The sequence below is a fragment of the Salmo salar genome, chromosome 21 (genome assembly GCF_965601325.2).
Source record: "Salmo salar chromosome 21, fSalSal1, whole genome shotgun sequence".
Classification (NCBI taxonomy): Eukaryota; Metazoa; Chordata; class Actinopteri; order Salmoniformes; family Salmonidae; genus Salmo; species Salmo salar.
The window spans coordinates 44864489-44936577 of NC_138311.1; positions in this window are offsets into that span (position 1 = coordinate 44864489).

Sequence of the window (72089 nt, forward strand, 5' to 3'; positions counted from 1 at the left end):
TGAGGCGATTATTACCAACACTAATATTTATACTTAATAGATTGGTCTGCTACAGTGACTTATGGGTAAATAATAGAGGCAGGCTCTTTGGTGTTATTGACTGTCAGAGCAGCCCACCTGAAGACAATACGGGGCCTGAGTTCCAAATGGCACCCTATTCTCTACATAGCGCACAACATTTGACCAGGGCTCACTGGAGTCTGGTCAAAAGTAGTGCACTATATAGGAAATGGGGTTCCATTTGGGAAGCAGCCCATGAGACAATACAGCCTCCTGACCCATGGAGATAGGGAGGTTTTGTATTTGTTTATAATTAAGACATGTTCAATAGAACGGCTGGCTGCTAGGAGAGGAATCACAGTGATGTGAAGGGCTTCAACATACATGAGGCCCTTGGAGACGCTGCTTATAAGATTACCATTCAATAGTGTTGTAATTACAGTAGCCATCCCGGTGTGGCTAAATCGCTACTTATTTCTTCCCCTTGACGGTGGTTTAAGTTGTCACACTGTGATTCTCCGAGACCACATTAGTCCTTTCAGTTGATAAATATCTCAACTTAACAATGTGTACTAGAGAGGGTGTGCATATGAACATATGCGTATGGTAAAATCATAATAAATGTTTTGTCTTGTTGATCAAAATGGTGTTGACACACAAAGACGGTGTCAGTTGAATCATGTAGCTAGTATGAATAAACAGAGCCTCAGCACCACAAGGCCCAGTCATAAATCATGCACTGTTATTGTTGATTTGCTGTGTTTTCCTCTTTAATGGGGTTCCCTCCCAATGAAGCTGTAATATGTCCTATAAATCTTTCAACAGATGTCGTTACATCCCTCCCTTTAGTCTCCATTTTTTATGTCTTTTGTTGTGTCAGGGAGTTTAACAGCTCTCTTTCCTTCCTTCCTTCCTTCCTTCCTTCCTTCCTTCCTTCCTTCCTTCCTTCCTTCCTTCCTTCCTTCCTTCCTTCCTTCCTTCCTTCCTTCCTTCCTTCCTTCCTTCCTTCCTTCCTTCCTTCCTTCCTATCTTCCTTCCTTTTCCTTCCTTCCTTCCTTCCTTCCTTCCTTCCTTCCTTCCTTCCTTCCTTCCTTCCTTCCTTCCTTCCTTCCTTCCTTCCTTCCTTCCTTCCATCCTTCCTTCCTTCCTTCCTCCCTTCCCACTCTCTATTCTCCTCTTCTATCTCTCTCTTACTTCTATATAGTGTTTCTCCTTTTATATTTTCTCTTCATCTGTATCCTGCTCTGTTTGTCTGTCTGTCTCCTCTTGCTGTCTCTATTCATCTCCTCTCCCTGTCTCTGTGTGTCTCCTCTCCCTGTCTCTGTGTGTCTCCTCTCCTTGTCTCTGTGTGTCTCCTCTCCCTGTCTCTGTGTGTCTCCTCTCCCTGTCTCTGTGTGTCTCCTCTCCCTGTCTCTGTGTGTCTCCTCTCCGTCTCTGTGTGTCTCCTCTCCCGTCTCTGTGTGTCTCCTCTCCGTCTCTGTGTGTCTCCTCTCCTTGTCTCTGTGTGTCTCCTCTCCCTGTCTCTGTGTGTCTCCTCTCCGTCTCTGTGTGTCTCCTCTCCTTGTCTCTGTGTGTCTCCTCTCCCTGTCTCTGTGTGTCTCCTCTCCGTCTCTGTGTGTCTCCTCTCCTTGTCTCTGTGTGTCTCCTCTCCCTGTCTCTGTGTGTCTCCTCTCCTGTCTCTGTGTGTCTCCTCTCCGTCTCTGTGTGTCTCCTCTCCCTGTCTCTGTGTGTCTCCTCTCCCTGTCTCTGTGTGTCTCCTCTCCCTGTCTCTGTGTGTCTCCTCTCCTTGTCTCTGTGTGTCTCCTCTCCTGTCTCTGTGTGTCTCCTCTCCTTGTCTCTGTGTGTCTCCTCTCCTTGTCTCTGTGTGTCTCCTCTCCGTCTCTGTGTGTCTCCTCTCCTTGTCTCTGTGTGTCTCCTCTCCTTGTCTCTGTGTGTCTCCTCTCCTTGTCTCTGTGTGTCTCCTCTCCGTCTCTGTGTGTCTCCTCTCCGTCTCTGTGTGTCTCCTCTCCTTGTCTCTGTGTGTCTCCTCTCCGTCTCTGTGTGTCTCCTCTCCTTGTCTCTGTGTGTCTCCTCTCCTTGTCTCTGTGTGTCTCCTCTCCTTGTCTCTGTTTGTCTCCTCTCCTTGTCTCTATTCATCTCCTCTCCGTCTCTGTTTGTCTCCTCTCTCCGTCTCTGTGTGTCTCCTCTCCGTCTCTGTGTGTCTCCTCTCCTTGTCTCTGTGTGTCTCCTCTCCCTGTCTCTGTGTGTCTCCTCTCCTTGTCTCTGTGTGTCTCCTCTCCCTGTCTCTGTGTGTCTCCTCTCCTTGTCTCTGTGTGTCTCCTCTCCTTGTCTCTGTGTGTCTCCTCTCCTTGTCTCTGTGTGTCTCCTCTCCTTGTCTCTGTGTGTCTCCTCTCCTTGTCTCTGTGTGTCTCCTCTCCTTGTCTCTGTGTGTCTCCTCTCCTTGTCTCTGTGTGTCTCCTCTCCCTGTCTCTGTGTGTCTCCTCTCCTTGTCTCTGTGTGTCTCCTCTCCTTGTCTCTGTGTGTCTCCTCTCCTTGTCTCTGTGTGTCTCCTCTCCTTGTCTCTGTGTGTCTCCTCTCCGTCTCTGTGTGTCTCCTCTCCGTCTCTGTGTGTCTCCTCTCCGTCTCTGTGTGTCTCCTCTCCTTGTCTCTGTGTGTCTCCTCTCCCGGTCTCTGTGTGTCTCCTCTCCTTGTCTCTGTGTGTCTCCTCTCCTTGTCTCTGTGTGTCTCCTCTCCTTGTCTCTGTGTGTCTCCTCTCCCTGTCTCTGTTTGTCTCCTCCTGTCTCTATTCATCTCCTCTCCCTGTCTCTGTTTGTCTCCTCTCCTTGTCTCTATTCATCTCCTCTCCCTGTCTCTGTTTGTCTCCTCTCCTTGTCTCTATTCATCTCCTCTCCTTGTCTCTGTGTGTCTCCTCTCCTTGTCTCTGTGTGTCTCCTCTCCTTGTCTCTGTGTGTCTCCTCTCCTTGTCTCTGTGTGTCTCCTCTCCTTGTCTCTGTGTGTCTCCTCTCCTTGTCTCTGTGTGTCTCCTCTCCGTCTCTGTGTGTCTCCTCTCCTTGTCTCTGTGTGTCTCCTCTCCCTGTCTCTGTGTGTCTCCTCTCCTTGTCTCTGTGTGTCTCCTCTCCTTGTCTCTGTTTGTCTCCTCTCCTTGTCTCTATTCATCTCCTCTCCCTGTCTCTGTTTGTCTCCTCTCCTTGTATCTATTCATCTCCTCTCCTTGTCTCTGTGTGTCTCCTCTCCTTGTCTCTGTGTGTCTCCTCTCCTTGTCTCTGTGTGTCTCCTCTCCTTGTCTCTGTGTGTCTCCTCTCCTTGTCTCTGTGTGTCTCCTCTCCTTGTCTCTGTGTGTCTCCTCTCCTTGTCTCTGTGTGCCTCCTCTCCCTGTCTCTGTGTGTCTCCTCTCCTTGTCTCTGTGTGTCTCCTCTCCTTGTCTCTGTGTGTCTCCTCTCCGTCTCTGTTTGTCTCCTCTCTCCGTCTCTGTGTGTCTCCTCTCCGTCTCTGTGTGTCTCCTCTCCCTGTCTCTGTGTGTCTCCTCTCCGTCTCTGTGTGTCTCCTCTCCGTCTCTGTGTGTCTCCTCTCCTTGTCTCTGTGTGTCTCCTCTCCTTGTCTCTGTGTGTCTCCTCTCCTTGTCTCTGTGTGTCTCCTCTCCTTGTCTCTGTGTGTCTCCTCTCCCTGTCTCTGTATGTCTCCTCTCCTTGTCTCTGTGTGTCTCCTCTCCCGGTCTCTGTGTGTCTCCTCTCCTTGTCTCTGTGTGTCTCCTCTCCTTGTCTCTGTGTGTCTCCTCTCCCTGTCTCTGTGTGTCTCCTCTCCTTGTCTCTGTATGTCTCCTCTCCCTGTCTCTGTGTGTCTCCTCTCCCTGTCTCTGTGTGTCTCCTCTCCCTGTCTCTGTGTGTCTCCTCTCCTTGTCTCTGTGTCTCCTCTCCTTGTCTCTGTGTGTCTCCTCTCCTTGTCTCTGTGTGTCTCCTCTCCGTCTCTGTGTGTCTCCTCTCCTTGTCTCTGTGTGTCTCCTCTCCCTGTCTCTGTGTGTCTCCTCTCCTTGTCTCTGTGTGTCTCCTCTCCTTGTCTCTGTGTGTCTCCTCTCCGTCTCTGTGTGTCTCCTCTCCGTCTCTGTGTGTCTCCTCTCCTTGTCTCTGTGTGTCTCCTCTCCCTGTCTCTGTGTGTCTCCTCTCCCTGTCTCTGTGTGTCTCCTCTCCTTGTCTCTGTTTGTCTCCTCTCCTTGTCTCTGTGTGTCTCCTCTCCTTGTCTCTGTGTGTCTCCTCTCCGTCTCTGTGTGTCTCCTCTCCGTCTCTGTGTGTCTCCTCTCCTTGTCTCTGTGTGTCTCCTCTCCCTGTCTCTGTGTGTCTCCTCTCCCTGTCTCTGTGTGTCTCCTCTCCTTGTCTCTGTGTGTCTCCTCTCCCTGTCTCTGTGTGTCTCCTCTCCTTGTCTCTGTGTGTCTCCTCTCCGTCTCTGTGTGTCTCCTCTCCGTCTCTGTGTGTCTCCTCTCCTTGTCTCTGTGTGTCTCCTCTCCTGGTCTCTGTTTGTCTCCTTTCGATCTCTGTGTCTCCTCTCCGTCTCTGTGTGTCTCCTCTCCGTCTCTGTGTGTCTCCTCTCCGTCTCTGTGTGTCTCCTCTCCGTCTCTGTGTGTCTCCTCTCCTTGTCTCTGTGTGTCTCCTCTCCTTGTCTCTGTTTGTCTCCTTTCGATCTCTGTGTCTCCTCTCCGTCTCTGTGTGTCTCCTCTCCGTCTCTGTGTGTCTCCTCTCCTTGTCTCTGTGTGTCTCCTCTCCTTGTCTCTGTGTGTCTCCTCTCCTTGTCTCTGTGTGTCTCCTCTCCTTGTCTCTGTGTGTCTCCTCTCCTTGTCTCTGTTTGTCTCCTCTCCTTGTCTCTGTGTGTCTCCTCTCCTTGTCTCTGTGTGTCTCCTCTCCTTGTCTCTGTGTGTCTCCTCTCCTTGTCTCTGTGTGTCTCCTCTCCTTGTCTCTGTGTGTCTCCTCTCCTTGTCTCTGTGTGTCTCCTCTCCCTGTCTCTGTGTGTCTCCTCTCCCTGTCTCTGTGTGTCTCCTCTCCGTCTCTGTGTGTCTCCTCTCCTTGTCTCTGTGTGTCTCCTCTCCTTGTCTCTGTGTGTCTCCTCTCCCTGTCTCTGTGTGTCTCCTCTCCTTGTCTCTGTGTGTCTCCTCTCCTTGTCTCTGTGTGTCTCCTCTCCTTGTCTCTGTGTGTCTCCTCTCCCTGTCTCTGTGTGTCTCCTCTCCTTGTCTCTGTGTGTCTCCTCTCCTTGTCTCTGTGTGTCTCCTCTCCTTGTCTCTGTGTGTCTCCTCTCCTTGTCTCTGTGTGTCTCCTCTCCTTGTCTCTGTGTGTCTCCTCTCCTTGTCTCTGTGTGTCTCCTCTCCTTGTCTCTGTGTGTCTCCTCTCCTTGTCTCTGTGTGTCTCCTCTCCTTGTCTCTGTGTGTCTCCTCTCCTTGTCTCTGTGTGTCTCCTCTCCTTGTCTCTGTGTGTCTCCTCTCCTTGTCTCTGTGTGTCTCCTCTCCTTGTCTCTGTGTGTCTCCTCTCCGTCTCTGTGTGTCTCCTCTCCTTGTCTCTGTGTGTCTCCTCTCCCTGTCTCTGTGTGTCTCCTCTCCTTGTCTCTGTGTGTCTCCTCTCCCTGTCTCTGTGTGTCTCCTCTCCTTGTCTCTGTGTGTCTCCTCTCCTTGTCTCTGTGTGTCTCCTCTCCGTCTCTGTGTGTCTCCTCTCCGTCTCTGTGTGTCTCCTCTCCTTGTCTCTGTGTGTCTCCTCTCCCTGTCTCTGTGTGTCTCCTCTCCTTGTCTCTGTGTGTCTCCTCTCCCTGTCTCTGTGTGTCACCTCTCCGTCTCTGTGTGTCTCCTCTCCGTCTCTGTGTGTCTCCTCTCCTTGTCTCTGTGTGTCTCCTCTCCCTGTCTCTGTGTGTCTCCTCTCCCTGTCTCTGTGTGTCTCCTCTCCTTGTCTCTGTGTGTCTCCTCTCCCTGTCTCTGTGTGTCTCCTCTCCTTGTCTCTGTGTGTCTCCTCTCCGTCTCTGTGTGTCTCCTCTCCGTCTCTGTGTGTCTCCTCTCCTTGTCTCTGTGTGTCTCCTCTCCTGGTCTCTGTTTGTCTCCTTTCGATCTCTGTGTCTCCTCTCCGTCTCTGTGTGTCTCCTCTCCGTCTCTGTGTGTCTCCTCTCCGTCTCTGTGTGTCTCCTCTCCGTCTCTGTGTGTCTCCTCTCCTTGTCTCTGTGTGTCTCCTCTCCTTGTCTCTGTTTGTCTCCTTTCGATCTCTGTGTCTCCTCTCCGTCTCTGTGTGTCTCCTCTCCGTCTCTGTGTGTCTCCTCTCCTTGTCTCTGTGTGTCTCCTCTCCTTGTCTCTGTGTGTCTCCTCTCCTTGTCTCTGTGTGTCTCCTCTCCTTGTCTCTGTGTGTCTCCTCTCCTTGTCTCTGTTTGTCTCCTCTCCTTGTCTCTGTGTGTCTCCTCTCCTTGTCTCTGTGTGTCTCCTCTCCTTGTCTCTGTGTGTCTCCTCTCCTTGTCTCTGTGTGTCTCCTCTCCTTGTCTCTGTGTGTCTCCTCTCCTTGTCTCTGTGTGTCTCCTCTCCCTGTCTCTGTGTGTCTCCTCTCCCTGTCTCTGTGTGTCTCCTCTCCGTCTCTGTGTGTCTCCTCTCCTTGTCTCTGTGTGTCTCCTCTCCTTGTCTCTGTGTGTCTCCTCTCCCTGTCTCTGTGTGTCTCCTCTCCTTGTCTCTGTGTGTCTCCTCTCCTTGTCTCTGTGTGTCTCCTCTCCTTGTCTCTGTGTGTCTCCTCTCCCTGTCTCTGTGTGTCTCCTCTCCTTGTCTCTGTGTGTCTCCTCTCCTTGTCTCTGTGTGTCTCCTCTCCTTGTCTCTGTGTGTCTCCTCTCCTTGTCTCTGTGTGTCTCCTCTCCTTGTCTCTGTGTGTCTCCTCTCCTTGTCTCTGTGTGTCTCCTCTCCTTGTCTCTGTGTGTCTCCTCTCCTTGTCTCTGTGTGTCTCCTCTCCTTGTCTCTGTGTGTCTCCTCTCCTTGTCTCTGTGTGTCTCCTCTCCTTGTCTCTGTGTGTCTCCTCTCCTTGTCTCTGTGTGTCTCCTCTCCCTGTCTCTGTTTGTCTCCTTTCGATCTTTGTGTCTCCTCTCTCTGTCTCTGTCTCCATCTGTCATTTCTCTTCTATAACTTGCTCTCAAATTCTAGATATCTCATGTATTTGATGTGTTTGCTTTTCCTATCTTTCTGCTGTTTATCTACTTTTAGTTGCCATGGCAAAACCCTAGAGTCTTCCAAATCACTCTGACCATACATTTTTTTTTCTTTAGCATCCCTACCTATCTTTTTTGCAGTCCTCTTTCTCTTTTTAATTCTTTCCACATACATTTTCTTTTTCTCTATCTATTTTCTCCTTCCTCCCCCCACACCGCTCTCACACCATGTCTCATTTTCTCCCTCCGTCTCTCTCTCCCCCCTCCATTTTGCTCAGGGGAGAATCCAGCACCTCAGAGACACAGTGATTTAACTCAGTGGATTCCTCTCTCTCTCTCTCTCTCTCTCTCTCTCTCTCTCTCTCTCTCTCTCTCTCTCACCAGGCTGTCACCAGTCTCAGCATCATTGTCTCCTCCTGTATCACCAATTACCTTCACCATTGAGGTGACCTCATTTCGTTGCCTCCATTGTGTCTGTGTCCAGTACTTTGCCACCGATGGAGCCTCTTTGCTTCTCGCTTCGCCCCTAACATAGCTTAACCCTGAGCCAGCCTCCCTGCCCGCCAGACCTGGGTTCAAATACTATTACACATATTTCAAGTACTTAACGTTTGCTTTAGTCTATCTGGAGTGCGAGGTAGACGAGGTTTGCATGTTTACCAGTATGCTATTGGTTCCATTGTGCCGGCAAGCTCAATCTAACCAAGATAAAATATTATCAATCATTTCAAATGGTATTTGAACCCAGGTCTGCTGCCGCCTGCCCTCCCTGCCTTCCTCTCGGGTCCGCTCTGTGTTTTATGGTCTCTTATTTTATGAACACTCTCTCTGATTACTTCAGCCCTGCTAATGTAATAACACAAGGTTTTCTCCTCCTTCCGTCACCTCTCCTCTTCTCAAAGCTCCTTAAAGACTACTATGTAGCCCTCTGAATATATCAGAGGATAAAAAGATATACCGCAACAACTGATCTATTTGTTCCCCCTGTGGCGGTCCAGGTTGCATACCTACAGTACATATCTGTGGCGGTCCAGGTTGCATACCTACAGTACATATCTGTGGCGGTCCAGGTTGCATACCTACAGTACATATCTGTGGCGGTCCAGGTTGCATACCTACAGTACATATCTGTGGCGGTCCAGGTTGCATACCTACAGTACATATCTGTGGCGGTCCAGGTTGCATACCTACAGTACATATCTGTGGCGGTCCAGGTTGCATACCTACAGTACATATCTGTGGCGGTCCAGGTTGCATACCTACAGTACATATCTGTCGCGGTCTTTTTGGCGAGGTAGGGAGGGAGAGGCCGATGATACTGCTATTCCAAAAACTTTAGGGTAGTTTAAGGATCTATTTTATATTCTTAGCCACCATGCTGACTCCTTGGGGAAGACAAACTAATTTAGGCTTAAAAGGTGATTAGATTAAAAATGACCTCATATCCCAGACTAATTTGAGCCTGAAAATGGTTGGACGTACAGTCTGTGGGCGATAACCTGTAGAGGGACTGTATGTGGTTCTGTCTTAGCCTGTAGTGATAGTATGTTTCTATATCATGAGGTTTATTTTGGTTGTGTGTCTAGGAGTCAGGGTCGGGCTTATAGCTCTAAGGCTTGCCAGGCCAATTGGCATGCTGCTAAAGCCCTCTGCCTTAGACCATTCCCTCCCTAATCCGCCTCCTATATCCCAAATCTCAGCACCGAGGACCACCGCTGCACTACCTCCATGTTTAACTCCCTGCTCTACCTCTCTCTCTCTCTCCTTCTCCCTCTCTCGCCTTCTCCCTCTCTCTCTCTCTCTCTCAATTCAATTTCAATTTAAAGGCTTTAAAGGGCTCTCTCTCTCTACCTCTCTCTCTCTCCTTCTCCCTTTCTCGCCTTCTCCCTCTCTCTCTCTCAATTCAATTTCAATTTAAAGGCTTTAAAAGGCTCTCTCTCTCTCTCTCTCTCTCTCTCTCTCTCTCTCTCCTTCTCCATCTCTCAATTCAAAGGGCTTTATCGGCATGGGAAACATATGTTTACATTGCCAAAGCAAGTAAAATAGATAATGAACAAAAGTGAAAAAACCATATAAAAAACCATATAAAAAATGAACAGTAAACATTACACTTGCAAAAGTTCCAAAGGAATAGAGACATTTCAAATGTCATATTATGGCTATATATCGCATTGTAAGGATGTGCAAATAGGGAAAATAAATAAACATAGGGAAAATAAATAAACATAAATATGGGTTGTATTTACAATGGTGTTTGTTCTTCACTGGTCTCTCTCTCTCGCCTTCCTCTATCTTTCCTCTCTCCTTCTCAATTTCAATTTAAGGGGCTTTATTGGCATGGGAAACATATGTTAACATTGCCAAAGCAAGGGAAGTAAATAATATCTCTCTCTCCCTCTCTCTGCCGCATGCTGTTCTCTCTGTCCACCCCTCTCTCTCCCCTCCTCTCTCCCCCTCCCTCTCTCTCTCTCCCCTCCTCTCTCCCCCCTCTCTCTATCTCTCCCCCTCGCTTTCTCTCTCTCTATCTCCTCTCGCCGCCCTCTCTCTCTCTCTCTCTCTCTTTCTCTCTCTCTGTCTCCTCTCGACTGCCCTCACTCTCTTTCTCTCTACTCTCACTTACTAACAAACATCTTGTGTCCATCGCACTCTGCACCATTCTTCCTATCTGACTTAATTAACTTGTATGTATAGCCTATGTCAACTGATATGTACTGTATGTATAGCCTATGTCAACTGAAATGTACTGTATGTATAGCCTATGTCAACTGATATGTACTGTATGTATAGCCTATGTCAACTGATATGTACTGTATGTATAGCCTATGTCAACTGATATGTACTGTATGTATAGCCTATGTCAACTGATATGTACTGTATGTATAGCCTATGTCAACTGATATGTACTGTATGTATGCAAGCTTGAAATTGACAGATGACTACATGTAGGCCTATAATATGGGTATCTCTGTCTTCTAAGTGTTTTTTCAGTACAGGAACTTTTTTATTATTTTAAATGTTTGTAGTTCTGTTCTTGTCTATTATTGTTCCGTATTAAGTCAGGTTTCATGGTTTGTGTGGACCCCAGGAAGAGTAGCTGCTGCTTTGGTAACAGCTAATGGGGATTCTAATAACATACCCAATAACCCTGTCCCACCCTTTCCCCCTAACCAAGACCAAGATTCACTTCAAGTTTGCAAGATGTGCTTTCGGTGGTGGACCATTCTTGATACACACAGGAAACTGTTGAGTGTGAAAAACCCAGAAGCGTTGCAGTTCTTGACATACTCAAATTGGTGCGCCTGTCACCTACTACCATACCCCATTCAAAGGCCCTTAAATATTTTGTCTTGCCCATTCACCCTCTGAATGGCACACACACACAATTCATGTCTCAATTGTCTTACGGCTTAAAAATCCTTCTTTAACCCGTCTCCTCCCCTTTATCTACACTGATTGATTGAAGTGGATTTAACAAGTGACATCAATAAGGGATCATAGCTTTCAGCTGGATTCACCTGGTCAGTCTATGTCATGGAAAAAGCAGGTGTTCTTAATGTTTTGTACACTCAGTGTATGTGATCATATACAAACGTGAGCTAGGTTTGAAAGGATATGTTTCAGTCAAATATTATATGTGTTTACCTGCGGTCAATTTGTTGTCTACAAATGATTTGTAAATATGTTCCGGCACAATGACCATCCGCTCAAGAAAAAAATCGTCCCTTGGCTGAATCTAGGTGATGATCCCTGATGTAGGGAATAGAGGATCATTTGGGACATAGGCCTATCCATCCTACCTATGAATAGAAGATGGGTCCTGGGCTGTTGATGAGCATGTGCAGTGAATCCGTTATCTTATTTGGTCAGCATGCCAAGCAGACAGCATTATACCCTTCCTCCACCTACACCCCTCCATCCTTCCATCCACCTTCAAGCTCTTCCCCCAGGAGAGAAGCAGGGGATATTGTGGACGGATGGGGGGATGGAGGTGGGATTGAAGGGGGAGGAGTGAAGGTTTAGACAAATCATCTCAGCACATCACGAAGGAGTGTGATAAAAAAAGAGAAATTAGAACCATTCTCCTCTCTGTCCCCTGTCACCGTGCCCCTCTGTCCCCTGTCACCGTGCCCCTCTGTCCCCTGTCACCGTGCCCCTCTGTCCCCTGTCACCGTGCCTCTCTGTCCCCTGTCACCGTGCCTCTCTGTCCCCTGTCACCGTGCCCCTCTGTCACCGTGCCTCTCTGTCCCCTGTCACCGTGCCTCTCTGTCCCCTGTCACCGTGCCCCTCTGTCCCCTGTCACCGTGCCTCTCTGTCTCCTGTCACCGTGCCTCTCTGTCACCGTGCCTCTCTGTCCCCTGTCACCGTGCCCCTCTGTCCCCTGTCACCGTGCCTCTCTGTCCCCTGTCACCGTGCCTCTCTGTCCCCTGTCACCGTGCCTCTCTGTCCCATGTCACCGTGCCTCTCTGTCACCTGTCACCGTGCCTCTCTGTCACCGTGCCTCTCTGTCCCCTGTCACCGTGCCTCTCTGTCCCATGTCACCGTGCCTCTCTGTCCCCTGTCACCGTGCCTCTCTGTCCCCTGTCACCGTGCCCCTCTGTCCCCTGTCACCGTGCCTCTCTGTCCCCTGTCACCGTGCCCCTCTGTCACCGTGCCTCTCTGTCCCCTGGGTACAGACTGTGTGTATTAGAAAAGCTCCTCTACAGTGTTGGGGCATAACATAACGGGTGGGGTGGGCTAGGGAATCAGTGTATCGGCTATGCTCCCCTCCACGCTCCTCTCCACCCCTGCTCTGTATAAAATGATCAGGGTGCTTCCCATTCTCACAGGCCGAAGGGAACAAAGACACAGTATGCCACTAGACTTGGGGATTGTGAGGCCAGCCGACCTGTTAGGCTCCCATCACAGTCCCCTGGGCAGAGTGAGAGATTTTAGCTATGTTTTGAAGCATTGACAAAAAAAGGAAAAGTAGGGAGTTAGCTGTGTTTTGACGAAAAAAATGACAAACCATATATAAAGAAAAGAGTGTGTATGATTTTGAAATCCAGAGGAACAGTCAGTAAGGTTAGGGGATCGTCTGTGTGTAGTGGCTGATGGGGATGGTGTTGTGTGTGCTGTGTGATGTGTGGTGGGCCTGGGGTGCTGTAGTTAGACAGCGAGGTGAGGGAAAGGGAAAGGGAAAGAGGAATACCTAGTCAATTGTACAACTGAATGCATTCAACTGAAATGTGTCTTCCGCATTTCTCTGAATCAGAGAGGTGCAGGGGGCTGCCTTAATCTGAGGTGTGTGTGAGTGTGTGATCATTACCTGTCTTCCCAGGGTGGCGTTGTCTCCCCCCAATGCAGAGCAGAGGTAGAAGGTAGAGTGACGTGAGGCCCGAGCGGGTGGCTGGGCCGGTGGTGTAGTCCCTCTCTCTCTCTTTCTCTCTCGGCCCTCCAGGCCACTCAGAATAAATTGATTTTCTTTTCCCATTTGCCATGGGAGCCCAGGGAGGTAGCAGAGGGAACCTGATTTCACCCTTACTACAGATGGAAATGCTGGATGAGGGGGAATGAAGACATTATATGCTTCCAAAATGGCACCCTATTCCCAATATCGTGCACTACTTTCAACCAGAATCATTGTCAACAGTAGTGCACTATATAGGGAGTAGGGTGCCATTTGAAACACGTCCTGTATATGGCTCTTGTCCCAGTCAACAAAACAAACAAAAAACACTAAATGGATCCTTTTCCAATAAAAAAAGGGCCTGGACACAGATGATACTAAAGATGAATCAATAAGTTAAATGAAAACTTCCCTCCTAAATCTGATTGCTGCACTGAACTAAAACCTAATTATAACCTTCACTATAACGCTTAACTTAAGAGCTGCTTAATTCTGACACCCTTTAACCCACCATGACCTCTGAACCCAAAACCCATCAGCTCTACTTCCTGTCTCTAGACTAGTCTACAAGAGAGTGTTTGAGAATGAAAACAAGTGCTGCATTTAGCGATGTCGATCGCTTTAATTGTGTCCCTTTTGGGAAATGTGTCTTGCATCTAGAACAAGCAGCAATAACATGCAGTGCTTTATCAATAGGTCTGGTATAGAATGGACTGCAGGTGGTGAGCGAGGACATCACCAGAACAATTTGATTTATTTATATCCCATCTTCATCTTCAGCACTGAGCAAGGCCACTCAGTATTCATGTCCTGACAGAAACAGAAACATGGATGGAAGAACCATTTATGCACCCTTTATAGTACATACTAGCCTCGTCCTTCCTTCAATTCACCTCATCCTCCTTGAACCAGCCCATCTCCAGCTCTAAGCAAGGCCACTGACAACAGACAAAACAACCACATAGACTTCCCTTTGTATGCATCCTGTATAATACACAATAGACTAGTATCTACCCCCCCCCCCCCCCGTACCTTCCTTCAATTCACCTCATCCTCTCTGACCTAGAAAGACCACATCTGTGAGAAGAGGAAGCAATGAGAAGAAGCCAGTTGAACTCTAAACACAGGCAGTATTGGCCTTCATCAGCTTCCAGGGCTAATTGAATATCCCTCCTCTTCATTCAGCTTAATGTTGTGTTTTTAATTGGGTTAGGGGTGGGGTCAGGAAGAGGAGGTTTCTGGGAAGCTATAAAGGAGAGGAGAGAGAAGGAGAGAAGGGGGAGGGAAAGGGGGATATAGGGAGAGATATGGGGGAAGGGGAGAGACAGAGAGGGAGGGGAGGAGGGGAGGAGAGAGGGGGAGGAGAGAAAGAGGGGTTAGAGAAAAGGGGGTAAGGGAGCGAGTGGATGGATAGTAAGGAGAGAGAGAAGAGGAGAGAGAAGAGGGAGAGGAGAGAGGGGGGATAGAAAGAGAGAGCGAGATAGGGAGGGGGAGGTGGAGGTGGAGAGAGAGTTAGAGAGATGGGGAGAGGAAAGAGAGAGATGGGGGAGAGGAGAGAGAGAGCACAATGACTGTTGACATTGGACAGAGATGGTGTGGGTTGTTATGGAGATAACCGTGTTAGGGTTACATCTGGCCTGTGAGGAGGGAGAGAAGGGAGGTAGTGAAACTGTGTTGAAAAGTGGGGAGGAGGGAGAGAAGGAAGAGGAGGGAGAGGAGGGAGGTAGTGAGACGGTGGAAAAGGGGAGAGGAGGGAGAGGAGGAGGAGAAGAGGAGGGAGAGGAGGGAGACTGGGTGGAGGGGGGAGGAGGAAGAAGAGGAGGGAGAGGAGGGAAAGAAGAGAGAGGAGGGAGACTGGGTGGAGGGGGGAGGAGGGAGAGGAGGAAGAGGAGGGAGAAGAGGGAGAGGAGGGAGGTATAGAGACTGGGTGGAAGAGGGGAGAGGAGGGAGAGGAGGAAGAGGAAGGAGAGTCAACAGTCACCAGAGCTGCCCGCCAGTCAACAGTCACCAGAGCTGCCCGCCAGTCAACTGCCCGCCAGTCCGGGCAGTCTGGCCACTCCAGACTGCCCGGAGCTGCCGGAGTGGCCAGACTGCCCCGAGCTGCCAGACTGCCCCGAGCTGCCAGAGTGCCCCGAGCTGCCAGACTGCCCCGAGCTGCCAGACTGCCCCGAGCTGCCAGACTGCCCCGAGCTGCCAGACTGCCCCGAGCTGCCAGACTGCCCCGAGCTGCCAGACTGGCAAGACTGCCCCGAGCTGCCAGAGTGGCCCGACTGCCCCGAGCTGCCAGAGTGGCCCGACTGCCCCGAGCTGCCAGACTGCCCCGAGCTGCCAGAGTGCCCCGAGCTGCCAGAGTGCCCCGAGCTGCCAGAGTGGCCCGACTGCCCCGAGCTGCCAGAGTGGCCCGACTGCCCCAAGCTGCCAGACTACCCCGAGCTGCCAGACTGCCCCAAGCTGCCAGACTGGCCCGACTGCCCCGAGCTGCCAGAGTGGCCCGACTGCCCCGAGCTGCCAGAGTGGCCCGACTGCCCCGAGCTGCCAGACTGCCCCAAGCTGCCAGACTGCCCCGAGCTGCCAGACTGCCCCAAGCTGCCAGACTGGTCAGACTGCCCCGAGCTGCCAGACTGGCCCGACTGCCCCCCGGGGCTGCCAGAGTGGCCCGACGGCCTGGAACGGCCAGAACCGGAGCCACCTCCAGATATAGGTGGGTTGGGGAGGGGGGGTGTAGCACAGTGCCGTCGTTGATGGCAGCCACCCTCCCTTCCCTCCCTTTAGTAGGGGGGAATTTTTTGTTTTGTTGTTGTTTGGGGTTGTTTTTCTTGGTTTTCTTAAGGTGCTTCCGGGGTTAGCACCTTTAAGGGGGGGGGGTACTGTCACGTCCTGGCCAGTATAAGGGTTAATTGGTATTGTAGTTTGGTCAGGACGTGGCAGAGGGTATTTGTTTTATGTGGTTCAGGGTGGTGTTTTTGTAGTAAGGGCATTTGATTTAGTATTCCGGGGTTTTTGGGCACTGTTTGAGATTCACGTATTTCTATGTTGATCTAGTTAGTTGTCTGTCTATGTTTGGTTAATTGGGGTGGACTTCCAATTGAAGGCAGCTGTGTGGTGTTGCCTTTGATTGTAAGTCCTATATTAGTTGGGTGTGTTTGTCTGTTTAATTGTGGCAGATTGTTCCGTGTTTAGTGTGTGTAAACCTAACAGGACTGTCAGTGTATCGTGCGTTCGTTTTTGTTATTTTGTATGTTCGTTTTGGAATTTATTAAAAGTTCAAAATGAACCATCTCAACTCTGCTGCATATTGGTCCTCATTTTCCGATGATGATTTCGCCATATCGTCCTCCGACGAAGAAATCCCTGACAAATATGAGTAATGTAAGATATGCAAACATTATTAAAGTGGCATTATTTACAGTTGAAGTCGGACATTTACATACACTTAGGTTGGAGTCATTAAAACTCGTTTTTCAACTACTCCACAAATTTCTTGTTAACAAACTAGAGTTTTGGCAAGTCGGTTAGGACAACTACTTTGTGCATAACACAAGTAATTTTTCCAATAATTGTTTATAAACAGATTATTTCACTTATAATTCACAGTATCACAATTCCAGTGGGTCAGAAGTTTACATACTCTAAGTTGACTGTGCCTTTAAACAGCTTGGAAAATTCCAGAAAATTATGTCATGGCTTTAGAAGCTTCTGATAGGCTAATTGACATAATTTGAATCAATTGGAGGTGTACCTGTGGATGTATTTCAAGGCCTACCTACAAACTCAGTGCCTCTGCTTGACATCAAGGGAAAATCAGAAGAAATCAGCCAAGACCTCAGAATATTTTTTTTTAGATGTCCACAAGTCTGGTTCATACTTAGGAGCAATTACCAAACACCTGAAGGTACCACGTTCATCTATTCAAACAATTGTACGCAAGTATTATCACCATGGGACCACGTAGCCGTCATACGACTCAGGATGGAGACTCGTTCTGTCTCCTAGAGATTAACGTACTTTGGTGCAAAAGTGCAAATCAATCCCAAAACAACAGCAAGGACCTTATGAAGATAATGGAGGAAACAGGTACAAAAGAATCTATATCCACAGTAAAACGAGTCCTATATCGGCATAACCTGAAAGGCTGCTCAGCAAGGAAGAAGCCACTGCTCCAAAACTGCCATAAAAAAGCCAGACTACGGTTTGCAATTGCACATGGGGACAAAGATCGTACTTTTTGGAGAAATGTCCTCTGGTCTGATGAAACAAAAATATAACTGTTTGGCCATGATGATCTTCGTTATGTCTGGAGGAAAAAGGGTGAGGCTTGCAAGCCGAAGAACTGTCACGTCCTGGCCAGTATAAAGGTTAATTAGTATTGTAGTTTGGTCAGGACGTGGCAGAGGGTATTTGTTTTATGTGGTTCAGGGTGGTGTGTTTTGTAAAAAGGGTGTTTGATTTAGTAATTCCGGGTTTTGGTTTATGTTTAGGTATTTCTATGTGGAGTCTAGTGAGTGTATGTCTATGTTTGATTAATTGGGGTTGGGACTCTCAGTTGAAGGCAGGTGTTGTCTATCTGCCTTTGATTGAGAGTCCCATATAGTAGGGTGTGTTTGTGTTTGCTTTTGTGGGTGATTGTTCTGTGTTGAGCCTATGCTTTGCCAGACTGTTGGTTGTTCGTTTATTCTCGTGAGTTCGTTTTGTTTTGTTGTTTTGATGTTCATTTAGTCTGTAAATAAATACACACAATGAGCATACACATACCTGCTGCGTTTTGGTCTACCTTTTCCGACGATGATTTCGTTATATCGTCAGAAGACGAAGAAATCCCTGACAAGAACACCATCCCAACTGTGAAGCACGGGGGTGGCAGCATCATGTTGTGAGGGTCCTTTGCTGCAGGAGGGACTGGTGCACTTCACAAAATAGATGGCATCATGAGGGAGGGAAATTATGTGGATAAATTGAAGCAACATCTCAAGACATTAGTCAGGAAGTTAAAGCTTGGTCGCAAATGGGTCTTCCAAATGGACAATGACCCCAAGCATGCTTCCAAAGTTGTGGCAAAATGTTTTAAGGACAACAATGTCATGGTATTGGAGTGGCCAACACAGGGCCCTGACCTCAATCCTATAGAAAATTTGTGAGCAGAACTGAAAAAGCGTGTGCGAGCAAGGAGGCCTTCAAACCTGACTCCGTTACACCAGCTCTGTCAGGAGGAATGGGCCAAAATTCACCCAAATTATTGTGGGAAGCTTGTGGAAGGCTGCCTGAAACATTTGACCCAAGTTAAACAATTTAAAGGCAATGCTACCAAATACTAATTGAGTGTATGTAAACTTCTGACCCACTGGGAATGTGATGAAAGAAATAAAAGCTGAAATAAATCATTCTCTCTACTATTATTCTGACATTTCACATTCTTAAAACAAAGTGGTGATCCTAACTGACCTAAGAGAGGGAATTGTTACTTGGACTAAATGTCAGGAATTGTGAAAAACTGAGTTTAAATATATTTGGCTAAGGTGTATGTAAACTTCTGACTTCAACTGTAAGTAGCATTGTTTAAAGTGACTTGTGATCCATTTATTAAAGTGTCCAGTGATTGGTTCTCAATTTAGGCAGCAGCCTCTCTGAGTTAATGATTGTTGTTTAGCAGTCTGATGGGCTTGAAATAGAAGCTGTTTTTCAATTTCTCGGTCCCAGCTTTGATGCACCTGTACTGAATGATAGCGGGATTAACAGGCAGTGGTTCAGGTGGTTATTGTCCTTGATGATATTTTTGGCCTTCCTGTGACATCGGGTGCTGTAGGTGTCATGGAGGGCAGGTAGTTTGCCCCCAGTAATGCGTTGTGCAGACCGAACAAACCTCTGGAGAACCTTGCGGTTGAGGGAGGTGCAGTTGCCATACCAGGCTGTGATACAGCCCGACAGGATGCTCTCGATTGTGCATCTGTAAAAGTTTGTCAGGGTGTTGGGTGACAAGCCACATTTTTTCAGTCTCCTGAGGTTGTGTGGGTGGACCATTTCACTTTTTCTGTGATGTTTATGCCCAGGAACTTAAAACGTTCCACATTCTCCACTGCTGTCCCTTCAATGCGGATAGGGGGGTGCTCCCTCTGCTGTTTCCTGAAGTCCACGAACATCTCCTTTTATTTGTTGACATTGAGTGTGAGGTTGTTTTCCTGACACCACACTCCGAGTGCCCTCACCTCCTCCATGTACGCTGTCTCGACACTGTTGGTGATCAAGCCCACTACTGTTGTGTCGTCTGCAAACTTGATGATTGAGTTGGAGGCATGCATGGCCACGCAGTCATGGGTGAACAGGGAGTACAAGAGAGGGCTGAGCACACACCCTTGTGTTGAGGGTCAACGAAGTGGAGATGTTGTTTCCTACCTTCACCACCTGGGGGCGGCCCGTTAGAATGTCCAGGACCCAGTTGCACAGGGCGGGGTTCAGACCCAGGGCCTCCAGCGTGATGATGAGCTTGGAGAGTACTATGGTGTTGAATGCTGAGCTATAGTCAATGAACAGCATTCTTACATAGGTATTATTTTTGTTCAGATGGGAAAGGGCAGTGTGCAGTGTGATGGCGATTGCGTAATCTGTGGACCTGTTGGGGCGGTATGCAAACTGAAGTGGGTCTAGGGTGGCCGGTAAGGTGACAGTGATATTATCCTTGACTAGCCTCTCAAAGCACTTCATGACGACAGAAGTAAGTGCTACGGGGCGGTAGTCATTTAGTTCAGTTATCTTTGGCTTCTTGGGTACAGGAACAATGGTAGCCATCTTGATGCATGTGGGGACAACAGACTGGGATAGGAAGTGATTGAATATGTCCGTAAACACACCAGCCAGCTGGTCTGCGCATGCTCTGAGGACGCGACTAGGGATGCCGTTCGGGCCAGCAGCCTTATGAGGGTTAACAAGTTTAAATGTTTTACTCACGTCCGCCACTGAGAAGGAGAGGGGGGGACACAGTCTTTGTTAGCGAGCCGCAACAGTGGCACTGTATTATCCTCAAAGCAGGCAAAGAAGGTGTTAGTTTGTCTGGAAGAGAGATGTTGGTGTCCGTGACGTGGCTGTTTTTGTTTTTGTAGTCCGTGATTGTCTGTAGACCCTGCCACATACGATTCTTGTCTGAGCCGTTGAATTGTGACTCCACTTTGTCCCTATACCGGCATTTCGCTTGTTTGATTGCCTTGCGTAGGGAATAACTACACTGTTTATATTGAGACATATTTCCTTTGCTTTTAGTTTTGTGCGAAAGCCGCCATTCCATCCACGGTTTCTGGTTAGGGTTGGTTTTAATAGTCTCAGAGGGTACAACATCTCCAATGCACTTCATAACTTCTATGGGCTACGTGGGACGCTAGCGTCCCACCTGCGGGACACAGCCAGTGAAATATCAGGGCGGCAAATTCAAAACAACAAAATGTCATAATTCAACTTTCTCAAACATACAACTATTTTACACCATTTTAAAGATACACTTCTCCTTGATGTAACCACATGGTCCAATTTCAAAAAGGCTTTACAGTGAAAGCAAAACATTAGATTATGTTAGGAGAGTACATAGACAAAAATAATCACGCAGCCATTTTCCAAGCAAGGACATGTGTCAATAAAACCCAAAACACAGCTAAATGAAGCACTAACCTTTGACGATCTTCATCAAATGACACTCCTAGGACATTATGTTACACAATACATGTATGTTTTGTTCGATAAAGTTCATATTTATATCCAAAAACAGCATTTTACATTGGCGCGTGATGTTCAGAAAATGTATTCCCACCAAAACGTCCGGTGAATGTGCACATCAATTTACAAAAATACTCATCATAAACGTTGACAAAATATATAACAATTATTTAAAGATTTATAGATAGACTGCTCCTGGATGCAACCGCTGTGTCAGATTTTAAAATAGCTTTACGGAGAAAGCACATTTTTCAATATTCTGAGTACATAGCTCGCCATCACAGCAAGCTATACAGACACCCGCCAAGTTCGGGGTCACCTAAACTCAGAATTAGTATTATAAATATTCTCTTACCTTTGCTGATCTTCGTCAGAATGCACTCCCAGGACTGCTACTTCCACAACATATTTTGTTTTTGTTCGAAATAATCCATATTTATGTCCAAATACCTCCGTTTTGTTTGTGCGTTCAGAGCACTATGCAAAGGCATAACGTGCGAGCGCGGTACCAGAGACGAAAAGTCAAAATGTTCCATTACCGTACTTAGAAGCATGTCAAACGCTGTTTAAAATCAATCTTTATGGTATTTTTTAGGTAAAATTGCGATAATATTCCAACCGGACAATAGCATATTCATTCAAGAAGAAAAAGAAGGAACGGCGCGCTTGCGGGATAGTCCATATCCAATCCCTTTGTCTCCAGGCAGTCCACTCAGTGACTGAGCTCCTATTATCTGCCCAGTGACAGGAGAATGCTGAAAGAACTTTCTGAAGGCTGTTGACAGCCAATGGAAGCCTTAGGAAGTGCAACCTGACCCCACAGAAACTGTAGTTTCGATAGAGAATCAAAAGAAGAACTACAATTCTCAGACTTTCCACTTCCTGGTTGGATTTTTCTCAGGTTTTTGCCTGCCATATGACACCATTCAAACAGTTTTAGAAACTTCAGAGTGTTTTCTATCCAAATCTACTAATAATATGCATATTCTAGTTTCTGGGCCAGAGTAGTAACCAGTTTAATTTGGGTACGTTTTTCATCCGGCCGTGAAAATACTGCCCCCTACACCTCAACAGGTTAATAAACGCACTCACCGAATCAACTTATAGGTCAATATTGTTCTCTGAGGCTGACCGGAAGATATTCCAGTCCGCGTGATCAAAACAATCTTAAAGCGTGGTTTCCGATTGGTCAGACCAGTGTTGAATGGTTCTCGTCACTGGTACATCCTGTTTGAGTTTTTGCCTATAAGACGGAACGAGCAAGATGGTGTTGTGGTCGGATTTGCCAAAGGGAGGACAGGGGAGGGCTTGAAGTGAAACGTTAGACCATGCAGACACTTAAGTCAGCTGTCAATGTGATGCAAAAATTGATTTTGGAGATTGACAGATAGAGGATGTAAGGCAGTGGCCCTGCTTCACAATGATGCGTTGACCTTGTTTCACAGTGTTGCGTTGGCCTTGCCTCACAGTGTTGCGTTGGCCTTGCTTTACAGTGTTGCGTTGGCCTTGCTTTACAGTGTTGCGTTGGCCTTGCTTTACAGTGTTGCGTTGGCCTTGCTTTACAGTGTTGCGTTGGCCCTGCTTCACAGTGTTGCGTTGGCCTTGCCTCACAGTGTTGCGTTGGCCTTGCCTCACAGTGTTGCGTTGGCCTTGCCTCACAGTGTTGCGATCGCCTTGCCTCACAGTGTTGCGTTGGCCTTGCTTTACAGTGTTGCGTTGGCCTTGCCTCACAGTGTTGCGTTGGCCCTGCTTCACAGTGTTGCGTTGGCCTTGCTTTACAGTGTTGCGTTGGCCCTGCTTCACAGTGTTGCGTTGGCCCCACTTCACAATCGCATGGCAGAGGTCTGGTTCTGTCTAAGCCCCAATCTCCTCCTCTCCTTTACTACTCTCCTCCTCTCCTTTCTTTCCTTTCCTCATCTTCTCTCTTCTCCTCTCCTCTCCTCCAATAACAATGTGCGTCCACCACTTTCGCCTGTGGAAAGCTTTGATTGATATTCGCTGCAACAATATGAATCAGGCATACTAAGGAGACTACTTCCTTATGCGTCAGTTGGTATTCAAGCCAAAACTATGAAGAAAAAAAAGATGAAATGTGTGGTATGTCATCTGGTTATGTCGTCTGGTTATGTCGTCTGGTTATGTCGTCTGGTTATATCATCTGGTTATGTCGTCTGGTTAGGTCATCTGGTTATGTCGTCTGGTTTGGTCGTCTGGTTAGGTCGTCTGGTTATGTCATCTGGTTATGTCGCCTGGTTATGTCGTCTGGTTATGTTGTCTGGTTAGGTCATCTGGTTATGTCGTCTGGTTTGGTCGTCTGGTTAGGTCGTCTGGTTATGTCATCTGGTTATGTCGTCTGGTTATGTCATCTGGTTATGTCGTCTGGTTAGGTCATCTGGTTATGTCGTCTGGTTTGGTCGTCTGGTTATGTCGTCTGGTTAGGTCATCTGGTTATGTCGTCTGGTTTGGTCGTCTGGTTAGGTCGTCTGGTTAGGTCGTCTGGTTATGTCGTCTGGTTATGTCAACTGGTTATGTTGTGAGAGTTGAAAAGCCCCCGCCTCATCTAATAGGAGATAAACAAATATAAACAGGAAATTAATCGATGGCGTCTGAGACCAGTGATGGTGTCGTCTCTCTCTGATAATGAGCCACTCCGTTCAGATGCCCAGCCCTCCTCACCACACAGCCCAGCCCTCCTCACCACACAGCCCAGCCCTCCTCACCACACAGCCCAGCCCACCTCACCACACAGCCCAGCCCTCCTCACCACACAGCCCAGCCCACCTTACCACACAGCCCAGCCCTCCTCACCACATCACACAGCCCACAGCTCAGCCCACCTCACCTCATCTCACCACAGCCCACCTCACCTCATCTCATCACAGCCCACCTCACCATCACCACACAGCCCAGCCCACCTCACAGCCCAGCCCACCTCACAGCCCACCATCACCTTACAGCCCAGCCCACCTCACAGCCCACCATCACCTCACAGCCCAGCCCATTGGCTACCTGATCACAGCCCACCTGATCACTGCGTACCTGATCACAGCCCACCTCACCATCACCACACAGCCCAGCCCACCTCACAGCCCACCATCATCTCACAGCCCACCTGATCACAGCCCCTATCACCAGAAGCTTGACAATGAGCCCAGTGGCCACTGATCAAGTTACTGTTCATTCAGATGTTACTATTCAGGGAAAGGGGGATACCTAGTCGAATGAATAACTGAATGCCTTCAACTGAAATGTGTCTTCCACATTTAACCCTCTGAGTCAGAGGGGGGGGGGGGGCTGCCTTAATCCACATCCACATCTTCAGTGCCCAGGGAACAGTGGGTTAACTGCCTTGCTCAGGGGCAGAACGTCAGATTTTTACCTTGTCAGCTAGGGGATTCGATTCAGCAACCTTTCGGTTACTGGCCCAATGCTCTAACCACTAGGCTACTACTCATTCAGATGATACTATTCATTTATTCAGAATGTGCTTCACTTTGTCTAGTCCACCACACAGCACCGTTCGCCAGGCCAGCAGCACAACAAATGAGGCTCAGGCCAGCAGCATAACAACTGAGGCTCCCTCCATTCACTTCTTGAAAACTTTCTAAAACCCTGTGATGGCGATGGATGATGGCTAAGGTCCACTACCATTGCCGGGCCAATATATCAAGCAAGGGCCGGTTAACAGCAGTTCTGTGTTATGTTCTGATCAGTGGGTTAAATGTACAGGTCTATGCTCCAGGCCCGGCCCAGTGCTTGCTGTACCAAACAGCACAGGATGGCCCTTTAGGGAAGACAGAAGACGTGGGATCGATAAACAAGGCATGATCCATTGGTGCTGGATGGTAGAGCCATGTGGGCATTTATTGAGGCTGGCTGGCTCTGGGTTTGTCAGTGCTGTGCCAGTGCGGTTCTGGTTGTGAGTGTACTGTGTGAATATGAAGCTGTTCAGTTTTGGGGGGATGCAGGAGAGACGGAGGAAGGGAGGGAGGGAAATTCATATTTTAGGGTGACAGTAGACAAGGGGTAGTGGGGTAGGGGTAAGGAGGGTGGAGGGGCGAGGGGCGAGGGGGAAGGGTGAGGGTAGAGGGGTTAGGGGTGAGGGTAGAGGGGTTAGGGGTGAGGGGTGAAGGGTGAGGGTGGAGGGTGGAGGGGTGAGGGTGGAGGGTTGAGGGTGAAGGGTGAGGGGTGAGAGTGGAGGGGTGAAAGTGAAGGGTGATGATTGAGGGTGGAGGGGTTGGGGGTGAGGGGTGAGGGATGAGGGGTGAAGGTGGAGTGTGGAGGGGTGAGGGTGGAGGGGTGAGGGTGGAGGGGTGAGGGTGAAGGGTGAGGGGTGAGAGTGGAGGGGTGAGAGTGAAGGGTGAGAGTAAAGGGTATGGGTGAAGGTTGAGGGTGGAGGGTGGAGGGGTTGGGGTGAGGGGTGAGGGTGGAAGGTGGAGGGGTGAGGGTGAGAGTGGAGGGGTGAGAGTGGAGGGTGAGGGTGAGAGTGAAGGGTACGGGTGAAGGATGAGGGGTGAGGGTAAGGGGTGAGGGGTGAGGTGAAGGGTGAGGGTGTAGGGGTTAGGGGTGAGGGATGAGGGTGGAGGGTGGAGGGGTGAGGGTGAAGGGTGAAGGGTGAGGGTGAGGGGTGAGGTATTAGGGGTGAGGGTGGAGGGGTGAGGGTGAAGGTGAAGGTGAAGGGTGAGGGGTGAGGGGTGAAATGGGGCTTTTGAATACTGGGGTCCTTGGCCTTCAGACAGCACATATCTGAGGCTTAAACATCATCTAAACCAATTTTAACCAATATTGCTCCATTATATGTTATACCAACAATGTTAACCATGTTCCAGCATGTTGCTATAGAATGTTGTCCCACCAATGACCACAATCTACCCAACGATATGTCTCCATAGGCAGCTATCTCCACAACTGGTCATAATGGACCCCTGGTCCTGTCTATTAACCTTGTCTGCCTACACCCTGCCTGCCTATGCATTGACAGCTGAGACACATATCCTCTGTCCCTCAGGTCATCAAGGATACAGAGAGAGAGACAGAGAGAGGGGGAGAGAGAGAGAGAGAGAGAGAGAGAGAGAGAGAGAGAGAGAGAGAGAGAGAGAAGGAGAGAGAAGGAAAACAAATAAACCTCATCAACCCTATCCGTCAGCCTATCCGTCAGCGGGCAAGTTACACCCCAGTAGTTACAATAGCTCCCCACTCCACTGAACACTGAGGGCAGCAGTAGAAACAAACAAAATTCATAAACGAGGCTCTTTATCGATGCAGGGCCTCATAATGTTTATCTGAAATCCATTTCCCTGCAGCGTTATGTGAACATTAAGGGTCGTTGAACGCTACCTTGGCCATTCATAACCACCCGGCTCATCTGCAGCAGATGTCAAAATCAATAGCCAATGTCAGAGTGAGAGGAGGGGCTGAAATGTTTCATTTGGGGATACTTTACTGTCCTCTGATGCTTTGATGCATTCTCCCAATTTAGCTCCCAACCCCTTTCATTTGGGGTTTTTGTACAAAATAAATCCATGAGGTGTGGTATATAGATGTTGGTACCAATGCACATTGGTTCACCAAGAGCATAACTTTATCTAGTGTTTAAGCAGGATTAATAACCCCCTAAGGTCCATGTCCATGCCACTGCGGAAATCTAATCAGAATAATCCAAAAGCTAGAAATATGTTTTTTTTTTTTTTGCATTGGATGCAAAAAAGTCCACTGCAAAGTCCACTCAGTCTACTGCATCTGCCTATGTCACACTTCCGCATCTGTGGTTAAAGGTGACAGAGCTACAGCGGTGTTTGTCAGACCATGAGATATCCCCAAAATCAGTCTTCTCACAACTTCGTCTGTCACATCTGAACGGTTTGGCCTACAAACTATTATGCCCCTCCTGGAAGATGAGACTCTCATGAACACGATGGCGTTCTCCGTTTTGCTAAATGACCGCCACAAGCCTCACGGGACTCATCTGAAGTCGGTACAGACGATCTGCCAACTTCTGTCTGTAGCGTCTGAACAGTTTGGGCTACACATTGGTATAACCCCTCTGTGGAAACGGGTCAGTTGTTTTGCTCGAGGATGACCATAGGCCTCACAAGACACGCCCGAAGGTCTCCCAGTACCCCAGTACCAGTTGAAAAACGAATGAAAGTTTACAGTATATGGAGACAGCATTGCAGGTGTAGCGAAATGCTTGTGTTCCTAGCAGTGCAGTAGTATCTAACAATTCACAAAAATACAAACAAATCTCAAAGTAAAATGATGGAATTAAGAAATATATAAAAATTAAGACGAACAATGTTCAATCAGGCCTTTATGGTGGAGTGGCCAGACGGAAGCCACTCCTCAGTAAAAGGCACATGACAGCCAGCTTTGAGTTTTCCAAAAGGCACCTAAAGGACTCTCAGACAATGAGAAACAAGATTCTCTGGTCTGATGAAACCAAGATTGAACTCTTTGGCCTAAATGCCAAGGGTCACATCTGGAAAAAATCTGGCACCATCCCTACGGTGAAGCATGGTGGTGGCATCATCATGCTGTGGTGATGTTTTTCAGCGGCAGGGACTTGGACACTAGTCAGGATCAAGGGAAAGATGAACGGAGCAAAGTACAAAGCAATCCTTGATGGAAACCTGCTCCAGAGCACTTGGACCTCAGACTGGGGCAAAGGTTCATCTTCCAACAGGAAGGTGTTCCTAAGCATACAGCCAAGACAATGCAGGAGTGGCTTCGGGACAAGTCTCTGAATGTCCTTGAGTGGCCCAGCCAGAGCCCGGACTTGAACCCGATCGAACAGCTCTGGAGAAACCTGAAAATAGCTGTGCAGCGACGCTCCCCTTTCAACCTGACAGAGCTTGAGAGGATTTGCGGAGAGGAATGAGAGAAACTCCCCAAATACAGGTGTGCCAAGCTTGTAGCGTCATACCCAAAAAGACGCTAGGCTGTAATCGCTGCCAAAAGTGCTTCAATGAAGTACTGAGTAAAGGGTCTGAATGCTTATGTAAATATGATATTTCAATTTTTTATTTGTAATAAATTTGCAAACATTTCTAAAAACCTGTTCTTGCTTTGTCCTTATGGGGTATTGTGTGTAGATTTACGAGGGGAAAAAATATTTAATCCATTTTAGAATAAGGTTGCAATGTAACAAAATGTGAAAAGAGTCAAGGGGTATGAATATTTCCTGAATGCACAGTACATTTAAAATGAGTAAAAGAGTATGTAAACATTATTTTATTCATTTTTGTACCCCTTTTTCTCTCCAATTGGAAGGTAAGGTCTTGTCTTATCGCTGCAACTCCCCAAAAGACTTAGGAGAGGCGAAGGTCGAGAGCCATGCATCCTCCAACCATGAACTGCCAAGCCACACTGCTTCTTGGCACACTGCTCACTTAACCCGGAAGCCAGCCACAGCAATGTGTTGGAGGAAACACCGTCCAACTGACAACCGAAGTCAGCTAGTGTGTCAGGTAAGGTGGAAGTGATATGATCCTTAACTAGCCTCTCAAACAGAAGTGAGTGCTACGAGACGATAGTCATTTAGTTCAGTTACTTTTGCTATCTTGGGTACAAAAACAATGGTGGACATCTTGAAGCAAGTCGGGACAGCAGACTGGGATAGGGAGAGATTGAATATGTATGTAAACACTCCAACCAGCTGGTCTACGCATGCTATGAGGACGCAGTTAGGGATGCCGTTTTGGCCGGCATCCTTGTGAGGGCTAACACGCTTAAATGTCTTACTCATGTCGGCCACGGAGAACAAGAGCTGTGTTACGCTCAAAGCGGGCAAAGGTATTTAGCTTGTCCAGGAGCGACGTAGCTGGTTTTCCCTTTGTAATTCATGATTGTCTGGAGTCCCTGCCACATATGTCTTGTTTCTGAGTATTTGAATTGTGACTCCACTTTGTCTCTGTCTTGACTTTTTACCTGTTTGATTGCCTTACGGAAGGCATAACTGCGCTGTATGTTTTCGATCATATTCCGAGTCACGGTGTCATGGTTAAATGCGGTGGTTCATGCTTTCTGTTTTGCACGAATGCTGGTTTGTGTAGGTTTTAGTAGTCACAGTGGGAACAACATCCCCAGTGACTTTCACCGTGGAACCGTCATACGATACCACCTTTCCAACAAGACTGTTCGTCAAATCATTTCTGCCCTGCTAGAGCTGCCCCGGTCAACTGTAAGTGCTGTTATGGTGAAGTGAAAACATCAAGGAGCAACAACGAAGTGGTAGACCACACAAGCTCACATAACGACACCACCGAGTGCTGAAGCGTGTAACGTGTAAAAATCGTCTGTCCTCGGTTTCAATACTCACTACTGAGTTCCAAACTGCCTCTAGAAGCAACATCAGCACATTTACATTACATTTAAGTCATTTAGCAGACGCTCTTATCCAGAGCGACTTACAAATTGGTGGATTCACCTTATGATATCCAGTGGAACAACCACTTTACAATAGTGCATCTAAATCTTTTAAGGGGGGGGGGGGGGGGTTAGAAGGATTACTTTATCCTATCCTAGGTATTCCTTAAAGAGGTGGGGTTTCAGGTGTCTCCGGAAGGTGGTGATTGACTCCGCTGTCCTGGCGTCGTGAGGGAGCTTGTTCCACCATTGGGGTGCCAGAGCAGCGAACAGTTTTGACTGGGCTGAGCGGGAACTGTGCTTCCTCAGAGGTAGGGAGGCGAGCAGGCCAGGATCTTCCTGAAATGGATTTCCATGGCCGAGCAGCCAAGCCTCACTATGCGCAACGCCAAGTGTTGGCTGGAGTGATGCTAAGCTTGCCACCATTGGACTCATTGGAGGAGTGGAAATGGACGAATCTGGGTTTGGCGGATGCCAGGAGAACGCTACCTGCCCCAATTCATAGTGCCAACCGTAAAGTTTGGTGGAGGAGGAATAATGGTCTGGGGCTGTTTTCATGGTTCATGCTAGGCCCCTTAGTTCCATTGCACTACAGCATCAATGACATTCTAGATGATTCTGTGCTTCCAGCTTTGTGGCAACAGTTTGGGGCAGGCCCTTGCCTGTTTCAGCATGACAATGACCCTGTGCACAAAGCGAGGTCCATACAGAAACGGTTTGTCGAGATCAGTGTAGGAGAACCTGAATGGTCTGCACTGAGCCCTGACCTCAACCCCATCGAGCCAGGCCTAATTGCCCAACATCAGCGCCCGACCTCACTAATGCTCTTGTGGCTGAATGGAAGCAAGTCCCCGCAGCAATGTTCCAACATCTAGTGGAAAGCCTTCCCAGAAGAGTGTAGGCTTTTATAGCAGCAAAGGGGAGACCAACAGCATATTAATGCCCATGATTTTGGAATGAGATCTTCGACGAGCAGGTGTCCACATACTTTTTAATCATGTGGCGTATCTCAGATATAGAACAGACACTTCAGAACAAACTTCCTTTGGATTTCTTGAGGGGACTGTCTGTTGTTCCATGTAGTGAAGCTGTTATTCAATGTGTTTGTATGGGCTAATAGCAGTAAGGCCAAATAAATGTTTCATCAAGATTCATTTGATACTTCAAGAGGTCTTAAAATTCCAAATCAAATAGCAAAATGATCCTCGGTATGACCTTCTGAAAACAACACCATATCCTGTAGTTTAGTAGACAACCCCCCCCCCCCCCAAAAAAAAAAATCTACTATGACACATAGATCTTATTTAATATTTGGTACTAGGAAATTACACATTAAATTGTCTATTGAGTCTATTGATGCACCCACGCATCAATCTAATAAACATAATAACAAAAATCTCCTTCAAAATCCGTCAATTTAAGCTTGAGATGTCTGTATTTAAGCTTGAGATGTCTGTATTTAAGCTTGAGATGTCTGTATTTTTGCATGGGCTATGTCTCAATCCACCACATCTGTCTATGTCGCCTTTCCGGATCTGCGCTGGACAGTGGTAGAGCTACAGCACTGTTTGTCAGACCAGGAGAAATCACGAAAATTGGTCTTCTCACGAAAATCTGTAGTCAGAACGGCTTGGCCTACTAACTAATATGACCACTCTACAAAAGACGAGACTCTCAGGAACACGATGGTGTTCTCCGTTTTGCTTAAAGACCCCCCAAAAAGTGTCATGGGACTCGTCTGAAGGTAACCCATACAAATGAATGGAAGTATGGAGGTAGTTTTGTGGCAACAAAAATAAGGGGTTAAATATGTGTAAAAAAATATATAATAATAATATATACGAGACGATATATTTCCTGAGCGTTCTTATATCTCCAAGATATAGGACAGATACTTCAAAATTTTCTTCCTTAAGATTTATTTTTGGACTGTCTTTTTTGCCATTGGAATGTTTTATTCAATGTGTTTTGATGGGCTATAGTAGTAAAGGCCAAATTCAATATTTTACCTCCCTAACAGCTTAGACTTTTAGAGGTTTTAATAAGATGCATTATAAAATGACACACTGGAAGATGCATTACGAATAGACAAGGATATGGTTATAATGCTATTTAGCAATGTAATACTATGGGTTAGAAGCATTGACAGGTTCATGAATTCAAGTAGAACAGAATTCAAATTTTCCTTGACAGGCATAAAAAGCTAAATACTAAGGGTAATACCCTGATAAGAGTACTATATATCCAATCTGTTTAGAAATTCTGATTTGTCCTGGCCTTTGTGCGGTGTTAGTTATCAGTAAAGCCACGCATGGGACAGCCTCACAGCCCCCTCCCTGCCCCCTCTTTGGCCCCCTGCCTGCCCCCCTCTCAGCTCCCCCTCTGTCCCCCCTCTTGCCCCCTCCCTGGCTCCCTCTCTGCAACTGGTCCCAGGGTGACGGGGACTGCATGCCCCTGAAATCCAACCCTTCCTGAATCCACAGGATTAGTTGCTGTTTCGTTTAGGCTGATTTGTTACATTTCCCAAATCCTCAGACCCGTGCCACCAAAGCTCCTGCTACCCTCCGCTCCCTCCGCCACGGCAGCTGCAAGATACCATGTCATTTAAACCATTTGCTTCTCCCGAAAACAGGAATCTCTTTTTCATTTTCCCTCCCTCCCCTCTCCCCTTCTCCCCTTCTCCCTTTATTCCCTTTTGCCTGGTTTCCCCCCTTGATTTTTGTCTGTTATTTCATATTTCTGATCCCAGTGTGTCCATGTCAGCCTCTTCTGTCTTCTCTTACTGCTAATCTCCACCTCTGATGTGCCACTCAGATAGCATCTCCCACTGCCAGCCGCCTGCCCTCTGTAAAAATCCCCTATAACATCGCTCTCGATCGTCCAGGCACAGTATGGTTCTCCCCCCACCTCACCTCACCCCAAATCCCTCAAACCTTCCTGCCAAAACATCTCCCTTCCCCTGCTTCCCAGGCACCTCCATTGATACCTACCATATCAAACATTCACCCTAATAGGATGGGTCATTTATAACTCAGCTCTACATTTCCAGTATTTATCCTGATAGCTTTGGCACAATCCAGCTCCTCTTCTCTTTTCTGTTTGAGTAATGAGGTGAAGGCCATTCATTCATAACTCTACTTCTCTGAGACGAGGTAGAAACAAGCTTGGTACTTTTATTTTAGAGACATCTCATGGTACGTAACAGGCGATTCCTCTTCAAAGAGAATCTTTCTAATTTGATTAAATATTCATAGATAAACACTGTGCTTTACAGAAAGGTAAAGGGCCATTTATGTTTGCATATACTTCCCCTCAGGAGAATGCAGCAGAACAACTGAACAATCAGGAAGGGAAACAAGAAAAGAAGACTTGCTAGGCCTGTTACTGCTACTGCCTGCTACTGCCTACCCGTCTGTTACTGCCTGCCTGCCTGCCTGCCTGCCTGCCTGCCTGCCTGCCTGCCTGCCTGCCTGCCTGCCTGCCTGCCTGCCTGCCTGCCTGCCAGAATGCCTGCCTTCCTGCTACTGCTTGTCTGCCTGCCTGCTACTGCCTGTCTGCTACTGTCTGCCTGCCTGCCTGCCTGTCTGTTACTGCCTGCCTGCCTGCTATTGCCTGCTACTGCCTGCTACTGCCTGCCTGCTTACCTGTCTGTCTGCCTGTCTGCCTGCTACTGCCTGCTATTGCCTGCTATTGCTTGCTACTGCCTGCCTGCCTGCCTGCCTGCCTGCCTGCCTGCCTGCCTGCCTGCCTGCCTGCCTGCCTGCCTGCCTGCCTGCCTGCCTGCCTGTCTGCCTGCCTGTGTTATTTTCCTGCCTAATTGATCTTGTTTCCCTCAACAAATTCATTGGCTGGAAAATGTAAAAAATGTAAATGTCTACCGTAAATTCCGGACTATAAGCCGCAACTTTTTTCCCACGCTTTGAACCTCGCGGCTTAAACAATGACGCGGCTAATATATGGATTTTTCCCGCTTTCAATTTTATTTTCTCCAAAAAAACACATTCTGTGACGTGCTCAGTTTTTTGGCGGCATGAAGCTTTCATTAGACCAATGAAATTGCCGAACGGGTTACGGTCAAACAACTTTTTTGTTTACTGTTCAGATTAAATCGAGCGCTCTCAAACTTACCCTCATTCTGATTACGGTAGTCATTTTGTCACCCTCATCATGGCAAAGACACGGAGAAATGCATATGATGCAGCTTTCAAGTTGAAGGCGATTGATCTGGCTGTTGGAAAAGGAAATAGAGCTGCTGCACGGGAGCTTGGTCTTAATGAGTCGATGATAAGACGTTGGAAACAGCAGCGTGAGGAATTGACTATGTGCAAAAAGACAACTAAAACAAGCCGTGTTTCGTTAAAGCCTATTTATTTTTGTTACAAGCCGTGTTTCATTAAAGCCTGTGTAAAGTTCATTTGTTTCAATGTACCAGTAGGCACCTGCGGCTTATAGACATGTGCGGCTTATTTATGTTCAAAATATTATTATTTTTTAAATTCAGGCTTATATTCAGGTGCGCTTTATAGTCCGGAAATTACGGTAATTGCTTAGGTGCATATCATAAAGAAGCAGGTCAACCAGCCTCCTGCTCTGCCCCAAAGCCTTCCTCCTCTCCTTCTCTGGCCCCAGACCTTCCTCCTCTCCTCCCTCACCGCATCCAGTCGATACTGGGCTCCGGGCCCTCTCTCACCAGACCCTCTATCTCCAGACCCTCTCGCTCCAGACCCTCTCGCTCCGGACCCTCTCTCTCCGGGCCCTCTCTCTCCAGACCCTCTCGCTCCGGACCCTCTCTCTCCGGACCCTCTCTCTCCGGACCCTCTCTCTCCGGACCCTCTCACCGATTTACAATTTATTTTATGGTCAATTTATGGTCAATTTATTTTATTTTCCGTCATTGCAGTAAAGTCACTAATAAATAAATAATTTTCCGGTCAAGGAGGGGGGCGACAAGGACTTGACAGGTGCTTGGCAGTGGTTGGTGGCATGGCGGGCGGACGGGTGAGGGGGTGGGGGGAGTTGCAGGGGGGAGGTAGGGAGTTGAATGAGTTGATATTCTGGTCCTGGAACGAATGGTAATGTCATCAATCTACTGTAAATCCGACTGGCTGCTGACTCATGTGAGTCTGCTGCCCCGAGGGGGACTCCAACAATAGGCCTGCCATTGCAGTTTGTTCCCAACGCATTTTTATAGCACACACACAAGTGCGCGCGCATACAGCACACAGACAATCACACACACACACACACACACACACACACACACACACACACACACACACACACACACACACACACACACACACACACACACACACACACACACACACACACACACACACACACACACACACACAGGACTCAGCACGTGAGCGCATGCATGCAAACACACACACACACCCACACTACTAGGCATGCACCACAGACACACCCTGAAACACTACCAGACACTAGGCAGACAGGCACTCACACAGCTGCAGTTTATTTCTCCTCTCTCTCCCCTGTAGCTAGCTGGCTCTGTGGGTGTGGGAGTGTATGGGGGGGGGGGTCGAGGGAGTGCTGAGGAGAGACTCTCCTCCCTCTCCTTGGGCTGAGACGGGCCTTAGCACGTCTCTCCCATCAATCTCCCCCATCCACTCACTCCCAGCCAGAGAGTGGTGAGAGATGGCCTGCTGATCATCTTTCCTTGTCCCCCTCCCTGTTCCTGGCCTGATCTGAGGACACAGTGACCCACGGAGAGGACTGGCAAGTCGCATGGCACATGTAAATGTTATCATGGATGTCATGACTGTGGGTTGGAGATTGGGGCTGGTGTGTGTGTGTGTGTGTGTGTGTGTGTGTGTGGTGTGTGTGTGTGTGTGTGTGTGTGTGTGTGTGTGTGTGTGTGTGTGTGTGTGTGTGTGTGTGTGTGTGTGTGTGTGCGTACTGTACTTACGTGTGAGAAAGAGCGAGACAGAGAGAGCGAGAGAGAGAGAAAAAGAGAGAGACTATTTGCTCATCGTTACAACACTGTATATAGACATAATATGACATTTGAAATGTCTTTATTCTTTTGGAACTTTTGTGATTGTAATGTTTACTGTACATTTTTTATTGTTTATTTCACTTTTGTTTATTATCTATTTCACTTCCTTTGGCAATGTAAACATATGTTTCCCATGCCAATAAAGCCCCTTAAATTGAAATTGAAATTGAGAGAGAGAGAGGACTGTGGAAGGATTATCCCGAGGGACAGGTTTTATGGCTGTGTAAATTTATTTGGAAAAATGATGCAGTGCCCAGTACATTCAGAGGAGGGGTGTATGAGGGTGGGTTGGAGGGGGGCTTTTAATTAATGAGTCACGCTTGTCGCCGACTTTGGAGAGGCTTCTAAATCACTGATACAAATGGAGGGGATATGCATATATGTGTGTGTGGGGGGGGGGTTCTTCTAATCCCCAAAAGTCCCCACATGAATAGTAAAACAAGGACAATTCTCGATTGTGGGCACATTTCCCACATCCTCATGAGGACAAAGGCTATTTTAAGTTTAGGGGTTAGGGTTAGGGTTACAATTATGGTTATGGTTACAATTATGGTTAAGAGTAAGTGCTTTGTGGTTAGGTTAAGGTAAGGGTTTGGGTTAGGAAAAATAGGATTTTGACTGGAAATGTATTTTAGGTCCCCACGAGGATAGAAGAACATAACGTGTGTGTGTGTGTGTGTGTCAAGGCTGTGGGTAACTGGTGAAAGGAGTCAGGCGCAGGAGAGCTGAGATGCGTGGACAAGGTATTTAATACACGATAACATCAATATAAACACAATACTACGGTGCGGGAAAAATACCGGTACCACGAAATAAACGGGCGTAAATAACAAAACCCGGCAACAAATAACCAGCCGTCAGTAACAGCCTGAACAATAGAACAAACACGCACACAAACATGGGGGAAACCAGAGGGTTAAATAATGAACATGTAATGGGGGAATTGAAACCAGGTGTGTAGAAAACAAAGACAAAACAAATGGAAAATGAAAAATGGATCGGCGAAGACTAGAAGGCCGGTGACGTCGACCGCCGAACGACACTCGAACAAGGAGAGGGACCGACTCCGGCGGAAGTCGTGACTGTGTGTGTCTGTCTGTCTGTCTGTCTGTCTGTCTGTCTGTCTGTCTGTCTGTCTGTCTGTCTGTCTGTCTGTCTGTCTGTCTGTCTGTCTGTGTGTGTGTCTGTGTGTGTGTGTGTGTGTGTGTGTCTGTGTGTGTGTGTGTGTGTGTGTGTGTGTGTGTGTGTGTGTGTGTGTGTGTGTGTGTGTGTGTGTGTGTGTGTGTGTGTGTGTGTGTGTGTGTGTATGCAGCTGTAGCTGTGGCTGGCTCCTGCAGACTACAGACCTCAGGAGACTACTGAAGACTGGCTGAGCAGCAGCACTATAGCTCAACCAGGTCTTCCCACATTAAAAAATACTATAGTGTTTAGCAGCGGGATTCAACTCTTTCCTTACGAGGTCCGAAGCCTGCTGGTTTGCTGTTCTACCTGATCATTTATTGCACACACCTGGTGTCCCAGGTTGAAATCAGTCCTTGATTAGAGGGTAACAATGAAAAAAAGTAGTGGAACAGGCTTTGAGGTCCAGAGTTGAGTTTAAGGGGTGTATACTATGGTAGGAATACTATAGTATTTACTTTTGTAAAAGCACTGCAGTCAATACAGTGGTGTATATAGTAGTATTTTTTACTATAGTATAAATACTGCAGTTAAAAAAGAGTAATATATACTATTGTAAATACTGTAGTGTTTTTGCAGACTGCAGTATTTACTATAGTGTTTGGAGGGACATTACTGAGTTTTTTTACCAGTGTTTTTGTTTTATTATCTTTGACATAGTAGTTTTCCTGGAGGAAAAGTATTGGAGAAATACTAAAAGAGCGATTTTTCCATAATACGATATTATATAATTTATTGTCCATTTACATTAAAATGTATTTTGTGACGTCAGCATACAAATACACGACACAATATACTACATGCAGTACGGAAAACTGGAAAGTTAGTACACAAGTCACACATTTACATTTCCACATATTAATGTCTCTGCGGCCTCAATGTAGCTAGGACTGGGTTCTGAACGGAGAGTTCAGAGCTTCTGCTCTTTTCTACAACCTGTAGGGAACGTAACATAAGGTCTATACTTGGCATGTAGGTTTCTCACTTACAGGTGGCACAAATTGGGATATGGGAGGGGAATGGGCAGGGCATATGCAAATTAAATACTGGAGTATTTACTATAGTTTTTAAAATATAGTGTTTTTTCAGACTGTAGTGTTTTTTCAGACTATAGTGTTATTTCAGACTGTAGTGTTTTTGCGGTCTGTAGTGTTATTGCGGACTGTAGTGTTTTTGCGGACTGTAGTGTTTTTGCGGACTGTAGTGTTATTGCGGACTGTAGTGTTTTTGCGGTCTGTAGTGTTATTGCGGACTGTAGTGTTTTTGCGGACTGTAGTGTTTTTGCGGACTGTAGTGTTTTTGCAGACTGTAGTGTTTTTGCAGACATTTCTGTAGCATTTACTACAGTGTTTTTTTTTGAGGGGGTAATACTGTAGTATTTACTTCAGTATACTACAAAATTCTATACTAAGATCTACACATGATCGAGGGTTACTACAGTGTGTAGTATAGTAATCTACATGTCCCGCACTGATCTGTTTCACCTGTCTTTGTGATTGTCTCCACCGCCCTCCAGGTGTCACCCATCTTCCCCATTATCCCCTGTGTATTTCTACATGTGTTTTCTGTCTGCTGTTGCCAGTTCGTCTTGTTTGTTCAAGCCTACCAGCATTTTTGTCTCAGCTTTTGCTTTTTCCAGTTTCTCTTTTCTCATCCTCCTGGTTTTTGACCATTGCCTGTCCTGACCCTGTACCTGCCCGCCTGACCACTCCGCCTGTCCCTGACCCTGAGCCTGCCTGCCGTCCTGTACCTTTGCCCATACTCTGGATTATCGACCCCTGCCTACGTTGACCTGTCGTTTGCCTGCCCCTGTTTTTACAATAAACATTGTTACTTCACACAGTCTGCACTTGCTTCTTACCTTGATTCCTGATACTACAGTATATTACAGTTTACTACCAAATTCCATAGTAAGTACTGTGGTACTCTACAGTAAACCTTTGTATTTTTTTAATGTGGGCTCATGTACAGTCCTTCTAAATACCAGATAGAAGAGCCCTTTGAAATGCAGAGAGCGGCTTGGCGTTCAATGTTCAAATCTCTGCACTGGCATTGTCATTGGTTATGTAATCGTAGCCATAGCAACCTCCGGTACCCCTCGCCGACCCCCAGCGCTCTTGAAGTGGTATGAGTTACGAGCTCCCAGTTCAGGGGTAGTGTTGTCTCTGTCGGCTGTATGCGAGTAGAGCCAACATGTCATCTCTTTTAGCAAATGGAGCTCATGCAGTGTGGTGTGGCGACTGGTGAAAGGAGAGCCAAAATGTCTGTATCAGTGAACCTGGCTGTCTGCTCATATTAGGACCTGCTCACGGCCATGACACGCACTGACAAGGGGGGAATCATCACACCTCTCAAAAAGGAATTTGAGGAGAGGAGGTGGAGAGGGCGGAGAGAACGGGATGAGAAGGAGAGGAGCAGGAGAAGGTGAAAAAGGAGGAGGGGTAAAGGAGGGGAAGAAGGAGGAAGGGACAGAAATCTAGGGGGTCATGAATAAAACAAAAAAATGAATGTCTATTGTTTTCTGCTGATCATATCCCTACTGCTTGGTGCCCCATTTCTCCATACCTCCATCCCTCCCATTGTTCATACAATTTGAGATTTGACTGTCTCTGATATGGTCATATAACACCTTTGACAGTTACTATTCATGAGATCAACAATGATATCCCAACAAGATATTTGGTTCAGATGGACTGTGTGTTTTATTGAAATGTCAGTGAAGGCTGATGATGGAATGAGGTTATAGATGTTAAGGAGCGCAGGTTGAGGTATTGATTGGAGAAAATAAACTTCCTGCCAGACTTTAACTGGGTCAAGTTCTCTCTGACTGATCCATCAATCACAGCCAATGGACAGACTGAGAGAGAGAGCTCCATCCTTCTGCAGACAGACAGCTAACCTTACTGGACGCTCAGCTGCCTCTCCCATCAAGCAGCTTGATCGGCTATCACAGATACGGCTCTATGTTTTGTGGTGGAAGACTGAGTGGGTCGAGCATAACACGTCAACCCTGTTATCCATAAATAGACCAGCTTTCATTCAATTGCCACTCCCTGCTGCACACAACAAACACTTACTATAGTAGCAGGCACTTACTATAATAACAGGCACTTACTATAGTATATTTTTTATTTAACCTCTTGAGATGGGAAAACATGTTTTATTTTTATTTATTTTTCTCCCCAATTCGTGATATCAAATTGGTAGTTACAACCTTGTCTCATCACTGTAACTCCCCTATGGACTCGGGAGAGGCGAAGGTCGAGAGCCATGCGTCCTACGAAACACAACCCTGCCAAGCCGCACTGCTTCTTGACACACTGCTAGCTTTACCCGGAAGCCAGCCGCACCAATGTGTCGGAGGAAACACCGTCCAACTGACGTCCATTGCAGGAGATTATCTTTAAAACTGCTAAATGTTCTCTCCATCCAATGGCAAAATGTGTAGAATTGCAGGATATTTGCTTTCTCAGCCCCATTGAAAAATGTGTAGAATCGCATGAAATTTGGTTTAAAACTGCAAAATGTTCTTTCTGCAGAAAATGTGCTTTATAAGTGTAACATTTTCTCTACTTCCCCATGGCAAAATGGTAGAATTGCAGGACATTAACTTTAAAGCTAATCATTTGTGTTTACGCCACCAAGAGGGGACCACTAAAAGGTTTTGCCCTCAAAGAGGGGGGGCACCGCCCAACCAAATGTTTTGCCCTCGAGGTGGGGGGTGAGCCACTCAACCAAATCTTGCATAGGGCCCCCAAAACTCTAGAGCTGGCCTTGCCTACTTAGTCCACTACTTTAGTGTATACACTATTGTAAGTAAGCATTTCATGGTCTAAGGTCTACACCTGTTGTATTCGGCGCATGTGACAAATAACATTTGATTTGATCTGAAGTGCACTACATATTGCATTTCAGATGCAGCCACATGACAATATTGATCAGCCTGTTTAACAGCCTGTTTTCACCTTACTCCCCCCATCCATATCCTCTCTCATGTCATCAGATACACTGATAAGCCTATTAGTGTTTGGCTGTCTACTCTGTCTAACGCATGCTAGCTCACCTCTCTCCCCTGGTGTATCTGGTTAATTGGAGGTTTTCTCTGCTTCAATATCATGACAGCCTGTAGAGCAGAACCTTGAGACTGCTGACGGGGTGGTAGTGTGGACCGTGGGACCTACAGAACATTGCGCCATTAGAATTACATGGTGATGGTGGCGGGCTTAAACTTACAATGCGTCCCAAATGGCACCCTATTCCATAAACAGTGCAAAAGTAGAGCATTATATAGGGAATGGGGTTCCATTTGGGAAGCAGATTTAGGGAGAGGATGCATGTTGGCATATTGTGAGGTGGGGGTGTGTATTACACTAGCATTGATTAATTGACAGGGGAGAGTGTAGGGTTGTGAGCCTGCAGCTAGTAGGAATAGCAACTGTAGAAGGAGCAGAAGCAGTAGCAGCAGCAGTAGTAATAGTAGTAGTAGTAGTAGTAGTAGTAGTAGTAGTAGTAGTAGTAGTAGTAGTAATAGAAGCAGTAGTAGTAATAGTAGAAGGATCAGTAGTAGCAGAAGCAACAGTAGTAGTAGCAGCAGTAGTAGTAGTAATAGTAGTAGTAGTAGAAGTTGTAGTAGTAGCAGTACCAGCAGTAGGAGTAGCAGTAGTAGTAGTAGTAGCAGCAGTAGTAGAAGTAGCAGAAGTAGTAGTAGCAGTAGTAGTAGTAGTAGTAGTAGGAGTAGAAGCAGCAGTAGCAGAAGTAGTAGGATCAGCAGCAGCAGTAGATGTAGTAGTAGTAGTAGTAGTAGTAGTAGTAGTAGTAGTAGTAGCAGCAGTAGTAGTAATAGAAGCAGTAGTAGTAATAGTAGAAGGATCAGTAGTAGCAGAAGCAACAGTAGTAGTAGCAGCAGTAGTAGTAGTAATAGTAGTAGTAGTAGAAGTTGTAGTAGTAGCAGTACCAGCAGTAGGAGTAGCAGTAGTAGTAGTAGTAGCAGCAGTAGTAGAAGTAGCAGAAGTAGTAGTAGCAGTAGTAGTAGTAGTAGTAATAGTATAAGTAGTAGTAGCAGTAGTAGTAGTAGTAGTAGTAGTAGTAGTAGTAGTAGAAGCAGCAGTAGTAGTATTAGTAGTAGCAGTGGTAGGGAAGTAGTAGTAGTAGTAAATCAAATCAAATGTATTTTTATATAGCCCTTCGTACATCAGCTGATATTCTCAAAGTGCTGTACAGAAACCCAGCCTAAAACCCCAAACAGCAAGCAAAGCATGTGAAAGAAGCACGGTGGCTAGGAAAAACTCCCTAGGAAAAACTCCCTAGAAAGGCCAAAAACCTAGGAAGAAACCTAGAGAGGAACCAGGCTATGAGGGGTGGCCAGTCCTCTTCTGGCTGTGCAGGGTGGATATTATAACAGAACATGGTCAAAATGTTAAAATGTTAAAATGTTCATAAATGACCAGCATGGTCAAATAATAATAATCATAGTAGTTGTCGAGGGTGCAACAAGCACGTCCGGTGAACAGGTCAGGGTTCCATAGCCGCAGGCAGAACAGTTGAAACTGGAGCAGCAGCACGGCCAGGTGGACTGGGGACAGCAAGGAGTCATCATACCAGGTAGTCCTGAGGCATGGTCCTAGGGCTCAGGTCCTCCGAGAGAAAGACAGAAAGAGAGAAAGAGAGAATTAGAGAGAGCATATTTAAATACACACAGGACACCGGATAAGACAAGAGAAATACTCCAGATGTAACAGACTGACCCTAGCCCCCCGACACATAAACTACTGCAGCATAAATACTGGAGGCTGAGACAGGAGGGATCAGAAGACACTGTGGCCCCATCCGATGATACCCCCGGACAGGGCCAAACAGGCAGGATATAACCCCACCCACTATGCCAAAGCACAGCCCCCACACCACTAGAGGGATGTCTCCAACCACCAACTTACCGTCCTAAGACAAGGCCGAGTATAGCCCACAACGATCTCCGCCATGGCACAACCCAAGGGGGGGCGCCAACCCAGACAGGAAGACCACGTCAGTGACTCAACCCACTCAAGTGACGCACCCCTCCCATGGACGGCATGGAAGAACACCAGTAGGCCAGTGACTCAGCCCCTGTAAAAGGGTTAGAGGCAGAGAATCCCAGTGGAAAGAGGGGATTTGGCAAGGCAGAGACAGCAAGGGCGGTTCGTTGCTCCAGCCTTTCCGTTCACCTTCACACTCCTGGGCCAGACTATACTTAATCATAGGACCTACTGAAGAGATAAGTCTTCAGTAAAGACTTAAAGGTTGAGACTGAGTCTGCGTCTCTCACATTGGTAGGCAGACCATTCCATAAAAATGGAGCTCTATAGGAGAAAGCCCTACCTCCAGCCGTTTGCTTAGAAATTCTAGGGACAATTAGGAGGCCTGCGTCTTGTGACCGTAGCGGACGTGTAGGTATGTACGGCAGGACCAAATTGGAAAGATAGGTAGGAGCAAGCCCATGTAATGCTTTGTAGGTTAGCAGTAAAACCTTGAAATCAGCCCTTGCCTTAACAGGAAGCCAGTGTAGGGAGGCTAGCACTGGAGTAATATGATCAAATTTTTTGGTTCTAGTCAGGATTCTAGCAGCCGTATTTAGCACTAACTGAAGTTTATTTAGTGCTTTATCCGGGTAGCCGGAAAGTAGAGCATTGCAGTAGTCCAGCCTAGAAGTAACAAAAGCATGGATTAATTTTTCTGCGTCATTTTTGGACAGAAAATTTCTGATTTTTGCAATGTTACGTAGATGGAAAAAAGCTGTCCTTGAAACAGTCTTGATATGTTCTTCAAAAGAGAGATCAGGGTCCAGAGTAACGCCGAGGTCCTTCACAGTTTTATTTGAGACGACTGTACAACCATCCAGATTAATTGTCAGATTCAACAGAAGATCTCTTTGTTTCTTGGGACCTAGAACAAGCATCTCTGTTTTGTCCGAGTTTAAAAGTAGAAAGTTTGCAGCCATCCACTTCTTTATGTCTGAAACACAGGCTTCTAGCGAGGGCAATTTTGGGGCTTCACCATGTTTCATTGAAATGTACAGCTGTGTGTCGTCCGCATAGCAGTGAAATTTAACATTATGTTTTCGAATGACATCCCCAAGAGGTAAAATATATAGTGAAAACAATAGTGGTCCTAAAACGGAACCTTGAGGAACACCGAAATTTACAATTGATTTGTCAGAGGACAAACCATTCACAGAGACAAACTGATATCTTTCCGACAGATAAGATCTAAACCAGGCCAGAACTTGTCCATGTAGACCAATTTGGGTTTCCAATCTCTCCAAAAGAATGTGGTGATCGATGGTATCAAAAGCGGCACTAAGATCTAGGAGCACGAGGACAGATGCAGAGTCTCGGTCTGACGTCATTAAAAGGTCATTTACCACCTTCACAAGTGCAGTCTCAGTGCTATGATGGGGTCTAAAACCAGACTGAAGCGTTTCGTATACATTGTTTGTCTTCAGGAAGGCAGTGAGTTGCTGTGCAACAGCTTTTTCTAAAATTTTTGAGAGGAATGGAAGATTCGATATAGGCCGATAGTTTTTTATAATTTCTGGATCAAGATTCGGCTTTTTCAAGAGAGGCTTTATTACTGCCACTTTTAGTGAGCTTGGTACACATCCGGTGGATAGAGAGCCGTTTATTATGTTCAACATAGGAGGGCCAAGCACAGGAAGCAGCTCTTTCAATAGTTTAGTTGGAATAGGGTCCAGTATGCAGCTTGAGGGTTTGGAGGCCATGATTATTTTCATCATTGCGTCAAGAGATATAGTACTAAAACACTTTAGTATCTCCCTTGATCCTAGGTCCTGGCAGAGTTGTGCAGACTCAGGACAATGGAGCTTTGGAGGAATACCCAGATTTAAAGAGGAGTCTGTAATTTGCTTTCTAATGTTCATGATCTTTTCCTCAAAGAAGTTCATAAATGTATTACTGCTGAAGTGAAAGCCATCCTCCATTTGCGAAGGCTGCTTTTTAGTTAGCTTTGCGACAGTATCAAAAAGAAATTTCGGATTGTTCTTATTTTCCTCAATTAAGTTGGAAAAATAGGATGATCGAGCAGCAGTAAGGGCTCTTCGATACTGCACGGTACTGTCTTTCCAAGCTAGTCGGAAGACTTCCAGTTTGGTGTGGCGCCATTTCCGTTCAAATTTTCTGGAAGCTTGCTTCAGAGCTCGTGTATTTTCTGTATACCAGGGAGCTAGTTTCTTATGACAGATGTTTTTAGTTTTTAGGGGTGCAGTAGTAGTAGTAGTAGTAGTAGTAGTAGAAATAGCAGTAGTAGCAGTTTTAGTAGTAGTAGTTGCATTAACAGTAGTAGTAGCAGTAGTAGCAGTATTAGCAGTAGTAGTTGTAGCAGTAGTAGTATCAGTAGTAGCAGTGGTAGGGAAGTAGTAGTAGTAGTAGTAGTAGTAGTAGTAGTAGTAGTAGTATTAGCAGTAGTAGTTGTAGCAGTAGTAGTATCAGTAGTAGCAGTGGTAGGGAAGTAGTAGTAGTAGTAGTAGTAGTAGTAGTAGTAGTAGTAGTAGTAGTAGTAGTACTAGCAGTACCAGCAGTAGTAGTAGCAGTAGCAGTAGTAGTAGTAACAGTAGCAGTAGTATCATTAGTAGTAGCAGTAGTAGTAGTAACAGTAGCAGTTTTAGTAGTAGTAGTGGTAGTAGCAGCAGTAATGGTAGTAGCAGTAGTAGTAGTAGTAGTAGTAGCAGCAGCAGTAGTATTAGTAGTAGTAGCAGCAGTAGAAGTAGTAGTAGAAGTTGTAGAAATAGAAGAGGGAGCAGTAGTAGTAGTAGTAGCAGCATTAGAAGTAGTAGTAAAAGCAGTAGAAGTAGTAGTAGCCATACCAGCAGTAGTAGTAGCAGTAGTAGCAGTAGTAGAAGCAATAGTAGGAGTAGCAGTAACAGTAGAAGGAGTTGCAGTAGCAGTAGTAGTAGTAATATCAGTAGTAGCAGTAGCAGTAGTACCAGTAGTAGCAGTAATAGTAGTAGGTGTAGCAGCAGTTGTAGCAGTACTAGCAGTAGAAGTAGAAGTAGTAGTAATAGTAGCAGTAATAGTAGTTGTTGCATTTGTAGCAGTAGTAGCAGGAGCAGCAGTAATAGTAGTTGTAGCTGTTGCAGTAGCAGTACTAGTACTAGTACTAGTAGTAGCAGTAGCAGTAGCAGTAGTAGGAGTAGTAGCCGTAGTAGCAGTAGCAATAGTAGCCGTAGTAGTAGTCGTAGTAGCAGTAGTAGCAGTGGTAGTAGTAGTAGTGATAGTAGTAGTAGTAGTAATAGCAGCAGCGGTAGTAGTAATATCAGTAGTAGCAGTAGCAGTAGTAGTAGTACCAGTAGTAGCAGTAATTGTAGTAGGTGTAGCAGCAGTTGTAGCAGTATTAGCGGTAGAAGTAGTATTAGTAGTAATAGTAGCAGTAATAGTAGTTGTTGAAGTTGTAGTAGCAGGAGCAGCAGTAATAGTAGTTGCAGCTGTTGTAGCAGTAGCAGCAGTAGTAGTAGTAGTAGCAATAGTAGTAGCGCTAGTAGTAGCAGTATTAGCAGTAGTAGTAGTAGTAGCAGTAGTAGTAGTACTAGTGGTAGCAGTAATAGTAGTGGTAGTAGCAGCAGTAGTAGTAGTAGTAGCAGCAGTAGTAGTAGTAGCAGCAGTAGTAGTAGTAGCATCAGTACTAGTAGCGGTAGCAGTAGCAGTAGTACTAGTAGTAGCAGTAGCAGCAGTAGTAGCAGCAGCAGTAGTGGTAGTAGCAGTAACAGTATTAGTAGTAGTATTAGCAGTTGCAGCTGTAGGAGCAGTAGAAGTAGTGGTAGTAGTAGTAGCAGCAATAGCAGTTGTAGTAGTAGTAGTAGTAGTAGTAGCAGTAGTAGTAGTAGTAGTAGTAGTAGAAATAGCAGTAGTAGCAGTTTTAGTAGTAGTAGTTGCATTAACAGTAGTAGTATCAGTAGTAGCAGTAGTAGTAGTAGTAGTAGTAGTAGTAGTAGTAGTAGTAGTAGTAGCAGTAGTAGTTGTAGCAGTAGTAGTATCAGTAGTAGTAGTAGTAGCAGTAGCAGTAGTAGTCGTAGCAGTAGTAGTAGTAGTGGTAGTATCAGTAGTAGTAGCAGTTGTAGCAGTAGCAGTAGTAGTAGCAGTAGTAGTAGCAGTAGCAGTAGCAGAAGTTGTAGTAGTAGCATTAGTAGTAGCAGTAGCAGAAGTGGTAGCAGTAGCAGCAGGTGTAGCAGTAGCAGTAACAGTGGTGGTAGCAGTAGAAATACTAGTACTAGTAGTAATAGTAGCAGTAGCAGTAGTAGGAGTAGTAGCCGTAGTAGCCGTAGTAGCAGTAGCAGTAGCAGCAGTAGCAGTAGTAGTAGTAATAGTAGTAATAGCAGCAGCGGTAGTATTAGTAGTAGTAGTAGCATTAGCAGTAGTAGTAGTAGTAGCAGTTGTAGCCGTAGTAGTAGTCATAGTAGCAGTAGCAGTAGTAGCAGTGGTAGTAGTAGTAGTAGTAGTTGTAGTAGTAATAGCAGCAGCGGTAGTAGTAGTAGTAGTAGTAGTAGCATTAGCAGTAGTAGTAGTAGTAGCAGTTGTAGCCGTAGTAGTAGTCATAGTAGCAGTAGCAGTAGTAGCAGTGGTAGTAGTAGTAGTATCAGTAGTAGTAGTAGTAGCAGTAGCAGTAGCAGTGGTAGTAGCAGTACTAGTACTTGTAGTAATAGTAGCAGTAGCAGTAGTAGGAGTAGTAGCCATAGTAGCAGTAGCAGTAGCAGTAGCAGTAGTAGCAGTAGCAGTAGTAGTAGTAATAATAGTAATAGCAGCAGCGGTAGTAGTAGTAGCATTAGCAGTAGCAGTAGTAGTAGTAGTAGTAGCAGTTGTAGCCGTAGTAGTAGTCGTAGTAGCAGTAGCAGTAGTAGCAGTGGTAGTAGTAGTAGTAGTAGTAGTAATAGCAGCAGCGGTAGTAGTAGTAGTAGTAGCATTAGCAGTAGTAGTAGTAGCAGTAGTAGCAGTGGTAGTAGTAGTAGTATCAGTATCAGTAGTAGCAGTAGCAGTAGCAGTAGCAGTTGCAGTAGTAGTAGTGGTAAAAGTTGTAGCAGTAGTTGCAGTTTTAGCAGAAGTAGTAGTAGTAGTAGTAGTGGTAGTAGTAGTAGTAGTAGTAGCAGCAGCAGTAGTATTAGTAGCAGCAGAAGTAGTAGCAGCAGTAGTAGAAGTAGCAGCAGTAGTAGTAGTAGTAACAGTAGTAGCAGTAGTATTAGCAGTGGTAGTTGTAGTGGTCATCGTAGTAGTAGTAGTGGTAGTAGTAGTAGCAGTCCTGGTAGTAGGAGCAGTAGTAGGAGCAGCAATAGTAGAAGTAGCAGCAGTAGCAGCAGTAATAGTAGCAGCAGTAGTAGAAGGCAGCAGCAGGCAGGGAGGCAGAGAGGCCTCAGTATGTGTAGAGGAATATGTGTCAGTGTGACACAGACAGTAAAATAATTAGGGAGATGGGAGCCAAGGCAATGAGGGAGAAAGTGTGTGTGTGTGTGTGTGTGTGTGTGTGTGTGTGTGTGTGTGTGTGTGTGTGTGTGTGTGTGTGTGTGTGTGTGTGTGTGTGGTGTGTGTGTGTGTGTGTGTGTGTGTGTGTGTGTGCGCGTGCGTGCGAGAGAGAGAGGGCGAGATGGAGAGAGAGAGAGAGAGAAAGGAGATGTAGGGAGAGAGAGGGAGAGAGAGGGAGAAAGGAGATGAGAGGGAGAGCGAGTGAGAAAGGAGATGGAGGGAGAGAGCGGGAGAAAGGAGATGGAGGGAGAGGGAGAGGGAGAGAGAGGGAGATGGAGGGAGAGAGAGGGAGAGAGAGGGAGAAAGGAGATGAAGGGAGAGAGAGGGAGATGGAGGGAGAGAGAGCGAGAGGGAGAGAGAGAGAAAGGAGATGTAGGGAGAGAGAGGGAGAGAGAGGGAGAAAGGAGATGGAGGGAGAGAGAGAGAGAGGGAGAAAGGAGATGGAGGGAAAGAGAGGGAGAAAGGAGATGGAGGGAGAGAGAGGGAGAGAGAGGGAGAGAGAGGGAGAAAGGAAATTGAGGGAGAGAGTGGGAGTGAGAGGGAGAAAGGAGATGGAGGGAGAGAGAGAGAGGGAGAGAGAGAGAGGGAGAAAGAAGATGGAGGGAAAGAGAGGGAGAAAGGAGATGGAGGGAAAGAGAGGGAGAAAGGAGATGGAGGGAGAGAGAGAGAGAGGGAGAGAGAGGGAGAAAGGAGATGGAGGGAAAGAGAGGGAGAAAGGAGATGGAGGGAGAGAGAGGACTCCTGAGTTCTTCTGCAAAAAATATAGAATTAGAGTTGGATAAATGTAGATAAACTTGATTTTTTTTCGCAAGGACTTATACTGGACTATATATATATACTGCTCAAAAAAATAAAGGGAACACTTAAACAACACATCCTAGATCTGAATGAAAGAAATAATCTTTTTAAATACTTTTTTCTTTACATAGTTGAATGTGCTGACAACAAAATCACACAAAAATAATCAATGGAAATCCAATCAATCAACCCATGGAGGTCTGGATTTGGAGTCACACTCAAAATTAAAGTGGAAAACCACACTACAGGCTGATCCAACTTTGATTTAATGTCCATAAAATAAGTCAAAATGAGGCTCAGTAGTGTGTGTGGCCTCCACGTGCCTGTATGACCTCCCTACAATGCCTGGGCATGCTCCTGATGAGGTGGCGGATGGTCTCCTGAGGGATCTCCTCCCAGACCTGGACTAAAGCATCCGCCAACTCCTGGACAGTCTGTGGTGCAACGTGGCGTTGGTGGATGGAGCGAGACATGATGTCCCAGATGTGCTCAATTGGATTCAGGTCTGGGGAACGGGCGGGCCAGTCCATAGCATCAATGCCTTCCTCTTGTAGGAACTGCTGACACATTCCAGCCACATGAGGTCTAGCGTTGTCTTGCATTAGGAGGAACCCAGGGCCAACCGCACCAGCATATGGTCTCACAAGGGGTCTGAGGATCTCATCTCGGTACCTAATGGCAGTCAGGCTACCTCTGGCTAGCACATGGAGGGCTGTGCGGCCCCCCAAAGAAATGCCACCCCACACCATGACTGACCCACCGCCAAACCGGTCATGCTGGAGGATGTTGCAGGCAGCAGAACGTTCTCCACGGCGTCTCCAGACTCTGTCACATGTGCTCAGTGTGAACCTGCTTTCATCTGTGAAGAGCACAGGGCGCCAGTGGCGAATTTGCCAATCTTGGTGTTCTCTGGCAAATGCCAAACGTCCTGCACGGTGTTGGGCTGTAAGCAAAACCCCCACCTGTGGATGTCGGGCCCTCATACCACCCTCATGGAGTCTGTTTCTGACCGTTTGAGCAGACACATGCACATTTGTGGCCTGCTGGAGGTCATTTTGCAGGGCTCGGGCAGTGCTTCTCCTGCTCCTCCTTGCACAAAGGCAGAGGTAGCGGTCTTGCTGCTGGGTTGTTGCCCTCCTACGGCCTCCTCCACGTCTCCTGATGTACTGGCCTGTCTCCTGGTAGCGCCTCCATGCTCTGGACACTACGCTGACAGACACAGCAAACCTTCTTGCCACAGCTCGCATTGATGTGCCATCCTGGATGAGCTGCACTACCTGAGCCATTTGTGTGGGTTGTAGACTCCGTCTCATGCTACCACTAGAGTGAAAGCACCGCCAGCATTCAAAAGTGACCAAAACATCAGCCAGGAAGCATAGGAACTGAGAAGTGGTCTGTGGTTCCCACCTGCAGAACCACTCCTTTATTGGGGGTGTCTTGCTAATTGCCTATAATTTCCACCTGTTGTCTATTCCATTTGCACAACAGCATGTGAAATGTATTGTCACTCAGTGTTGCTTCCTAAGTGGACAGTTTGATTTCACAGAAGTGTGATTGACTTGGAGTTACATTGTGTTGTTTAAGTGTTCCCTTTATTTTTTTGAGGAGTGTATATAAAAAAAAAATCTAACAAACCAAAACCTGCAGAAGAATCACAGAGGAACTTGGAAATACCATCCAAAACAAAACTGAGTGAGTAATATTCAGTCTGAAGATACTTCTGAAGCCAAAAAGTAAAATACAGTAATCTCTAGGTAATTTTGTATATAAATCTAAGTAAATACGTATACTAAGCTACCAATCTGCTCGGACAGAACAGACCTGGAGGCACCTCCAATTAGCACATTACAATACATTACAATACAGTACCCAATGGATATGAGAAATAAGCCTGCAAGGAATAAGTACAAAAAAGCTCCTCAAGGACAATCCAGAGACACTATTTGCTGACTGCTACAAAGAGGTGAACATAAGCAACTTAATTTTCCACACAGACCATCCCCTGGCATGGCACAGTGCCATAATAACACACTACCCCTATGTCAAGAGAGAGGGTATTGGCCCAGGATAGAATCTCAGAAGACTAGACATTGAGGAAATTGAAACAACCTCTGTCAACGTGTACAAGTCTGGGACAGTAATGTTGCAGGGCATCCTCATGCAGTTCCAGTAGGACTTTTACAGGATCAAAGAGAGAGCACAGCAGGAAAAGCTCTCTCAATGTGACGACTCCCTCATCCTGAGTGTGTCTGATGACTATCCTCGTGCTGGGGGTGACTATCCTCGTCTACAGGACAGTTTGAAGAGGTGTGATCAGAGAGACAGCTTTTCCTGCTGTCCCACAACTGCACCCCCCCCCCCCCCCACATTCACTGAGGGCACAAAAAAACTAGAAATGTTCTTCCTCATTGACTCAAATGGCAAATACATTCAAGAGGGTAAACTTTTCCCAAATACAAAGTAGATAAACTCTGGTGCCCAAACACTAGGCATGCCCTTGAGCTGTTGTCTTAGGACAGACAAGTGTCCCCCAGCCACATCATAATTCACAGGGGCACAAATGACATGAGGGCCCAGCAGGAAACGGTGGCGACAGCACTCAAGGGAGTGATTGAAAAAGCTTCTTCCACTTTCCCCAATGCACAAGTGGTTGTCTCCACCATGCTACCACGAAAATACTTTCACCCTGCCACCATACAGCAGGTGAATGAAAGCATTTCATGAGACTGTGCCTCAAAACCTAATGTCTAACTGGCCCACCACCACCCTTGACTTGAACAGCCTTTACGAGCAGGACCACCTATACAAGGCAGCAATCCCAACTTTTGCCAGGACCCTGAAAGATGTCACCCTAAACCGTAGCCCACACAGGAGCAACAGAACAACGGACATCCCACCCAGACCAGCGAGACACCCTCCCAGACCTGCAAGACCCCCTCCCCAAGGACCTGCACCGAGAGAACCCACGCCAAGTTGACCTACACCCACACCACACTCCAAGCAAACCCTGGCCACACCCTATATAGGCCCCCCCATATCAGACCTATGCCCCCCATGACAGCAGGGCATATCCCCAGGCCATGAGCAGAGCAACAGGCCCAACCCCCACTATTACACACGCCCAAGCACCATCCTGCAACCTAAAAGGTATGTATCAGATGCTCAACATGCTCTGCTCACACCTACATCTACTGTGATGATCCGGGCATAAACCACACAAAATAACACTAGACACTATGGAACACAAAGCTTTTATTGTCTCGTCCTGGAATATACAAGGTCTGAGGTCATCTGCCTTTGGCCTAAAGAGCAGGAACCCAGACTTCATCAAAGATATTGGAAATACAGACATTGTCATCCTACAAGAAACATGGTATAAAGGAGACGGACCCACTGGTTGCCCTCTACGTTACAGAGAGCTGGTAGTCCCATCCACAAAACTACCAGGTGTGAAACAGGGAAAAGACTCAGGGGGTATGCTAATTTGGTATAGAGCAGACCTAACCCACTCTATTAAATTAGTCAAAACAGGAACATTTTACCTCTGGCTAGAAATTAAAAAGGAAATGATCTCAACAGAGAAAAATGTGCTCATGTGTGCTACCTATATCCCCCAATAGAATCCCAGTACTTTATCGACGACAATTTCCAAGCTCAGGGACATGTACTAGCCTGTGGTGACCTAAATGCCAGAACTGGACAAGAACCCAACACCCTCAGCACACAGGGGGACAAACAACTACCTGGAGGTGACAGCATTCCCTCCCCCATATGGCCCCCTAGACACAACTGCGACAACATAACCAACAAAAACGGGTCACAATCCTGCAGCTCTGTCGGATATGTACAGGGTATGTACATAGTCAATGGTAGGCTTCGAGGGGACCCCTATGGTAGGTACACCTATAGCTCATCTCTTGGCAGTAGTACTGTGGACTACTTTATCACTGACCTCAACCCAGAGTCTCTTAGAGTGTTCACTGTCAGTCCACTGACACCCCTATCAGATCACAGCAAAAGAGTTATGAACAGAGTTATGCTCAATCATGAGGCATCAAAACCAAAGGAACTGAATAATATTAAGACATGCTATAGATGGAAGGAAGATAGTGTGGAAATCTACCAAAGAACAATTAGGAAACAACTAATTCAATCCCTTCTAGACAATTTCCTGGACAAAAAGTTTCACTGTAATAAGGAAGGTATAAACTTGTATAAAGGTATAAAATGTATTCATGATCAAAGTCAAATCTTAGAATCAACTATTAAAGACTACCAGAACCCACTGGATTCTCCAATTACATTGAATGAACTACAGAACAAAATACAAACCCTCCAACCCAAAAAGCCCTGTGGGGTTGATGGTAACCTAAATGAAATGATCAAATATACAAACTACAAATTCCAATTGACTATACTTAAACTCTTTAACATTACCCTAAACTCTGGCATCTTCCCCAATATTTGGAACCAAGGACTGATCACCCCAATCCACAACAGGGGAGACAAATTTTGACCCCAATAACTACCAGGAGATATGCGTCAACAGCAACCTTGGGAAAATACTCTGAATTATTAGTAAGAGCAGACTCGTATATTTCCTCAACGAAAACAATGTACTGAGCAAATGTCAAATTGTCTTTTTACCACCGTACGACAGACCACGTATTCACCCTGCACACACTTAGTGACTAAATACCGAAACAAAGGCAAAGTCTTCTTATGCTTTGTTGATTTCAAAAAAGCTTTAGACTCAATTTGGCATGAGGGTCTGCTATACAAATTGATGGAAAGTGGTGTTGTGGGAAAAACATACAACATTATAAAATCCATGTACGCGAACAACAAGTGTGCGGTTAAAATTGGCAAAAAACACAAATTTCTTTCCACAGGGCCGGTGGGTGAGACAGGGATGCAGCTTAAGCCCCACCCTCTTCAACATATATATCAACGAATTGGCGAGGGCACCAGAACAGTCTGCAGCACCCGACTAGAATCTGAAGTCAAATGTCTACTGTTTGCTGATGATCTGGTGCTTCTGTCCCCAACCAAGGAGGGCCTACACCAGCACCTAGATCTTCTGTGCAGATTCTGCGAGACCTGGGCCCTGACAGCAAATCTTAGTAAGACAAAAATTAAGGTATTCCAAAACAGGTCCAGTTACCAGGACCACAAATACAAATTCCATCCGTTGCCCTAGTGCACACAAAAAACTACACACACCTCAGCCTAAACACCAGCGCTGTCACGACTTCCGCCGAAGTTGGTCCCTCTCCTTGTTCGGGCGGCGTTCGGCGGTCGACGTCACCGACCTTCTAGCCATCGCCGATCCACTTTTCATTTTCCATTGGTTTTGTCTTGTCTTCCATCACACCTGGTGTCAATTCCATCAATTACATGTTGTGTATTTTACCCTCTGTTCCCCTCCATGTCCTTGTCCGTAATTGTTTGTTGTAGTGCTTGTGCACGGTATGCTGGTATTTACCAGGTTTTGTTTGACCCATTGATTGTATTATTCTGTTGACGGTGGTTTATGGTTATTAAACACAACCCCTTTCTGATGATTGCGTAAGGGTATTGTCTAAAGGACTGTCCTTTGCCCCCACATACTCAACTAATGAATTTAATACAAAGATTGACCTATTTCGTTTCTACAGGAATCTACATCTGAAGGCCTGGTATAAGCAAACCATCTCTCCAACTACAGACGCCAGTGTCTCAGGTCAGGCAGTTTCTGTTCCCTCAAAAACACCTTTTAAGCCCAAGTCCACCTTTTGTCCCATTGTCCAGAATGCCACACTAAATACATTTGCCAAGAAGGTGAATTTTGACGTGGAAAATCTGTTTAAGGGTAAAATTGACTCCAACCAATCACGACGTAACCTTTCTAAGATAGAGAGGGATGCAGTTGAATCATTGTCCAAAAATGAACGGGTTGTGGTTAAAAAAGCAGACAAAGGTGACGCTACAGTAGTGTGGAGTAAAGACAAATATGTGACAGAAGCCTACCGTCAATTAGACAATGATGAATTCTACCAATCTCTTAGCTTCAACCCTACAGAGAACCTAAAAATTGAGTTGAAAGGGATCCTCACAGAAGCTAAGGAGAATGGCTACATTTCAGACAATGAGTTCAAATTTCTTTTCAATGGCAGTCCACGTATGGCTTCTTTTTACCTTCTTCCAAAAGTCCACAAAAATCTTGAAAATCCCCCAGGCAGGCCAGTCATTAGTGGTAATGAAAGTCTGACAGAACCCATTTCTAAGTACATTGATTACTTTATTAAGCCTTTTCTGACGTCACTCCCAGCCTATCTTCTAGATACCACAGATGTGTTGAACAAAATTAAGGAATTGAATAATATAGGTACAGCTTCCTTTTTAGTCACCATGGATGTGGAGTCTCTTTTCACCACCATTGAACATGAACAAGGTTTGGCAGCTATGCACCATTTCTTGAGTACCCGACCTGAAACTGAGATGCCTCCTACAGAATTCATTGTCTCACTGACTGAATGGACTCTTAATCATAAAATCTTTATCTTTCAGGACCGTATTTTTAAACAGGTCAAAGGATGTGCCATGGGAGCTTGCTATAGCCCTTCCTATGCTGGTTTGTACTTGGGTAAATGGGAAAATGACTTCATTTTGGATCCTTCTAATAACCATTTCTTTGACCGGATTATATGGTGGGGACGCTATATTGATGATGTTTGCCTTTTTTGGTCCGGCTCAGAAGATGAACTTATTTCCTTCCAACAATACCTTAACAGCATTAACCCTAACATCAAACTAACTATGGAGTATAGCAAGGATAACATTCATTTTTTGGACCTCGACATCAGTAAAAATGATAAAGGTTGTTTGCACACATCAATCTTTAGGAAGCCTACAGATGGGAATACCATTCTGAGGGCAGACAGCTTTCACCCCAAAAGGCTAAAAGAGAATATTCCATATGGCCAATTCCAAAGAGTCCGCAGAATTTGCGATCAGGAAACAGACTATAGTGTCAAATCTGCTGAATTGGAGAATCGTTTCTTGAATCGGGGCTACAGCGTCCAGGTCCTGAAAGATGCAGGTATAAGGGCTGGATTATTTGACAGAGAAAACTTGTTGCGAAGGGGAGTGCCTCGTGATGCATCAGAGAGAGTGTATTTTGTTACAAAAGCAGAAGCAGAGAACATTAAAAGAATCATTAAAAATAATTGGGGAATCATCCAAAGTGATACGCTACTACGCCAAGTCTTTCCTGAGCCACCAGTCAAAAGCTTCAAGAGATGTCCTACCTTAAAGGACAAATTAGTCCACAGTTATCTTCCGGGTGACTCTCAAAAAACTTGGCTTGGCCACAAACCCAAGGGCTCTTTTAAATGTAACCAGTGCAACCATTGCAGAAATATTGCACAGAAAAAGTATTTTGTTGATACAGCTTCCAAAATTGAGTATTACGTCAAGCATTTCATTAACTGCAAAACCACTCATGTCATCTATAGATTGGAATGTCCACAGTGCAAGGTGTTCTACATTGGACGGACAAAGAGACGCCTTCAAGATCGCCTAGCGGAACACAAGTACGCCATACGGGTAGGCAATGAAGACTACCCCATGGCAAGGCACTACAAGTCCTTACACCATGGCAACCCTGCCTCCCTACAAGCTATGGGTATTGATCATATTCCGGCCTCTATTAGAAAAGGGGACCGTCTTAAACAGTTAAACCAAATGGAAAGTTTTTGGATTTACAAACTACAGGCCACTAAATACCCGGGTTTAAATGAAGATATGGATTTCTCACCCTTCCTGTAGGGTTGTGATGGGTACATTTGCTGTCATCTAGTGGATATTTTGGTCAATTGCCCTCAGCTATGTTTAGACTCTTGTTGTTCATGTTTTGCTGTGTTCTAGTGTACTATGGAATGTATTGCTTTCTTATTCTTGACACTTCGCCCAGACATATTTAAGGCTAGAACTACCTTTCTAAGTGTTCTGATACTTCTAGTTTGGAGTTACATTTTTTTTTTAATGATAACATAGCTGCAGCATTTCACTTTAAAGTGTGTATACTATTGCTTACTAGGTGTGTCCAATCAATTTTAACCACTCCCCCTTCTAATTAGGGTTAATTGGAAAAGCTGTTAAACAGAGAACATTGTATTATTTCTTTGTACACCCTGATGAAGGCCATGCAGCCGAAACGCGTCGGTTTTTTACAAACATTGTTTCTATTGAACATGCCATACTAATAAAGGCATTTTAATGAATTATATGCAGAGTGCCTTGGTCCTCCTTTCTTTTTGAAGACCAACTCAACCCTTTTACCAAAGAGCACCTTCTGTCTACCAACATTTACTATTGTGTACCTTAGTAGCGCTTCCCTTCCTCCTCTTTCTATTAAACACAACCGTTGTAAATCAGTTTCCGCTCTCCTGCGCCTGACTTCTCTGCCGCCAGTAGCATCGCATTACAAGCGCCACAGGTAACTTTCACATAGCTTTGAACAATCTAAGACACAAAGCAAGAAGGGCCTTCTGTGCCATCAAAAGGAACATAAAATTCGACATACCGATTATGATCTGGCAAAAAATACTTTAATCAGTAATAGAACTCATTGCTCTTTATGGTTGTGAGGTCTGGGGTCTGCTCACCAACCAATAATTCACAAAATGGGACAAACACCAAATTCAGACTCTGCAAGCAGAATTCTGCAAAAATATCCTCCGTGTACAACGTAGAACACCAAATAATGCATGCAGAGCAGAATTAGGCCGATACCCGCTAATTATCAAAATCCAGAAAAGAGACATTAAATTCTATAACCACCTTAAAGGGAGTGATTCCCAAACCTTCCATAACAAAGCCATCACCTACAGAGAGATGAAGCTGGAGAAGAGTCTCCTGAGCAAGCTGGTCCTGGGGCTCTGTTCATAAACACAAACAGATCCCACAGAGCCCCAGGACAGCAACACAATTACACCCAACCAAATCATGAGAAACAAAAAGATAATTACTTGACACATTGAAAGAATTAACAAAAAAACTGAGCAAACTAGAATGCTATTTGTCCCTAAACAGAGAGTACACAGTGACAGAATACCTGACCACTGTGACTGACCCAAACTTAAGGAAAGCTTTGACTATGTACAGACTCAGTGAGCATAGCCTTTCTATTGAGAAAGGCCGCCGTAGGCAGACCTGGCTCTCAAGAGAAGACAGGCTATGTGCACACTGCCCACCTGCCAAATGTATGACCATATTAGAAACATTTCTCTCAGATTACACAGATCCACAAATCCAATTTTGATAAACTCCCATATCTACTGGGTGAAATACCACAGTGTGCCATCACAGCAGCAATATTTATGACCTGTTGCCACAAGAAAAGGGCAACCAGTGAAGAACAGACACCATTGTAAATACAACCCATATTTATGTTTATTTATTTTCTCTTCTTTACTTTAATCATTTGCACATTTTTACAACACTGAGTATATACATAATAAGACTTTTGGAGAGTAATGTTTACTGTACATTTTTATTGTTTTATTATCTACTTAACATGCTTTGACAATGTTAACATATGTTTCCTATGCAAATAAAGCCCCTTGAATTGAATTGAAATGAATTGAGAGAGAGAGAGAGAGACAGAGAGAGAGAGAGACAGAGAGAGAGAGAGAGAGACAGAGAGACAGAGAGAGAGAGACGAGAGACAGAGAGACAGAGAGAGAGAGAGAGAGAGAGAGAGAGCAGAGAGAGAGAGAGAGAGAGAGAGACAGAGAGAGAGACAGAGAGAGAGAGACAGAGAGAGAGAGAGAGAGAGAGAATAATTTGTGAATCTTTCTTAGGATCCCCATTAGCTAACGCCATAACGTTAGTTAATTCTCCTAGGGTCCAATCCAATTAATAAGACATTACAAACAATTACAAATTAAGACTTTACAAACATTTATCAAGTAGACAGTAGAGACAATTAAAATACCTGACAGGAAACACATTTAACTTTCAGTTGATGCTTTCTATTTCCTGTACAGTCATAGGGTCCATCACATTAGATGTTTTTTTTCTTTTTTTTCTTGAAGGTGGATTTACTTTTTGCCTGAGAAACACGGATTGGTAAAGAGATCCATTCAGCTATGGCTCTATATAAAACTAGATTTAAGGCGAATTGTCCTTGGCTTGGGTTGTCTTAGGAATAAATCCAAGATGGCGTAGCAGTCGGACATGTGTTTGTCTTGTCCAGTGTTAATTAGTCTGTAAATAGTCTGTTTTTTCGTATATATTTTAATCTCACTTTCCATCTACGAACTAAACATACTTTCCTGCAACCCGCCTCACCCAATGTGGTACGGATCTGATATTTTTTTATACCTTATAACTGGAACCTCCATCAGACGCTAGCCAGCAAACTAGCTACTAGCTACTAGTCATTGTTTGCCACTGCTAGCGGTCTTCACCTTCAGCTCGGATATTTGCCAGCTTTAGCTCGGACAATTACCTGCCAGTCTGCAGAGCGCGATATCAACCCAGAGCATATCGGACTGCTTTTCTCCACCACATCACCGGATTCCTGCCGCAAGCTCTGGACCATCGGAGTGGCTACTGTTGGCTAACGCCTCTGTCCTGAAGCAAGCACCAGTTCGCCTTGAGCTAGCCTCGAGCTAGGCCCATCTCCCAGCCAGCCGACAGAGTATACCAGCTAATTCTTGAGCTACAATACCTCTTTTGCCAATTGGCCTGGACCCTTTATTTTTGGCCCCTTAGCCTCGCCGATCCATCACGACTGGTCTGCTGACTTAATCGTCCGGTGTGGTTCAACAGGCTTTTCCGTTGCGATGTCGCCAAAGACCCATCTACTAGCCCGGCCCGCTAGCTTTCTGAACGCTGTGTCTCCCGCTCGCCTAGAGTAGTAGCGACTACCGAACGGCTTTCTGACTCACCTATTGCTGCTCATTTGACCCTATAATCATTCGGCTACACAGCTGATGCCTGCTGGTCTGTTCATTAGCACGGTACCTCATTTTCTTTATCTGTCGGTCCCAGCCTCAAACTCAGGTCCTGTGTGTACCTAACTGACCCTCTCTGCCCAATCATCGCCATTTACCTGTTGTTGTCTTAGCTCTTCCGACCAACACCTATGATTGCTTTATGTCTATCTCTAATGTCAATTTGCCTTGTCTACTGCTGTTTCAATGAGCTATTATGGCTTTATTTCACTGTAGAGCCCCCAGTCCTGCTCAACATGCCTTAGATAGCTCTTTTGTCCCACCCACCAAGCGTGCAGAGACCTCACCTGCCTTAACTGGTGCCTCCAGTGACGCAACCTCTCTCATCATCACTCAATGCCTAGGTTTACCTCCACTGTACTCACATCCTACCATACCCTTGTCTGTACATTATGCCCTGAATGTATTCTACCACGCCCAGAAATCTGATCCTTTAATTCTCTGTTCCCAACGCACTAGACTACCAGTTCTTACAGCCTTTATCCATACCCTTATCCTACTCTTCCTCTGTTCCTCTGGTGATGTAGAGGTTAACCCAGGCCCTGTAGCCCCCAGTTCTACACCTATTCCCGAGTCGCTATCATTTGTTGACTTCTGTGACCGTAAAAGCCTTGGTTTCATGCTGGCCGCTTGTTGTAGACCCCCCAGAGCATACCGGACCTAACATCAGAAGCCTCCTCCCTAAGTTTGTTTTATTCACTGTTTTAGCACACTCCGCCAACCCTGATGTCCTAGCCTTGTCTGAATCCTGGCTTAGGAACGCCACAAAAATTCTGAAATCTCCATCCCCAGCTACAACATTTTCCTTCATGATAGAACTGCCAAAGGGGGCGGAGTTGCAATCTACTACAGAGATAGCCTGCAGAGTTCTGTCATACTATCCAGGTCTGTGCCCAAACAGTTCAAGCTTCTACTTTTAAAAATCCACCTTTCCAGAAATAAGTCTCTCACTGTTGCCGCTTGTTATAGACCCCCCAGAGCATACCAGACCTATTTTTCTCTCCATATCCCCGGATTCCTACTGCAAACTCTGAACCTTTTCATCTGGATCATCACAGCTAGCTAACCGCAACCCAGGTTGAATACTCCTGGCTAATGTTTCCATCCCGGAGCTAGCACCAACTAGCCTGGAGCTAGCCCATGCTAGACCCATCTCCCGGCTAGGGCTGCTGGGCTACTCCTGAAACCCACTCCTCGGCTACAATATCCGGACCCCTTCTACTGCCGGTACGGGGCACGGAACCCCGCTGATCCTTCACGACTGGAATACCAACATAATCTGCCCGAGGATCCCAACAGGGCCCTCAGGCGCGACATCCCCTGAAGGCCCATTCTGCTAACCGTGGCCTGCTAGCTATCTAGAGCATATTGGACTGTTAGCTGATCCATCGGCCAGTTTCTTGGACCACAATAGCCATTTTGCCAATTGGACTTGGACCCCTCTGCTACTTGAAAACCTACTAATTCCACAACTGGTCTATCGACGTCACCGCACAAGGAGGTCAAAAACAAACTTTCCCCCATCGCCACGTCCATCTAAGGCCCTTATGCTAGCTTGCTAGTCCCGGCCTGCTAACTGCTAGCTTGCTACCCCCGGCCTGCTAACTGTCTGAATCGCCGTGTCCACAGCCAGCCAAACCACTCACTGGACCCATACGATCACTTGGCTACGCATGCCTCTCCCTAATATCAATATGCCTTGTCCATTACTGTCTTGGTTAGTGATTACTGTCTTATTTCACCGTAGAGCCTCTAGCCCTGCTCAATATGCCTTAACCAACCATGCTGTTCCATCTCCCACATATGCGATGACATCACCTGGTTTAAACGTCTCTAAAAACTATATCTATCTCATCATTACTCAATGCCTAGGTTTACCTCCAATGTACTCTCTCCCTACCATACCTTTGTCTGTACATTATGCCTTGAATCTATGCTATGGTGCCCAGAAACCTGCTCCCTTTACTCTCTGTTCCGAACGTGCTAGACGGACAGTTCTTATAGCCTTTAGCCGTACTCTTATCCTACTTCTCCTATGTTCCTCTGGTGATGTAGAGGTTAATCCAGGACCTGCAGTGCCTAGCTCCACTCCTACTCCCCAGGTGCTCTCATTTGTTGACTTCTGTAACCGTAAAAGCCTTGGTTTCATGCATGTTAACATTAGAAGCCCACTCCCTTAGTTTGCTTTATTCACTGCTTTAGCACATTCTGCCAACCCGGATGTCTTAGCCGTGTCTGAATCCTGGCTTAGGAAAACCACCAAAAACCCTGAAATTTCCATCCCTAACTATAAAATGTTCTGCCAAAATAGAACTGCCCAACGGGGTGGTGTTGCAATCTACTGCAGAGATAGCCTGCAGAGTTCTATCTTACTATCCAGGTCTGTACCAAAACAATTCGACCTTCTACTTCTAAAAATTCACCTTTCCAGAAACAAGTCTATCACCGTTGCCGCTTGCTATAGACCACCCTCTGCCCCAGCTGTGCCCTGGACACCATATGTAATTGATTGCCCTCCATCTATCTTCAGAGTTCGTACTGTTATGTGACCTAAACTAGGATATGCTCAACACCCTGGCCATCCCATAATCTAAGCTAGATGCCCTCAATCTCACACAAATGATCAAGGAACCTACCAGGCACAACCCTAAATCCTTAAACATGGGCACCCTCACAGATATCATCCTGACCAACTTGCCCTCCAAATTCACCTCTGCTGTCTTCAACCAGGATCTCAGCGATCACTGCCTCATTGCCTGCATCCGTAATGGGTCCGCGGTCAAACGACTACCCCATATCACTGTCAAACACTCCCTAAAATCCTCCCACGAGCAGGCCTTTCTAATCAACCTGGCCTGGGTATCCTGGAAGGATATTGACCTTATCCCGTCAGTAGAGGATGACTGGTTGTTCTTTAAAAGTGCTTCCTCACCATTTTAAATAAGCCTGCCCCATTCAAAAAATGTAGAACTAAGAACAGATATAGCCCTTGGTTCACTCCAGACTTGACTACCCTTGACCAGTGCAAAAACATCCTGTGGCGTACTGCATTAGCATCGAATAGCACCCGCGATATGCAACTTTTCAGGGAAGTCAGGAACCAGTATACACAGTCAGTGAGGAAAGCAAAGGGTAGCTTTTTCAAACAGAAATTTGCATCCTGTAGCACTAATTGCAAAAAGTTTTGGGACACTGTAAAGTCCATGGAGAATAAGAGCACCTCTCCCAGCTGCCCACTGCACTGAGGCTAGGAAACATTGTCACCACCAATAAAAATTAAATCTAGAATCGGCTTCCTATTTCGCAACAAAGCCTCCTTCACTCATGCTGCCAAACATACCCTCGTAAATCTGACTATCCTACTGTTCCTTGACTTCGCCAATATCATTTACAAAATAGCCACCAACACTCAACTCAGCAAATTGGATGTAGTCTATCACAGTGCCATCCGTTTTGTTACTAAAGCCATATACTGCCACCACTACGACCTGTATGCTCTCGTTGGCTGGCTCTCGCTACATATTCGTCGCCAAACCCACTGGCTCCAGGTCATCTATAAGTCTTTGCTAGGTAAAGCCCCGCCTTATCTCAGCTCACTGGTCACCATAGCAACACCCACCCATAGCACACGCTCCAGCAGGTATATTTCACTAGTCATCCCCAAAACCAACACCTCTTTTGCTGCCTTTCCTTCCAGTTCTCTGCTGCCATTGACTGGAACAAATTGCAAATGTCACTGAAGCTGGAGACTTATATCTCCCTCACTAACTAGAAGCATCACCTGTCAAAGCAGCTTACCGATCACTGCACCTGTACACAGCCCATCTGTAAATAGCCCACTCAACTACCTCATCCCCATATTGTTATTTTTTTTCTCTTTTGTACACCAGCATCTCTACTTGCATATCATCATCTGCACATCTATCACTTCAGTGTTAATGCTAAATTGTAATTATTTCACCACTATGGCCTATTTATTGCCTTACCTCCCTAATCTTACTACATTTGCACTACGTATTGTGTTATTGACTGTATGTTTGTTTATCCTATGTGTAACTCTGTGTTGTTTGTGTCGCACTGCTTTGCTTTATCTTGGCCAGGTCGCAGTTCTAAATGAGAACTTGTTCTCAACTGGTCTTCCTGGTTAAATAAAGGTGAAATAAAAATGAAATAAAAATAAAAATTCCCTGAGAGAGAGAGAGAGAGAGAGAGAGAGAGAGAGAGAGAATGAGTGAATGAATGAATGTTAGTCAATGCTGCATTAGACTGCATATTCACAGTGGAGGTCATTTTCATGATGAGTGTCTGTGTGCATGCAAAATACTAGCAGTTTTACTTGCAGTTTTGATGAAGCAGTGTGGACATAATGACAATGTGTGTACTGTAACAGTGTATCAGTAATGACGAGGGAAGCAGGACCACTCAGAAATCTCGCAGTGCAACCTTATGTTTCAGCATCCACGTGACATCTCATCCCATTCATATTATTGTCTCTGTTCATGATCACGATTTTACATCACTGAAATACTGTATGGAGAACTGAGGGCTTAGTGGGCATCCCAAATGGCACTGTATTCCTTATATAGTGCACTACTTTTGACCAGAGCCCTATGGGTTGTGGTCAAAAGTAGTGAACTATATAGGAAACAGGGTGCCATGTGGGTGTTAGCGCTACCCTTCCTCCCTCTCTCCTACATGACATGCAGGACTATGAGCTGTAGCATCCAGACATGTGATGGAGATAGTTCAACCTCTCCAAAAACCACAGCAAACTCTATGAAATCAATATCCAATTAGACACACACATGCACGCACACACATACACACACACTTCGACCCCCCCCACACACATACACACACACACTTCGACCCCCCCCCCTCCCACACACACACACACACACACACTTCAACCCCCCCCCCCCCCCCCACACACACACACACACACATACACACACACACTTCGACCCCCCCCCCCCCTCCCACACACACAAACACTTCGATCCAGCTTCAGACTGTCTGTCAGTCTGCTGACCACGTTCCCGTTGGCTACCCTCCTCCCCCTGCTGTGTCTTTAAAGACAGTGGGGTGAAAAGTGGGGGAGGAGAGTAAGGGGGAAGGGGTGAATGGTGAAGCGGTGGGGGGGCAGTGATGGGGAGGGGTGGATTGTGGAGGGGTGAGGGAGGGAGTTAGAGGAGTCCTGGTTGTGAGGGGTAAGGAGGAGGGGAAGGTAGTATGCAGGAATGAGTGAGGAGTCCTGGCGGGCTCTGCCCCTCATTTAGATTCCCAGCGGGGGAGCAGTGAGTGCGGCGGCCTGGCCGGGCAGAATATGGCTGGGTCAGCAGATACACCCTGCTACTACAGCTAGAGTATAGAGATGCTCCCCATAGAGAGAACACCATGCACCATGCCCAGCAACAGACCCCATCCTAACCCTCCTCCCAACCCCCACAACCTCCACCAGCCCATAGCCCACCAGCTAGACCTCTTCCCAACCCCCCACCACCTCTACCAGCACCAGTCGATAGCCCACCATCTAGAACCCCTTCTACTCCCTTCCTCCTAACCTCCACCACCCGCACCAATCCCAGCAAGACCCCCTACTATTCCCCCTGCTCCTTCACCTCCAGCTCTATCTCCGCTACCACTACCCCTATCCCAACCCCCCAACCCCCCAACCCCCCTACCCCCTCCAAACCTCCCATCTCTACTGAACCCACCAATCCCAATTCACCGCCCTCCAGTCAGCGCCCACAGCTGGCTACTTCACCCTCGGCTTACCGAAACCACACGGCCTCCTACAGGCAAGGAAACGTACAGCACGCCTCAGGGCACTAGTCACCCCATTGACCCTGTGTACCAGTCTGAGTGACTGGCAGCTTTGATAAACTCTTAGAAAAAAAAGTGCTATCTAGAACCTAAAAGGGTTCTTCGGCGGTCCCCATAGGATAAACCTTTAAAGAACTTTTGAATTTTTGGTTCCAGGTTCCAGCTCTTTTGGTTTCAGATAGAACCCTTTTGAGTTCCGTGTAAAACCATTTCCAATGAGGGTTCAACATGGAACCCAAAAGAGTTTTAACTGGAACCAAAAAGGGTTCTCCTATGGGGACAGCCGAGTTTAAAACAGGCCAGGTCAGTCTTTTTGTTCCTGTCTGTTTGATTAGCGCCAGAATCTGTGGCTGTGTTTGAAATGGAATCTTATAAACTATATAGGGCACTATTCTGGTCAAAACTAGTACACTATATAGGGAATAGGGTACCATTCAGGCCTCTGTGTGTATTGAATCCTGTTCACCTGTGTTGACAGCAAAGGCGTATGTATTGGCAGAGGGTTGTTGTATGGATTGAGTACATGGTGAATGTGTCTGGCGCATGCAGGTACATTGGGGAGATAGAGTATGTCTATACTTTGTGTCTGTGTGTTAGTGTCTAGCAGTACAGTATCTGTCTGGGCTCAGAGGAGATTAAAATAGACCAAGGCTGTGTGGGAGAAAGGAGGAATCGATTCTCCTCCAGAAAGAAGCCATGCAGTGCTCTCCTCCCTCTCCTCCCTCTCCCTCCTCCCTCTCTTCCCTCTCCTCCCTCTCCCTTCTCACTCTCCTCCCTTCCAGGCCTGACCTGGGCTGCAGTCCTACCCCCCCAGCCCACTCAGCCCTGGTCCCAACCACCCAGCAGGAGGGGTGTGCAGAGAGGGGAGGAGAGAGGAGGATGGTGGGATGAATGGATGGAGGGAGAAGGGAGGGAGGGAGAGGAAGGGTGGCCTACAGGGAGGAGGTGAGGGCCCTGGGAGTGTGGTGTCAGGAAAATAACCTCACACTCAATGTCAACAAAACAAAGGAGATGATCGTGGACTTCAGGAAACAGCAGAGGGAGCACACCCTTATCCACATCGACGGGACAGTAGTGGAGAAGGTGGAAAGTTTTAAGTTCCTCGGCTTATACATCCCTGACTAACTGAAATGGTCCACCCACACAGACAGCGTGGTGAAAAAGGCGCAACAGCGCCTCTTCAACCTCAGGAGGCTGAAGAAATATGGCTTGTCACACAAAACCCTGACAAACTTTTACAGATGCACAATCGAGAGCATCCTGTCGGGCTGTATCACCACCTGGTACGGCAACTGCTTCGCCCACAACCGTAAGGCTCTCCAGAGGGTAGTGAGGTCAGCACAACACATCACCGGGGGCATCAAAGCTGGGACCGAGAGACTGAAAAACAGCTTCTATCTCAAGGCCATCAGACTGTTAAACAGCCATCACTAACATTAAGTGGCTGCTGCCAACATACTGACTCAAATCTCTAGCCACTTTAATAATTAAAAATTGGATGTAATAAATGTATCCCTAGTCACTTTAAACAATGCCACTTTATATAATGTTTACATACCCTACATTACTCATCTCACATGTATATACTCTACTCTATACCATCTACTGCATCTTGCCTATACCGCACGGCCATCGCTCATCCATATATTTATAGTATGTACATATTCTTATTCATTCCTTAACACCTGTGTGTATAAGGTAGTTGTTGTGAAATTGTTAGATTACTTGTTAGATATTACTGCTCGATCGGAACTAGAAGCACAAGCATTTCGCTACACTCGCATTAACATCTGCTAACCATGTGTATGTGACCAATACGATTTGATTTGATTTGAGGGGTGGAGGGAGGAGAGTGGACACAGGAGGGGGGGTGGCAGAGGGAGGTGAGGGTGGAGGGATGGAGGAAGGTAGACGGAGGGACTAGGTGGACGGAGGAGAGAGTCAGAGATGGTACTAAGGCCTGGGAGCTGAGTCATGCTGATGGATCATTGATTATCTGTTTCCGATGCTGCTACAGCCAGTGGATAGGGAGATCAACAACCAGAGAAGGAAGGAAGGCCTATCTCACCTCCAAGAATCAGACAGGAATCACTGACCCCTCCATTTCCCTGTCACCCTGCTGTCACCCCGTTAGCCTGTCCAATGGCACTAGCTCTGACATGGTTCAATGGACGACTCATTTCTTCAAAACACTAATACTGACTTAGACTAAATCAGCCTTTCCTGCTATATCGACCTGTTAGCTGTACACCAGCAACACCAGATAACCAACAGTGGCATAAACAGCATGGCCTCATCAAAATGCTAAATGCTAATTCATTACTAATGTGCAGTATGGTGTGAGGAGTGCTTTTCAGCCAGTGAGTAGAGAGTGATTTTTTTTTTTCTGGAGGAGCCTGGCTTGGTCCAGAGTGCCTGGCTTGGTCCAGGCTCCTCCAGGAAAAAAAGAATCACTCTCTACTCACTTAGTGCACTAGTGAACTATGTAAGGAAAAGGGTTGCATTTGGGAAGTATCTGTAATGTATTGTGGCCGTGGGGTGGAGGTGGGCTGCAGTTTGAGTGTCTGCATTCACAGCAGATAGCAGAGTGTCTGAGGTCACAGCAGATAGCAGAGTGTCTGAGGTCACAGCAGATAGCAGAGTGTCTGAGGTCACAGCAGATAGCAGAGTGTCTGAGGTCACAGAAGATAGCAGAGTGTCTGAGGTCACAGCAGATAGCAGAGTGTCTGAGGTCACAGCAGATAGCAGAGTGTCTGAGGTCACAGCAGATAGCAGTGTCTGAGGTCACAGCAGATAGCACAGTGTCTGAGGTCACAGCAGATAGCAGAGTGTCTGAGGTCACAGCAGATAGCAGAGTGTCTGAGGTCACAGCAGATAGCAGAGTGTCTGAGGTCACAGCAGATAGCAGAGTGTCTGAGGTCACAGCAGATAGCAGAGTGTCTGAGGTCACAGCAGATAGCAGAGTGTCTGAGGTCACAGCAGATAGCAGAGTGTCTGAGGTCACAGCAGATAGCAGAGTGTCTGAGGTCACAGCAGATAGCAGAGTGTCTGAGGTCACAGCAGATAGCAGAGTGTCTGAGGTCACAGCAGATAGCAGAGTGTCTGAAGTCACAGCAGATAGCAGAGTGTCTGTAGTCATAGCAGATAGAGTGTCTGTAAACACACCAGATAGTGAAAATAGAAGGTAGAGCTGTAGATTCACGGCTCCAGGGCTTCGTTTACCTATCACAGGAGTGTGCATGTGTGTGCGTGTATCTTTTACCTCCGTTCACATCTCCCTCTGTGTGGAATTGGCTTTTCTCCCCAACCACTCCAGTTCCCTCTTGCCGTCCTCGGGCAAGCATGCCCCGTGTGATTGGATACCCTTAATCGTGCCGTCCCTAAATTGCTTTCGGGAAGTAGGGAGCGCTCCTAAGATCTCTTTCTCTGTATGCCCCCAGGGAAGCCGAGATACGGGACAAGTTTTTGTTTTTTTTTGGGGGGGGGGGGGGGGGGGGGGGGGGTGAGTACTCAACAAGCCTGTACTAGGAGAGAGAGAGAGAGAGATACTTAAACTGGAGGCAAAATTTCACCCCAATAACTACCGTGGAATATGCGTCAACAGCAACCTTGGGAAAATCATCTGCATTATCATTAACAGCAGAATCGTACATTTACTCAATGAATAACAATTTACTAAGCAAATGTCTAATTGGCTTTTTACCAAATTACTGTACAACAGACCACGTATCCATCCTGCACACCCTAATTGACAAACAAACAAACCAAAGGCAAAGTCTTCTCATGCTTTGTTGAGTTCAAAAAAGCTTTAGACTCAATTTGGCATGCGGGTCTGCTATAGAAATTGTTGGAAAGTGGTGGGGGAAAAACATCTGACATTATAAAATCCATGTACACAAACAACAAGTGTGCAGTTAAAAGTGGAAAAAAACATACATTTCTTTCCACAGGGCCGTGGGGTAAGACAGGGATGCAGCTTGAGCCTCACCCTCTTCAACATATGTATCAAAGAATTGTCGAGGGTACTAGAACAGTCTGCAGCACCCAGCCTCACCCTACTAGAATCTGAAGTCAAATGTCTACTGTTTGCTGAAGAACTGGTGCTTCTGTCCCCAACCAAGGAGAGCCTACAACAGCACCGAGATCTTCTGCACAGATTCTGTCAGACCTGGGCCCTGACAGTAAATCTCAGTAAGACAAAAAGAATGGTGTTCCAAGGACCACAAATACAAATTCCATCTAGACACCGTAGCCCTAGAGCACACAACAAACTATACGTACCTGGCCTGAAGATCAGCGTCACAGGTAACTTCCACAAAGATGCGATCTGAGAAACAAAGCAAGAAGGACCTTCTATGCCATCAAAAGGAACATAAAATTTGACATACCGATTATGATCTGGCAAAAAATACTTGAATCAGTTATAGAACCCATTGCCCTTTATGGTTGTGAGGTCTGGGGTCTGCTCACCAACCAATAATTCACAAAATGGGACAAACACCAAATTCAGACTCTGCAAGCAGAATTCTGCAAAAATATCCTCCGTGTACAACGTAGAACACCAAATAATGCATGCAGAGCAGAATTAGGACGATACCCGCTAATTATCAAAATCCAGAAAAGAGACGTTAAATTCTATAACCACCTTAAAGGGAGTGATTCCCAAACCTTCCATAACAAAGCCATCACCTACAGAGAGATGAAGCTGGAGAAGAGTCTCCTGAGCAAGCTGGTCCTGGGGCTCTGTTCATAAACACAAACAGACCCCGCAGAGCCCCAGGACAGCAACACAATTAGACCCAACCAAATCATGAGAAAACAAAAAGATAGTTTCTTGACACATCAGAAAGAATTAACAAAAAACTGGGCAAACTAGAATGCTATTTGGCTCTAAACAGAGAGTACACAGTGGCAGAATACCTGACCACTGTGACTGACCCAAACTTAAGGAAAGCTTTGACTATGTACAGACTCAGTGAGCATAGCCTTTCTATTGAAATAGGCCACCATAGGCAGAACTGGCTCTCAAGAGAAGACAGGCTATGTGCACACTGCCCACAAAATGAGGTGGAAACTGAGATGCACTTCTTAACCTCCTGCCAAATGTATGGCAATATTAGAGACACATATTTCCCTCAGATTAAAGACCCACAAAACAAATCCAATTTTGATAAACTCCCATATCTACTGGGTGAAATATCGCAGTGTGCCATCACAGCAGCATGATTTGTGACCTGTTGCCACAAGAAAAGGGCAACCAGTGAAGAACAAACACCATGGTAAATACAACCCATATATATGTTTATTTATTTCCCCTTTTGTACTTTAACTATTTGCACATCGTTACAACATTGTATGTAGCCATAGTATGACCTTTGAAATGTCTCTATTCCTTTAGAAAATGTTTGATTGTTTGTTCACTTTTGTTTACGATCTATTTCACTTGCTTTGGCAATGTAAACATATGTTTCCCATGTAAATAAAGCCCCTTGAATTGAAATGAATTGAGAGAGAGAGAGCAAGAGAGAGAGAGGGAGAGAGACAAAACTCACAGACATATTGTAAAGTGTCTCTTAGAGAGCTTATAGCTGGTCACAATTCTAAATTCTAGATAACTTGTCTCACTGATCGTAGAACGTCAGGACTGAGTGAAGATTCAACATTTGGTGGATGACAAGAAGTGTTGAGAAAGAGCAGGGGGCTCAATCAAATTGCACAGCTTATAATGATGGGTGTTATGAAGAATGATTGGGTCTACTACTGTGTTGTGGTGGAGCTGGGTGAGAGGGAACGGTACTTGTGTGTGTGTGTGTGTGTGTTTCTCTGTGTGTGTGTGTGTGTGTGTGTGTGTGTGTGTGTGTGTGTGTGTGTGTGTGTGTTGTGTGTGTGTGTGTGTGCGTGTGCGTGTGCGTGTGCGTGCGCGTGTGCGTGCGCGTGTGCGTGTGTGTGTGTGTGTGCGTGCCTTGTCTTTTTTGGTAACATGGTTTCTCTTGACCCCCGGAGGGCGAAACGGAAATGGTTTCTGTTACGGAGCGAGGTTTGTCTCTCTCTCCCTCTCTCTCTCTCTGTCAGACAGCTCAGGGCTCTCTCTCATTCTCTCTCTCTCTCTCTCTCTCTCTCTCTCTCTCTGTAAGACAGCCCCTGGCTCACTCTCTCTCTCTCTCTCTCTCTCTCTCTCTCTCTCTGTCTCTTTCGGACAGCCCCAGGCTCTCTCTCTCTCTCTCTCTCTCTCTCTCTCTCTCTCTCTCTCTCTCTCTGCCGGACAGCCCCAGGCTCTCTCTCTCTCTCTCTCTCTCTCTGTAAGACAGCCCCTGGCTCACTCTCTCTCTCTCTCTCTCTCTCTCTCTCTCTCTCTCTCTCTCTTTCGGACAGCCCCAGGCTCTCTCTCTCTCTCTCTCTCTCTCTCTCTCTCTCTCTCTCTCTCTCTCTCTCTCTCTGCCGGACAGCCCCAGGCTCTCTCTCTCTCTCTCTCTCTCTGTCTCTCTATCTCACTCTCTCTCGTATTCCATTCATCTCCTTCCGCTCTATGAGGAGGAGGAGGGATATGGAGAAAGGAGGAGAGAGGAGGGAGAGGGGGAAAGGAAGAGGGAGAGAGAGAAAGACAGGTTAGTGTTTTTAGCATTTACGAGTCTTTTGTGGAAGGGTTCATGGTTGATTTCAGAAACAAAATACTTTTTTTCCTGGGAATCAAATGATACTGCAACTCCAGTCTGCACTGCTGTCCCTATTGGGATATTTTAACCCAGTAAGTTGACTCATTTACAGCAACAACCTGGGGAATAGTTAGAGGAAAGAGGGATGAGCCAATTGGAAACTGAGGATGATTAAGTGGCCATTGTGTTATGAGGGCCAGATGGGAATTTAGCTAGGGTTAACATCCCTACTCTTACAATATAATGTCTCATCCAAAAGACAGCACCCTACACAGGGCAATGTCCCCAATCACTGTCCTGGAGCATTGGGATAGCTTATTTTTTTTGACCAGAGGAAAGAGTGCCTCCTACTGGCCCTCCAACATCACTTCCAGCACCATCTGGTCTTCCATCCAGGACCAACCCTGCTTGGCTTCAGAGGCAAGTCAGGAGTGGGTTGCAGGGTGGTATGCTGCTGGCCCTCCAACATCACTTCCAGCACCATCTGGTCTTCCATCCAGGACCAACCAGGACCAACCCTGCTTG